Source organism: Castor canadensis, chromosome 5 (genome assembly GCF_047511655.1).
Source record: "Castor canadensis chromosome 5, mCasCan1.hap1v2, whole genome shotgun sequence".
Lineage (NCBI taxonomy): Eukaryota > Metazoa > Chordata > Mammalia > Rodentia > Castoridae > Castor > Castor canadensis.
The window spans coordinates 171147526-171216910 of record NC_133390.1 but is presented as its reverse complement, the minus strand read 5'-3'; the positions used below and the strand labels follow the sequence as shown (position 1 = coordinate 171216910).

At 55.5% G+C, this 69385-nt stretch overlaps 2 protein-coding genes and 1 long non-coding RNA gene across 4 annotated transcripts; 1 reads left to right on the top strand and 2 right to left on the bottom strand.

Annotated features, from left to right (window-relative positions):
• Positions 1-2426: 2426 nt before the first annotated feature.
• On the bottom strand, positions 2427-7900 carry LOC141423423 (uncharacterized). The gene is made up of 4 exons (XR_012448292.1): positions 6941-7900; positions 6551-6655; positions 4656-4734; positions 2427-4486 (listed from the first exon to the last, which is right to left on the bottom strand). It is a non-coding gene; the product is annotated as an uncharacterized lncRNA (long non-coding RNA).
• An 11189-nt stretch (positions 7901-19089) lies between these two features.
• On the bottom strand, positions 19090-25971 carry Cebpb (CCAAT enhancer binding protein beta). Its single transcript, XM_020173334.2, has one exon. It carries the CDS (start codon positions 25561-25563, stop codon positions 24517-24519), a length of 1047 nt encoding a protein of 348 aa, XP_020028923.1. The 5' UTR covers positions 25564-25971; the 3' UTR covers positions 19090-24516.
• Positions 25972-47777: 21806 nt separating this feature from the next.
• Peds1 (plasmanylethanolamine desaturase 1) lies at positions 47778-65843 on the top strand. 2 transcript variants are annotated; one of them, XM_020173329.2, is made up of 6 exons: positions 47778-47942; positions 53708-53827; positions 61160-61251; positions 62119-62263; positions 63497-63709; positions 64517-65843. In XM_020173329.2, the coding sequence occupies exons 1-6, from the start codon at positions 47819-47821 to the stop codon at positions 64636-64638; spliced, it is 816 nt and encodes a 271-aa protein (XP_020028918.1). In that variant the 5' UTR covers positions 47778-47818; the 3' UTR covers positions 64639-65843. The 2 variants fall into 2 exon arrangements, with proteins under 2 accessions (XP_020028918.1, XP_073931070.1); XM_074074969.1 differs by lacking the exon at positions 53708-53827.
• The last annotated feature ends 3542 nt before the right edge of the window (positions 65844-69385 follow it).

Below are 69385 nucleotides of genomic sequence, written 5' to 3'. Positions count from 1 at the left end.
TGAGTGAGGCTGAGGGAGGTCAAGGGGCTGGAGGAGTGAGGGCAAGAAGGATAGAAGGAGGTGAGGACAATCAGACTCCAACACGGCCAACCTTGGGGCACAGTGGGAAGATGGGTCTCCCATCGCAAGGGCCATGGGAAGATTCTGAGCAAGGTAGGAACTTGAAGCCAAAATGATCTAAGTCACGTGTTCATGCTATGACTCCAAGAGAGGCAGAGCAGGAGCCTCATCTCCTCAACCTCCTTTGTGGGAGGCAGAAAATCTACCTCAGTGATCAGAGAATCACACACACAGAAAGGAAGTCAGTCTGGACTGTTGGACTGAATGCCTCAAAGTGTCCTCAACAAGAAAACACTGAGCAGAGCACCACAGGACTGGCTGGGTGGAGGGAGGAAGACCAGGCTGGGCCCTGGGCACTGCCCCTACCCAAGACCCCCAAGCCATCCCCAAGCAAACCCCCCCCAGTCCTCAGACTGGAGTGGGAGGCCCTGATCACATCACTGAGCCTCGAAACCTCATGTCAAGGACCAAGAGTGTGGCTCAAGTGGTATAGCACTTGCCTTGTAAGCACAAAGCCCTGGGTTCCATGCCCAGTACCACAAAATAAAAAAAAAAAACAAAATAAAGACTTCCTGCCAAGAGTCGTGGTGTTCCCTGCATGTGCTCCCCACTATCTTCAGCCATTATAATCTGTCCCAGGGCTCTGAGAGACTCCCCACCCAGTTGCAGGCACTCCGAATTCTCCTTTCCTGAAGACCAGCCCAGAGCCAAGCAGCCCCACAGCCCACCTTGGACTAGGGATGGCACCTCTCTGAGCCTCAGCTTCCACCCTGTGAAAGGGACAAAACCATCCCCACCTCACAAGGGAGGGAAGTTGCTTTCCTACTGAGATGTCAAGGTGGCCTCACTTGGTCATCAGGGACACAAAGACGCCAACTTTATTCACCATGACCACATGCCCACCATGTGCCAGGCTCCAGACCGGGCACTTCTTCCCCAGCAGCCTAGCTAAGCGCACTGTGGCGTAGGGGACGGAGCAGGACTCAGCTCTCAGTTGGTCTGACCCAGAGCCTGGTTCTTAACCAGTAGGCCGGCCAGCATTTAGAGTACTGTGCACCAAGCACTGTACCAGGCACTCTGAGAGCTTCACCGCCTTCATCCTCACAGCTCACCGCAGGGCGTAAAACCAGCTGGATGTGCAAGGGAGGCAAGGTGCTCAGGGCGCTCAGATGCTGCCCCACCTATGGAAAGTTCCAGTCCTTTCCATCATGCCGAGGGTGAGAATGAATGACAACTGTCACGCACTGAGGATTGGCTCTAGGTTTCCACCTGCTTGGTCTCTCTGTCCTGGGTCCTGTAAAGAGGATGCAATGCTATGTTCAGATGAGGAAGCCGAGGCTCAGAAAGGGCTGTGAACTTGACCCAGTTCACAGGCAGGAAAAGGGCAAAGCTGAGAGGTAAGCCCAGGTGGGCAGGCCCCAGTGCACAGGCCTTTGCTTCTGCTCTGTACACCTGGGTACGGCTTGCCTCTTCCATGAAGCCCCCCCAAGCCAGGCTTGGGGGCTCCTTATGCCCTTAGCATCCATCCCCTTGGTGCATGTACCCTCAGCTCCCAGGTAGTCTTCCATATATTCCATTGTCGTGGGCTTTGAGCACCACCTTTTCTAGGGATTTATTTTGACCTGTCCTGGGGGCCACCTGCCTTATCCCCCAAGGGGACCCTGGACAGAGTCCGCCTGCCCCTTGATGATTTAAACCCCCGTGTTCCCACCCCTGCCCTCATGCCCAGTGACCTCAGCCCACGTGGAGATGGTGGGAGGGATGGGGAAGCAATGGAGACAGTTGTGTGGGGTGACAGGGTCCCCGCTCTGCCTGCTTGTTCTCTGAAAAGACCTTTAGCAATCGGGGAAGGCAGTGGTTTTACCAAGAAAAGAAGGAAGAAAGGCAGGCAGAGGGCGAGGAACTCGTGGCCTGGGTGAATCACACCGGGTTGGTGGGTAGAGGCCTGGAGAGTGGGCTCTGAGGAGCTGCTGACCAATGGGGTCGATAGCCAGGAGAGGCCAAGGGCAGAGCACCTGGACAAGACTCCAGGGTGGGTGCACTGGAGCTCCTAGCATCAGCTCAGCCCAACCCAACTCCAGCCTGCAGCCCTCAAGAAGGTGCATGTCCCGCTGAAAGGAACAGAGGCTCAGGAAGGCAGAGGCTGCCCAGGTCTCATCCAATTCCAATCAACTTGTCACCATGTTCCCTGGACCTGTTTCTCTGTTTTAAGGGGCAAAATGACATGTTGGCCACCCATCTTTGTGGCTAGGAGCCATCACAGAGACGACAGAAAGGGCCTGCCCGGCTGGCCATGTGGGTCCTTCTTGTGTGCCCTGTGGCTGGAGAGCCCAGCCCCTTACAGAATAGATTTTTCCAGCCATAAAACTTCTTTTGTTTGAACTTAATCAAACCCGCCTCTCCTGGGGACCATTCCAGACTGGCCTGGGGAGAGCTCCCAGCCCTGCAAAGTGGAACAGAGCCACTGGCCATGTCAATGCTTGACAAATGTGTGCTGGGCACCCACTGTGTTCCTTGCAGAGGCCTAAGCACTGGGGACTCAGAAGGAAACAAGACCAGCAAGGTTTCTGCTGTCATATGGCTGATGTCCTACAGGGAGGAGACAGATGTTAAACACCCAAACCCCTAAGAAATGTAACCACCAGACAATTATTTGTTTGGAAAGTCTAAATACCAGAAGCATCCAAACAACGGGGACATCTACAGATATTTTTCTGATCACCCATTTCTTTTGGAAGGGTGGGGGACTGGGGATGGAACCCAGGGCCTTGGTCATACTAGGCAAGTGCTCTACCACTGAGCTACACCCCCAGCCTGAACCTTTTCTTAAGTGACACCATCAAATAAGTCAAATGACATTTATTCATAGCTCAAAACCTTCCCAGGTCTCTCACTGTTTTCAGGACTGAAAGTGACCTGTGTGGCCTAGGTTCTAGGGACCTGCCTGGCCTCATCTCCTGCCCATCCACTCCAGCCACCCAGGCCTCTTGCCATCCCTTGGACGTGCGTGGTAAGGCATTCCAGGTCTCAGGGCTGCTGCACTCAGCGTTGCCTCCACCTGAAAGCCTTTCTTGTCATCCCTCTGCTGGCCCACACCTCCTGAGAGGTCCTGTTGGGCCCTGTCCACCTCCTTCCCTGAATTCCTGCAAAAATCCACACAAAATGAAAAGAAAAACAGCCAGGAAAGGACATGAATCATTTGTTTACAGACGCTAATTAATTACTAAGCTCAAAACCTTGATTTCCATTCTTCCTTTTTTCCCCTCTCTGCCCTTTGAGAATGTTTGGAATTCCCAGCGCAAAAGTATGTCAAGTTTATTTTTAGCAAATGCACATGGTAGCTGAGACTGTTATTCATCCCCTCACGTCAGTGGGGAGGGAGCCACAGAGCATGAAGTCTGCTCGATGTTCTTCAGATGTGGCCCCTACGAGGCCAGCTGGTCTGCACTGGCCCTTTGGGGTCAGTGTGACCCAAGCTGGATCCAATGCTAAGGGACTGGGGTGGGGAGAGGGGGTACCAGACTGCAGTTCTTCCTCCAGGCCAGAGGTGGCACTGTTCCCACCCCATCCCCACCCCCACCAGTCCACCTTCCTACTCTCTGGGACATCCTTGCCCTGGGACAAGATGGTGGCTTCCAATGCCTTGGACTTCATGGGATCGAACCCACTCTCCATTCCCAGATGGGGCCCAGCAGCTGTTGACAATCTGCTTCCTGCTGTCTCGTGAGGGAGGAGTTTGTGGGGGATCAGAAAGGACCTGTCACTAACAGATAGTGTTACCCAGCAATAAGAGTGACAGCATGGCTGCAGAACAAGAGACTGTCTGCCCCAGAGTGCAGGGACCATCTTCCGTGCTTGGCACACAGGACACTTGAAAAGACTTGCTGAATAGTGATGAACTGAGCTCCAGGCTCGCTGTGCCCGGTCATTTAGGTCACTTGCCTCCTCTGAGCCTCACTGTCCCATCTTGATCTCTGAACGTGAAGGCAGGGCTTGCAAGCTCAATGGCCTAGTCTCCAGGCAGATGGCAGAGGTCAGCGGCGGGGGTCGGCTGTGGTTTTAGTGGGGACCCCAGGCCTCAGCCCCAGAACCAGGATGCACCTGCATCTTCCCATTTGGGAGGCCAGAATCCTGACCTTCCGTGCCAGGAACGCGTTTTTACTTCAACAGAAGCATCACATGCTCCAGCCCCGCGTCCCGGGGCTGGAGCCCTGGGTGGCTGGCAGTTGGCTCGCCAGGCCTTGGGTCATGGAGCCCGGCCCGCCATGTGGGAGTAGCTATTATCCCGGCTTAGGCTCCGGGAGGGCCGGCAGGACTCGGTGGAGCTGGGCTGGGGCCTCCACTTAATTAAGGAAGATGATACTCATCTTGGTGGAGCGTGGAGTGGGGTGGAGAATGAGTTAGCAAGCTGTGGCGGCCATGGTATCTGTTGTAAAAAGGCAGATGGAATATCAGATTAGTTCACCCTGTGTGCCCATTGTACACGGCGTCATTATGGGACCTGTCATAACTGAGGCCAAGCTGCCCCTTCCCTTCCTGACTTGGCAGATCCAGGCACACTGCCGTGGGGTGTGAGTGCAAACCTCGTCACTGACCTCGTCCCAAGGGTGCCAGGTCCTGTGCTGGGCACTGGAGGGACACAGACAGTCGAGGCTCAGTCCTTGAGCTCACCATCTAAGGGAGGAGAGGCTGATGGTAAACACAGAAAGAAGGAGGCCAAGGAAGGCTTGGGGAGGGAAGAAGGGTGGGGTACAGTAGGGTTGGACAGGTGGGAAGAATGTGGCAGAGAGGTCCCTGAAGCCATGCCCCATTGCACCTGGAGGGTGAAGTCTGTCCTAGGCCTGTCCTTGCCATTGGCTAGAGAAAGGGGCACTTGAGATGTGTGAACTGGCCAATAGCTCCTATCTATCCAGCCCCCAGTCAGCAAATCTGTGTGGAGAGGTATGGTGCTCCAGCCAGGAGCTAATAGTACACAAAGCAGCCACAGTCCCTGCCCTGAGGAACGTTCTAAATAAATAATGTATAATATGGCAGTGATAAGAAAGATTAAAGGCAGAGGAAACATTTTAGCAGGAAACCAGGGAAGGCTTCCCGGAGGAGGTAACAATGAGCTGATTGAATAAAGTAACAACAAACCCAACTGTGCAAGTGAGCTAAGGGAAGAGCATTCCCAAGCAGCAGGAATGGCAGGTGCAAAGGCCCTGGAGTTCCTTCATGCCTGATGGTTGGAGGAATGTCACAGAGACCAGGATGGCTGGAGCAAAGTGAGGAGACGGAATGGTGGATGAGGTCAGAAGGACCAGGCCCTGTGAAAATGCTTTGGGGTTTGTGCTGAGGTAGGAGCCAGGGAAAGTTCAACAGAGAGGAGGGATAGGATCTGACTGAGGTTCCAACAGGACCCTTTGGCTGCGTTCGGAGAGTGACAAGTGAAGGTAGAAGGAGGGACAAGTGGAGGCTACTGCAATAGTCCGTGTAGGAGAGGAAGGTGGGCTGAGTCCAGACATGGAGGGGCAGGGAAGACCCTGTCGGATTCGGGGTGTGTTTTAAAGACAGTGCTGAGGGGATTTCCTGCTGTTATTGGATGTAGAGCAAGCAATGACTCCAGTGACAACCAAGTCCCTCCTGAGCACCTGGCAGGATGGAGCCCCCACTTCCTGAGGGTGGAGAGTGTGGAGGACCTGGCACTGGGGCCTGTCCTCTCCCACTGCCCGAAAGCTCCCTGCCTGCACACCCCACCCAGCCTGCACACCCCACCCAGCCTCTCCGGGTCAGGGCCATGGAGGGAGAGAGTGAGGAGCCGGCCCCACCCAGGCCTCGGGGCAGGAAAGGGGCGCCAGGCCACAGCAGGATGACACAATACTGAATGGCTACTGATTTTGCAACAGCCCTTTATCGACAGGCAGAGGCAGAGGGAGGGCTTTGCAACTGCCCACCGGTGGTCATAGCTAGCACCAGGCTGGAGAGACATGGGGCCAGGCTCCAGGCCTCTTCCCACACACAAGGACTGAATCCCCAGCAGGCCACTCAAGGCCGAACCACCACAGGTGACACAAAGGCTACAGAGACCACAGCATCCAAAACTCAGCTCCTGCACTTGGCCGATGACCTTGGGCAGGTTGCTTCCCCTCTCGGGACCTCAGCTCCTTCTCAGGAAAACAGAGCAATTAAAGGAGTCATTTTAAAATTACTTGAGGCCAGGCGCCAGTGTCTACACCTGTAATACTAGGTACTTGGGAGGTTGAAATCCGGAAGGTTGTGGTTCAAGGCCAGCCTGGGCAAATAGTTCAAGAGACCACCCCCCCAATCTCCAAAATAACCAGAGCAAAATAGATTTGGAGGTGTGGCTCAAGCAGTAGAGTGCCTGCTTTGCAAGCAGAAGTTCTGAGTTCAAACTCCAGTCCCACCAAAAAAAAAAAAAAATTGAAAACTGGTGCCCAAGTCCCAGGTAACATTTATTGAGCACTTGCTGTGTACCTGGCACCATGCTCACCTCATTTAATCTAGATGTCAGCCTTTCCTTTGCTTCTTATTTTTCCATCTTGCAACTAGACAGACAAGTAGAGGCTCAGAAGAAGGACGAGACAGGTCATCCAGCCTGCCGGGTGTGGGGCAGAGACTCAGACCCAGGCCTGTCCCACCCGAGCCCTGCACCCTGACAGTGAGATCAGGGAATTCCGTGGCACTTGGCTACAGGGCTGGTCCTGGCCCCTGGGAGCATTCAGGTCCCGGCAGCCATGGATGTTAACAGAATGGCTGCTGTGGCACCCACCACTGCCACCAGCACCTCTTCCCCTGCCCTTCCCCCTCCTCTGGGCCTCACATGGCTTATCAGGATGAGGCTTTAGAATCCCACACTCCTAACCAGGTCCCTCCTCCATACCTGGTATGACCTGGGCACCTGCCTCCCATCCACCAGGGGTGACAGTCCCCCACCTTGCAAGGCTGTTTACAAGCCCACAGGCATCCAGTGAGCAGGCATCTCAGCACAGCCCTGTGGAAGCGGCCATTGGCCCCACTTGACAAAGGAGAAACTGAGGCATGGGTGGAGAGCAATTTGTCCAGTCGGAGCTGCCATTCTCGCCCAAGGCCTTCCTGGCAAAGTCCCTCACCCTATGTTTCTCTGCCCTGCGTCTCAGACTCCCTTGCCCGTCTCTGTCTCTCTGTCTCTCTCCTGTGTCTCTGTCTCGTGGTCAGTCACTCTGGCCCTGTGGCCTCTTCCCTGGCACTCGTCTCCCCAGCCCGCCTGCCTCCTCTCCATTCCTGGCTCTGTAAATATTGACCAAGCAAAGGAGTCTTGTCCTCACCCAGCCCCACCTCCCCTCACAGACCCGCCACCAAGGCCTCTGGGGACAGAGGACAGGAGAGAGTCCCCCCAGCCCCAGGGACACCAGCAATGTCCCCAGCTGGATCCCCCTCAGTGGGAGAGGGTGGACTCTGCTCACAGCTCTCCGGGGCAAATGCTGATTGGCCCAAGGCAAACATGACCCTCTTCTCCACTTGTAGTCATTGGCTGAGGCTGGACATGGAGTACAGTGTGCCCAGGGAGATGGAGAAGGCTGCCAAGGGCTCCTGGAAGTTATTTCTTCATTCTCAAGTGGACATGAGGGCCTTTTCCTGAATTGACCATATGAGGAAGAGATGGCAGGTGCTTTGGCAGCCATTGTAGAGCTGTGAGGAGCTGAGCTGGGTGGAGATGGCAGAAGCATGAGGTGGGAAGATCCAGGGCCCTTGGTGATACCCAGCGCCCCCAACCTCCAACTCACCCAGCTGTTTATTCAGTCATTCAACAAATATTTATTGAACGTGCCCGTGTGCCAGAACCTTGGGCACACGCTGGGAACACGGCAGCGAACTGGTAAACAGGATACCTACCTTACGTTCTGGGACAGATTTTAACCAAAGGATCTTCTGAGCCAATGTAAAAAACGGCCCCAGTGACAGCCGCAAGCGAGATCTACACCCATGAGGCCTGGGCGGGATGCGGGGCAGGGAAGGTCCCCTGAGCAGAGCCCAGGCCCGTGATGCATTTGGGAAGCAGGGGACAGAGGGCCGTGGGGCCCGGCAGCAGCTCAGCTAGGACAGGGTCTCATTTCACTGCAGTCTGGCTCCCGCAGGTCCCCAGGGAACAGCACAAGAGCTGACCCCGCCGGGGGCAAGAGGGCCGAGCTTCGGTGCTCTGACTCCCTCCACGCTGGGCTGTGCCACCTCTGCCGTCTGGGGACGGAGGTCCTCCCGGTGGGGGGCCCACGTTCCCTGGGCCAATTCTCTTGAAAGGGGCTCCAGTGGGCCCACGCGAGAGGCAGCACCCTGAGGAGTCCCCGGTCTCACAGCTGAGCTCGACTGGGTGAGAGGAGAGACGGACGGAGAGCATGTACAAAGGCCCTGAGGCAGGCGCTCGGCAAACACCACGCAGACAGAGCGGGGAGGAGGGGAGGGTCGCCAGCACTTCACTCTGGTGGCAGTGGAGTCACGGAGGCTGTGTGGCAGCACGTGGAGGCTGGGACTGGGGGCAGGGACCCGCTGGAGGCTGTAGACTCATCGTGAATCACTAGAACCTGAACAGAGGCGCAGGGTGGAGACCGGGCCGGGCGGAGCTCAAGACAGGACAACAGTGATGGCTGTCCATCACGACCCATGGCCCAGGGAGGACCCCACCTAAGCGCCAGTCTCACTGCAGCCGCCATACAGGGAGGAACTGAGGCACGGTGGGCTGCCACGGTCAGGACACCTGTAAGCCTCGGGCATTCAGAGACCTGGGCCAGGTCCATCACCCTGCAGGGACTCATGGGAGTCCGGCCGTGTGTCACCACCCACTTTCTCCTTTCGGCCTCCCTGAGACATTGGTGTTATTATTTCGCTGCGGTCTCTCAGTCACAGACCCCATTTCCACCCAGTTCCTGGCTCCCTCCTGCAGCCCAGGACTCCACCCTGTGAGACCTGGAGGCCCAGAGAGGAACAGACACTTGCCCAAGGCCACCCAGCATATCCCCATGCTGCAGCCAGGCCGCCTCAGGCCCAGGTGTTATCCTGCTGTAGATGGAGGATGAAGGCTCAGTGGGTCACCTGGGGCCCCTGATATGGTGGCCATGCCTGGCTGGGAGCTGACCACAACAGGATGCTGACCAGTGATTCATCGGGACACCACAGCGAGCAGGATGTTTGGGGCGGGTCCAGGGTGGGTGGGGGAGTGGGGAGAGAGGGGCCCTGGGCTCCACAGGTCCCTCAGCACATGTCAGTGGTGGCAGAGCTCCTGGCAGCTCCCACAGGCCAACACTCCCACAGAGGAGGCCCAGTGGGTGAGGAAGAAAGAAACTGGCACTGTGATCCCAGCCCTTGGGAGGCTGAGGCAGGAGGTTCTTGAGTTCCAGGCCAGCCTGTGCTACACAGAAATCCTGTCTCAAAAAAAAAATAAAAATAAAAAAACAAGAGAACAGAGAGTGTTGAACTCTGGGGAAGAGAGAGTGTCTCCCAGGTGAGGAGACTTTGAGCTGAGGCTGGAGGATGCACAGAGCAGAGCTGTGAAGGAGCGGGAAGGCAGACAGCACGTGCAAAGGTCCTGAGGCCGTCCAACTGGGAACACTTCACAAAATAGCAATAAGCCACTGGAGAGGGCAGAAGGGGTGTGACACCAGGTCTCTTGGCTGAGGAGAGGAGCTTGGGGTTCAGTTAAGGGCCACGGACAGCCCTGGCAGGTAGTAGACAGGGCTGTGGAGACATGGTCAGAAGCTGCCATTTTGGCTGCTGTGCTGAATGGTCTGTAGCAGCAGAATGACTGCAGGTTCTAGGAGCTGAGGGTCCAGGCCTCCAGGTCATCCTTGTGCCAATTCTTCAGGTTCTGGGAGTCAGCAGGCCTGACAGGGCCAACCCACCCCCACCTGGACCTCCTAGGGAACATTCCAGACTGTGGTTATCTCCAGGCTGAGCACTAATTAGCTCAGTTTCACCTCAGGCCTCCCCAGCTCAGCCTGACAGAGGCCCCCTGGGGAGGCAGCCACCAGGTACACACTGCAGGGAGGGTGGAGGGGTGGAGGCCAGGGAGGGAGTGGGATATCCTTCTGGGTGCCCCACTCCACTCTCCTGGTGCCCAGGACCACAGCCCCTCACCCTGCTCCATCCCTGGCCACCCAGGTATCTGGTCCCTGCCTGCCCCTGGCCTGGGTCTGTCTCTCCCCACACCGTCTCTGGGCTCCCCTGGAGCCTGTGGGAATGTGAGATTAAACAGGAGCCTCTTGGGACCAGAAGCCCAAGCCCAAGGCCCCACATACAGGGAAACTGAGACCCAGAGAGCGCCCACCTCTGGCTTAGGGTCATGTAGCTCATTGCATCAGAATTTGAACCCAGGACTCAGGCAAGGATCAGACTTCACAAGAAGCATCAGAGTCGTGGCCTCCTCCCCTCCCCACCCCGCTCCAGCCCCAGTTTGCTTCTGCAGAGGTCACTTTCCAGGGCCTCCAGAGTTTTTCCAGAACTATCCACACGTCAGCTCACCGGTGTTTTAACAGCAGCCGGGAAACACCAGCAACTGTGCACCCGTGCATTCATCTACTGAAATCCCAGAGAGCTGGTCTTTCTAGAACCTTCTGCCTGCCGGGGAGCCGACCTCCTCAGGCCCCCTCGCCCAGCACCCCAGTCGATTCCGGTCTCTTCTTACACGGAAGTGTCACCGCGATCCTGTGCACAACCCAAGCCACAGCCTCGCTCTGCGTGTGCAGCCCTCTGCACTGACAGCCAGAAAGGAGGGGCTGGAGCTCGATGGTGGCAAGGTGGGGACAGGTCAGACTGGGCCTCAGCCCCAGGCCCCCTCGCAGGGCTCCATAGGCCGCAAAGCAAAAGCAATAATGGAGTCGGAAAGCCAGTCCCTGAAGGACAGAGGCAAAGCAAGCCAGGGCAGGAGCCCCCAGGGCAAAGGGACCAGCGGGCCAGGACGCAGGCTCCCAGGGGGCCAGGGAGAGGTGCTGGAGGCAGGGAAGCCATCCTGTCCCCCCCTGGCCTGGGGACCTGCACACACCTCCTGCCCCTCCCCCCAGCCCACATCTCAGGCAGACAGAGCACCTGGGTGCAGAATGCACTGGGCACCGTGGCACCGTGCACAGAAGTGTATCACACATGACTGCGGTGCTGCCCCAGGCACAAACCCCGCAGAGACAAGATCACACAAATGGGATCGCCAAGGCAGCTCTGCTTCCAATGACCAAAACCTGGGCACCAACAGCAGCAGACTGGACACTGGCCTTCCCGTAGTGGAATACAACACAGCAGTGAAAAAGAGGCTGTACAGAAAGAAGCCTGTGGATGAACCCACAAGTTTGCTGAGCAAAACACAACAGACACCAAGGGCAGGGATACTGAGTGGCCACCCTGACGTGAAGCAGTGGAGGAGGCCAGACTGTCTGCCGGCAGAAGTCAGGACACAGGGTCCCCAGCCTGTAAGAGTTCCCCGTGATCAGACCTGTGCCATTTATTGGTCAAGTGCGGGTCCATGGGTGTGCTCTGTTGGTGAACTGTGTGAAGCTCGTCTGTGTGCAGGTCATGCCTCCGTGAAAAGGTCACATTTTCCAAGGTCTAACAGAAAAAGGAAGGAAAGCACGCGTGTGCAAAGAGATGAAACAAAGACAGAGACAGTTTGAATATCCAAATCTCAAAACCACACAGGACGGGAGAGGAAGGGGCCAGCCCCAGGCCAGGCAGGCCAAGGTCGACCTCAGCTCAGTGGCAAGTCTTCATGTTTTCAGAGAGTGTACACCTGTGACTAACAGGACAAAATTCAGCATTTAATACTGAACACGCAAACACGTTTCTGCCAGGCGCTGGTGCTCACGCCTGTAATCCTAGCTGCTCAGGAGGCAGAGATCAGGAGGATCACAGTTCAAAGTCACCCCAGGAAAATAGTTCAAGAGACCCTATCTCAAAAAAACCCATCACAAAAATGGGCTGGTGGAGTGGCTCGAGGTGTTGGGCTTGAGTTCAAGCCCCAGTACTGTAATAATAAGAAGGAAAAATAAAAATGCAAAACCATAGTCCAGGCGGGATCCAAAGGGCTGCTTGTATCTAACGAGCACCTACTGTGCGCTTGGGCACCCAGTCAGCCTGGCCAGTCTGTTACTTCCCCAAGTTTCTCATCAGTTCAGCTGTGGACGGCATGTCGGGGCCCCCTTCCCAGAGGAAACCGGTCAGCCAGCTGTGTGGTGGGGACAGCGCCCTCCAAGAGGCCTCCCCTAGGCAGGACCGTCCCTGGGATCACCGAGAATTTCACAATGGCACCAGCAGGCCGTGAAGCCAAGTAGGCTCCATTCTCCTCCTCTCCTCCATCAGGGCCTCTTCCTCCTCCTTTTTTTGGAGGGGTTTGGTTTGGTTGGGTTTTGTGTTTTGAGACAGGGTCTCACTATGCAGCCCAGGCTGGCCTGGGACTCACCACCCTCCTGCCTTAGCCTCCTGGATGCTGGGATTGCAGGCATGCACCACCATGCCTGGTAGGTGGGGTCTTCTCAGCCCAGGAAGGGCCTGTGAACCACGGCCTCTGATAGTGCCCACTCGGAGGACCCCGGGACCGGGTGTGTTTTACGGGTATCCGACTCCTCAACACTGCCAGGTCAAGGCTTTTGTGGGCAGGCTCTAGGATGGGAGCTGCGGCACAGGGTGGCCCCTTACCCAGGGTGCACAGCCAAATGGAAGCAGAGTTGGATTTGTACCTAACCCGCCGGGCTCCAGAGCCCACGCGCAGGCCCAGGAAGGAAGGCAAAGGCTAGGCGGGTTGGCTGGAGGCGGGCGGAAGGCAAAGGTTGGCACCACCCCAGGCCCGGGAGGGAGGCTCAGCCAGCCGCCCTCTGCCCCACTCACTCCCCCCACGCTGGGAGCAGCAGCTCTGGGCACCACTATCTGGCAAGCACCAGTTTCGCCATCTCTGGGCCCTGGGGAGCCTCCCAGAACAAAACAGGGCTGCCCAGGCTGGTGAGGCCAGGTCAGAGAACCAGGGAGGGAATGTTCTGTAAGGTAGTTAGACCTGGGTTCAAATCCTGCCCCTGCCACCCACCACTGTGTGACCTAGGGCGAGGTACACAACCCGTTCCGAGCTTCCAGGTCCTTTCAGGGTTTTCCCTTTGAACCTCAGGTGGTGCCAAGGGCAGAACTACCCAACCCACAACATGGTGCCAGGACTGCCTCACAGGCTCCCCGCCCACCCCATTCTGCCCACTGCACTCACTTTCTTGTTGTTTCTTCCTCCTCCTCTCCCTCCTCTCCCTGCCACTCTCCATCCGCCTTCTTTTCTTCCTCCTCTTTTGAGGCTGAGTCCTGCTACGTAGCCCAAACTAGCCTCCATCTCTCAATCCCCCTGCCTCAGCCTCCCAAGTGCTGAGATTACAGGCATGCACCCACATACCTGTCCTCATTCTCTTACGTATTCTCTAGTTATTCTGTTTATGCTTTGATTTTAATATTGAGGTTTAAGATACGAGCAGGAGAGTTTATACAGGGAGGATATTCGAAGTACACAACTCAGTAAGATTTATGTATGTTTTCCTGTCAAGACCTAGAAATTCCACAGTAGCCAGAAGGACTTCTGGGGGCCTTTGCCCACAGCAGGAACCCCCTGTGACTCCTCCTCCATCTGCTTTCAAACTTCACATCAAGCCAGGAACAGTGGCTCACGCCTGTAATCTAGCTACTCAGGAGGCAGAGATCAGGAGGGTGGCAGTTCAAGGCCAACCCAGGCAAAAAGTCAGTGAGACTCCATTTCAACCAATGTCTGGGTGTAGTGGCACATGACTGTCATCCCAGCTGTGCGGGAAGCTGTCCACCCTGGCCCAGGCGAAAAGTGAGACCCTAGCCCAAAAATAACTAAAACAAAAAAAGCTGGGGGCGTGGCTTAAGTGGTAGCTGCCTAGCAAATTTGAGGCCCTGAGTTCAAACCCCAATACTGCCAAAAAAATAACTTCACTTCAGAAAAATCATTCAGACTGTAACCTTTTGAACCTGGCTTCCTTCCTTCACTTGACAAAAAGTCATTAAGATTCATCCACACTGTGTGTGGATTGACAGTTCACTACTCACTGCTATACACTACTCCATTGTGTAGATGTACCACAGTTATTGCAAGATACGTAGCTCATTTCCTTGTTTCTAGTTTGGACTATTATAAATAAAACTGCTAGGAGGGTTGGGTACAGTGGCTCACACCTGTAATCCTAGGTCCTTGGGAGATAGAGATTGGGAGGATCACAATTTGAGGCCAGTTTGGGCAAAAAGTTATCAAGACCCCATCTCAACCAATGGCTTGGTCTTGGCTCACAGCTACACAGGAATTATAAATAGAGGATCATGGTACAAGCCAGCCTGGGCAAGAGCTCAAGACCATATTCAAAAATTAACTAAAGAAAAAAGGCTGGTGGAGTGGCTCAAGTGGTAGAGTGCCTGCCCAGCAAATGTGAGGTCCTGAGTTCAAACTCCAGTGCCACAAAAAAGAAATAAATAATAAAACTACTCTGGATAGCACTCAGGTCTCTCTGCAGATGCATGCTTTATTTCTCTTGTGTGCATTGAAGACCAGGTGTGTATTTCCCTATAATTTTGAACTTGCCACCTCCATGCCCCCCTTGGTCTTTTTCCCTCTTCCTGAATTGTTTGAGAGTCAGTGGTTTAGGGATAAATGATGTCACTTTATTCCTAAACCCTCCATCCTGTTTTCCTGACTCTGTGTCACACACGCACACGTGCACACACGCACACACACGCTAACACCAAACTTAGCATGAGATGCGGTGCTATTACCAAGGTCAACGTTCATCTCCCCACGTGGTCTTCGTGGTCTCTCTCTCGCCATGGTCACGTGTAGCTTCTTTCCGTTGTGCCTGGCCCTCCCCTTCCTTGGGGTCCACTCCACCCTCCTGCCCCCGGTCCTCTGGAGATGACAGGCCCGCTGTTCTGCCGCCCATCCCTCACTTTGGGTTGGCCTGACATTTCAGGCGATGAGACTGAGGTCTGTGCCTCTGCAAGGGTATCACAGAAGTCATGCTACAGTCTCCTGTTCCATCAGGTGACACCACTGTGACTGTCCCATTGCTGGAAAATGGGGACAATGACAGATGGCACCCACAGAGCTGCTGTGAGGATTAAGTGGGACCCAGCCCGAGGCTGCTTTTGCAATTCTCTTCCATGCACTTGGAGGGAGGACCAGGCTTGGGCGGACGAAGAAGAGAGTCAGGGCCGCCCGGCCCAGACCTGTCTCCTGGGCCCAGTCCTCGCCCTGTGTCCCAGAACTCACACCAGGATGTGAAGACAGGGATGCAGAGGAGCCAGGAATTCTGGTCGGACCAGGCTGCAGAGCCTCAGCTCCTGAGTGACAGGATGGAGACTGGGGGACCTGCCTAGCCCACAAGGTTTCAGCCAGGCCACCACCAGTGATTTGTAGCCCAGAGTGATTTTTGCCCCCAAGGGACACCTGGCAACCCCTAGAGACAATTTTGGTTGGGGGCGGGGGGCTGCTGGAATCTGGTGGGCGTATTCCAGGGATAAAGCTAAACGCCATATGTGTGCAAGACCCCATGGCACTGAGTGCCACACCCCAAAAACCAAAGGCATCCAGGTTGAGAGGCCTGGATCCACACTGAGCACGTGGCAGCCGGTAAGGGCGCCATGGGGACCCTGACCACCCTTGGCCACCCATTCTCTTCCAGGGTCCAGGTGGCTGCAGAGAAAAGTCTGGCTCTGACCTCCATGGCACCTAGGAACCAGGGCGGGCTGCTCACACCTGCGAAGGGACTGCGTGCCCAAGATGGCTTTCGTGCCTTTGCCCTGGTTCTCTGAGCTCATGGGGTCAAGTGTGTGCCATTAGAGAGAGTTTGAGGATGTCACAACCTCTTGGGGGCTGAGCGGGGGTCTCACAGGGCTGTCAGGAACCCTTCATCTGAAATGCAGGGGCAGGGGCTCCAAGTACCCAAGCCTGGGACAATTTTAGCATAGAAAAGCTTAATGGTGACAATGATACACCACAACCCCCTGGATAAAATAGGGAGTCATGAATCCCAGCTGGTGAAAATTGAGACATGTCAAAGGACTTCCCCTGACGGCATCATTAGGAACGTGGAAGCTGGCGGACACCCCAGCAAGTGACCAAAGCTGACCACCAGCAATGGCCAGAGGGAAGAGCCAGCTTCCCCTCAGGGTTTCCTGTGGGGACATGGACAGAGTCTCACGGGGAACCGAGGGCAAAGCCACTGAGGGGACACCCTACAAAGTGGCTGGCAAGTTTCAAAGTGTCAAGGTCAGGAAAGACAGACAAAGCCCAGGTAGCTGCCCTAGCTTAAGGGGACTAGAGCTGCAGGACCTAGTGCAGCACGTGAGGCCAAAGGTGAGGAGGACCTGAGTGGGTCTGAGAAGATGGAAGTGACATTCCTGTTAGCTCCCCAATTCTGAGGGCTGTGTTGTAGTTCTGGAGGCAAATACCCCCTTGTAGGAACCACAGTTCAAAACATGAAGGGCTGATAAGCTAACAGAGCAGTGATTTCTCCTCAAATAATTCAGAAAAAGGAGCTGAGTGCTGGAGGCTCACCTGTAATCCCAGCTACTCAGGAGGCAGAGATCAGGAGGATCCCGGTTCGAAGCCAACCCAGGCAAATAGTTCGTGAGACCCTATCTCAAAAAAACCCATCACCAAAAAGGGCTGGAGGAGTGGCTCAAGTGGTAGAGCCCCTGCCTAGCAAGTGTGAGGCCCTGAGTTCAAACCTCAGTACCACCAAAAAAAAAAAAAGAGAGAGAGAATAAAAGAAAAGAAAAAAAGTAAGAAACAGAACAAGATGAAGAGTTGAATACCACAGGTAGGAGTTGAAACCAATACTCACAGCACTTCCTGCAACTCAGTGAGGACACTAGGTAAGCATGGGGGTGTGTGTCCATCAAAAGACTCGTGCTCCCCACCCTCCACCCCGCCGCCATGTTCATCTCAGCCTGGCTCTCGGGAGAGCTGAGAACGGGACTCTCCTGAGGTCTGGGAGAGTAAATGAGTGACTTGTAGCAGATCTGGGCTGGGAGGTGCTGGGTGACTGAAAAGAAGAAGGACCCACATCTCTGGACACGGTTACGGTCGCAGTATTGTAACACAGAAGCCAGTGCCAGGGTGAGGACCAACGGGGTGGGAGGCTGTCGGCTGCAGCAGTCAGGTTGGAGGGGCACTGGTGGGGATGGAGGGGGCACAGGGCACTGGAAGGGTGGGTGTCTCCACCTAGGAATGGGGTCCGCGGAGAACTCAGGCCTGAACCTGGATGCTGTGCGCACTTTCCCAGCTGCGGTTGTTACACAAGGAAAGGGACATGGAGCAACAGTGCCCACAGACAACACATGGAGCAGCGGGGTAACAGCAGGCACAGGAGCAGGGACAAGGGGCAGTCACACCAGGAAGACTGAAAAGCACGAGTTTCCAGGGTGAAGGCAGCAAAGGGTCCATACTGTCCCTGTGCCCCTCGACCCAATGACCCCGGCCATCTGAGGGCGGTGGCCCTGGGCACCCTGGCTGCCCCAGGGCTCTGCCCTGGCAGCCCAGCCTGCCCACCAGTCCTCTGAGGTGTCATCCTCCTCCCTGGCCCCTCCGTCCCTGCCAGGGCTGCAGGGCTGGGCCAGGGATCTGGTGACAGCTATAAAAATAAAAGCTTGCCTGGCCCACAGATGTCAGCAAGGCCGCTGCTGGTGAAGGTGCCTCGAGCCCTGGCAGCTGAGGTCTCCTGGGAGCAGGTGCCAGTGGCGTGGGGCACAGGGGTTGTTCAGGGCAGCTCAGGGCATGGTCCCCACACAGGGACATGCTCTGTGAGCCACGGCAGGGCCAGGCCCCCTCTGTTTCCAATCAGGGCCCCCTTGGTGGACCATGGCTGGGGCTGGGGTAAGGATCTGGGGCTCACTGAGGTTAGCCAAGAGGCAGCCATCACTCCGAGGGCCGGGTTCAAGCCTGACCTGATGCACACTGAGATTTCAGTCCTGGAGAAGGCAGAATGTTCTGGAGGCAGGACATCTTCCTTCATGGGTGATTTCTAGAATTAAAATAAATTAAGAATTCTACCATGTCCAATGGGAAATCTTTCCTCTGCCCACTTCTGCAACTGAGGCCAGTGGTGTCAGCACAGCCAAGAAATGCAGGTCACAAAACACACAGTTTGATTCCATTTTAGTAAATGTATCAGTTAGAAATAAAGTCAGCTGTCAGCAACCAGAAGCTGAAATCACAGAGACCTCAATAAGCAGAGATTTTTTTTTTTCTTCTCATAAGCAAGCCCAGAGCAACACAGGCAAGGACAGGATGGCTATTCCACTGAGCCAAGTCCAGAGCTCAAGTACCTTTGTCTTTTTGGCGTCACCACTAAGCATGAAGGGTGGGCTTCCCTGCCTCATGGTTCGAGGTGGTCCCTGATGCTCTGGTCATCACATCTGAGTTCCAGGCAGGAAGTAGGAAGAAGCAAGGGATTGAGTGCAGTGAAGGAAGGCAAAGGGAATGCGCCTCCCGGCTGAGTCAGCCCCTGGAGAACTTTCCACCTCCACCTCCTATTTCTATCTCGGTGGTCACCCCTAGCTGCAAGAGAAGCTGGGACCAGTAGCCTCTTGGTGGGGCCCTCGTCCCCAACAACAGAAAGGGGACACTGCTAAGAGAGACGGGTGTTGAATAGGCAAGTGTAGCCACGGTGAGGAAAAAATACCCATAGAATGAAAGTTTACAACTGCCTTAAGCGGGGGTCTCTGCAGCCAGGGTCAAATCCTCACAGCCCCCGCCGAGGAATTTCACAGCCAGGAAAGGAGGCCGTGAGCTGCCTTCACTTGCCCAGATCCCAACCAGGAAATGGCGGGTTGGGAGCTAGACGTAGACAGCCTTCTTGTACCATCTGAGTCTTCTCCCACCCACGATGACAACAACGAGCTCTAGTCTAAGCCCGGTGCATGGGGTGACTCAGTCCCCACCTCAACCTTCCAAGTCAGGTGCCATTGTAACCCCATTGAAGAAGCAAGGAAGCAGAGGCACAGAGAGGCGAAGCGAGGAACTGAAGGCCACACAGCAAGACTCCACAGTTTTATTTCTGACTCTTGGAATTATGGGTGCTTTTTATTTCCTTCTTTTATTGATAGTCCACATTCTCTGACCTTCCCACCATGACCATGGATTCCTTGGGAAGTCAAATAAAAAGAACGCACCCATTGGGGGTCCCCCTCCTGCCTGTTCCCCAACCCTGAAAGGCCTCAAGGAGGCCAGGCTCTGCCTTCCCCTGCAACCTCACAGGCCTCAGCCCATGCCCAGGCTGGTGCCCTCTGCCCTGCAGTCAGGGCTTCCCAGAGAACTCTCCCTCTCTTGGCTCCCAGCCTCGGCTCCCCCAGCCCCCTCCCGGCCACCCTGCCCCTCTTCCTGCTGGCAAGCTGCATCCCATGCCCCCAGGCCCTGAGTCACAGCTCACCCGGGCCCGGCAGACAGCCTCAGTGCACCTTCACCCATGGCACCCTGCCTCCTCCCCAGGGCTGAGGAGACGGTTTCATTCATCAACAGACTTATCTGGGTGCCGGGCCCTGGCAGGAATACACACACACTCACTCACCCTCAAAACAACCTCTCTTGGTCTTGTCCTGGCCAGGGAGCCCCTGCATGAAGGCCCTGTCACCCTCTGTCTTCCTCTTCCCCACACACCCCCCCCCACTGCCTCTGCTTCGGCCTGCCTCAGGCCCTTTGCACCTGCTGTGCCTTCCACCAGGAACTTCCTCAAAGCCCCCTTCCCCAGGCACCCTCTACCAGTTCCTCACTTTATTTTCTTCAAGACCTATCACAGTCTAAATGACGTGCCACTTGGCTGCTGCATGCCCTCTGTCTCCCACTAGCATGTGAACTCCAGGGATTGGGACTGTCTTGCCCCCAGTGGCTTGATAGGGGATGACTGTGCACTCATTGTCTGCAGGTGAGGAAGCCCAGGCCCACAGAGGCCCAGTGCCTCACCCGGGGTCTCCAGCAAGGGACAGAGGTGAGAGCTGGGTTTTTCTTGCCCTGGCATCTTCCCCTCCGAGGACGTAACACTGTGAGCGCCCATCTGCCCCATATGGGCCAAGCCAGCAGGGAGGTGCCTGAGCCTGGGCCATCAATGGCCCTAGATTCAAATCTAGCTTTGCTGCTAAGCAAAGGCTGTTCCCTGTCAGAGCCCCAGGTCCCCACACATCAGAAAATGGGACTGCTTGCTGAAGCCAGGGGATACCCATGAGGGGCTCAGACACCAAGGTTCCAGCGAGGCCCTGGCTCCCCACACCCTCTATCCCCCCTCCTAAGTTTGTGGGGACCAGGCCATCTTCACTGTCCTCCACGTGGTCACAATGGACAACACCATCAAAAACTCCACAGGATGGCTCACGCCTGTAATCCCAGCTACTCAGGAGGCAGAGATCAGGAGGATCATGGTTCAAAGCCAGCCCTGGCAAATAGTTCTTGAGGCTCTATCTCAAAAACAATCACAGAAAAGGGCTAGTGGAGTGGCTCAAGGTGTAGGCCCTGAGTTCAAGCCCCAGTACCGAAAAAAAAAAAATTCCTACAGGTAAGTGGCAAGCCTGCCAGCTAGTGCTGTTGGGACACCACTGGAGATCACCTGGCTCAGCCAGGCCCAGAAAGAAGTTAGGGTACAGGTGGGAGGGTGGGACTGGAAGACAGAGCCAATGAGAGGCTTGGGGTCACGTGGGGGAGGGAGGTGAAGAGGCCTTCAGGTTCCAATGTAGGGGGGACTTTGATATCTCCATAATTGCTGCAGCTCTTGAGGCACTGATGTAACCTCTATGCCTCAGTTTCCCCATCTGGGGAAGGGGAGTGGTAGATAGCACCCACGGCCATTGAGTTCTTAGAAGGAGAAAGATACGCTGAGCACACAAACGGTGAGAACAAGTGCTCAGCAAACCACAGCTCATCCTCACTCAGCCTCACCCGGCCAAGGTGGGGACACCACCTCCTGGAAGCCTTCAGGGACCTCCCTGCCTCTCCCTGCCCCACTTTTCTTCCTTCAGAGCTCTCATCCCCACCTATCATTATCTTGTTCCAGTTAGTGGATACTCATTGTCCGTCTGTCCTGATAAATTGTCACCTCCATCCTGGTCACCACCTATTTCCAGCACCTGGTAAGAGGCGTAGCACACAGCAGGCACTCAATAAATGCTTGTCAGTAAATGAAAAGTAACCAGGGAGAGACAATGTCAAAAGACAGGAAGACAAAGCAATCTCAGCGAGGCCGAACAGCCGAGGGGCCGAGAATGCTCTTCAGGCATGCAGTTCTGCTTCCTGCTCCCACGCCAGCTTTGGCCGTACTTAGCTGTGCAGCCTTACACGAGTCACTTCCCTCTCCGAGCCACATGCTCGGCAAGAAAATGCAAGAACAGAAGTGGCAGCCGAGAGGCTGAGAGGCTGAGGAGCTAATGAGTTGGGCGAGTGTGGCCTCAGCCCAGGGCCCAGCTCCCGCAGGTCTAGAACTTTCTGACGCCCACTTTTCTCCTGGGGTAAATTGCCAAGCCATGGGACAATTGCATAAGACGAAGAAGTGAGGACGTATTTTGTCCATTTGCCTGTCCTGAGCTGGGTTTGGGGTCTGGGCTCCCCAAAACACAGTCGGCCTCCCACTAAATGGAGCTGTGGCTGACCAGGGGGACACAGGACCCAGCAAGTCATCTATGCCTGGGCTTAGGGACAAAGGGCTCAGTTCTCACTAGGACTATTGATTCCTCCAGTGTCCCTGGTCCCCTGGGCACATGCTGGGCTCCCCTCGCCTCCTCACCCCACCTGCTCCTTCTTTTCTCCGTACTTTTGTGCAGAGTGGTTCCTCTGCACTGCAAGCTCTCAGCCCTCACAGACTGGGAGCCATGGAGTTGGTGTAACCCATCTGTGACACCTCCCTCATCCTTTGGCACAGCCTGCTCCACGGTGCCCCTGCAGCAGGTCACCCAGATCACGGTCAAAGTCCTCAACTCGTGAACTCTTCCCCTGGCCCTCCTGGGATAATCAGATAGGCCTGGGGTCGGACCCCTCCTGCTGCTTCCCAAGGATGCCTGTCACTTCACTCGGGCTGGGGTGCCTAGTGTTGGGGCCAGACAATGAGCACTTAGGAAAAGGCCAGGGTCGGGGGCAGAAATTGCCAACTAGCCTCACCGCTCCAAACTCCCCCTAGAGTCACCGGAACTGGATAATGCCCAGATAATCCCCAGAGATGTGAGCAGAAATCTCAAGCTACTTGCCTGAGAAATGGGTGCACTGCCTCCGTGGCTGTGGATGTAAATGAAAGGATAGTCTTTCTAAACTGCAGCTCTCCCTCCAGCCCCAGAAAGATGGAGCCTTCTCCCCACCGAGGTGCAGACCAAGCTCTGCCCTTGGCAGGGTAAATCCCAAATGGTCAAGTCCACATGGTCTCACTGGTTTTGATGGAGGCTGTCAAGACTACTAGGCTGTGGGACTGGACTGGCCAGGGCTCCAGGGGCCCACCTGGCCAATTGTTGATCTGCCTTGGGCTTGGAAGAGACCTGGCCAGGGCCACCTGTAGGTCAGGTGAAGTGAGGTCATGTGGCACAGCCCTCCGGCCACCACACTGTCAGGATGGAGTTTGCCTCAGTCCTCAGTGCTACCACCGTGCTCTCCACCCGCCCCCACACTCCAGGCTCCCACAGGGAAAAGCTGTCCCCGTCCTCAGAAAGTTTTGTTGTTCTCTTGCAGTGCTGGAGATGGAACCCAGGGCCTGCTGGACCACCGAGCCTCAGCTCCAGCCCTGGCAAGGCGCGGCCATTAGTAAGTACTGTGATGAGAACCCGGAGTGTCCATTCTCAAGTCACAGCAGCTGCTCCCAAGATCCCAGCTCCCCAGGTCCTTAGCAAACCGGTATGTCCCTCCTGTCCCTAAATTGCTCAGCCCAGGGTGACCTCAACCTGTTCCTTAACTGCAGGGACCTGACAGCCTCACAACAGTGCCACCTTCCCAAAAGTCGTCATGAGGTTTAAATGAGGTGGGCAGGCCCAGGGTTTACCGGACACCGGCCCTGGCAAGCGCTCCACACACTCACACTGCTCTGAAGGCTGGGCTGCCGAATGCCAAGAACCTCCCAGCAAAAATAAGAGCGAGTGCTTATATAACACCTCCGTCGTGCCAGGCACCGTAGGACGCGCAGTGCCTCACGAGCCCCTCCGTGGACACCCTCAACTCTCAGGAATGCTGTCCACGGCTGGAGCCAGCTGGGGGCTGCAGTAAGAAGGGGCAGGGAAGAGAAGCGATCCCAGAGAGTCAGGGAAAATGACCCAGGCTCAGCCACCTGGAGCAAGCAGGTGAGACTGGGCCTGTGTCCACATCTGGCAAAGAGGGCAAGCCCAGAGTCTCCACCCAGTGACCAGAGTGGAAATGTAGGAGCCCTTCCCCCACCGCCCTCCACCTGGCCCAGGCTCTTGTCCCTGGCCTGGACAGGGACACACACACACACACACACACACACACACACTTTGTAAACAGCCTACCCCAATACACTTACTCAATGCATCTGTCCTGGTGAGCTAGCAGGATCTAGACTCAAATCCCCCTTTCTAGTCACAGGCCTGCCTGGTCCCCAGACACAGTGCAGGGATCACAGACTTCCCTCTCCCTCCAAACCCAAGCCCGACATTCAGGACCAACCAGAGACCTGGACCTCCTCCCCAGGCAGGGTTCTCAACCCCACTTCCTAGAACACCCCAAAAGCCCTCCCCCATCTGCCAGCAGACCCTGGGGGAGTAGCAAGGGAGGAGAAAAACCAGCTGCAACACCCCCGCCCAGCCAGAGAACAATCCAAAAATAATGGCATCCCCCTCACACACAGCCCCTACACACCAGAGCCGGGAAAACAAAATCCCATCGATCCAAAGGAGGGGGGGGGGGGAGAAAACAAGTCCAAAGCCAACTACTGCCCCCAAAAGGCTTTTTAACCATTCTCAAAAAAAAAGTTTATTAAAAGTGTTCTGTCTTAATGCTCGAAACGGAAAAGATTCCCAAAATATACATACGCCTCTTTTCTCATAGAAATAGATTTTTTTTTTATCATACAAAAAAAGACCAAAAAAAAAAAAAAAGCCAAAAAAACATCAACAGCAAGAACCCCTTAGGAACATCTTTAAGCGATTACTCAGGCCGGGCTGACAGTTACACGTGGGTTGCGTCAGTCCCGCGTCCACGCGCTCGGCTCGGCCATGTTCACTCGGATTGCATCACGCCGGGCCGCCCGCCGGCGCCGGAGGGGACCGGGCAGAGAGCGGGGCAGAGTTCGGCTTCCTCGGGGCAGCGACACGGGCGACTCTTCCTTTAAATAACACCGCGGGCGGGCGGGCGGGCGCTTGCTTTGGACAAAAAATATATATATAGATATATAGAATAAAATATTAAAATTACCGACGGGCTCCCCGCGCTGCCAAGTGCCCCGGCGCCCAAGTTCTGACGGCCGGCAGGGGCCGCGCGCGGGGGCCGCGCTAGCAGTGGCCGGAGGAGGCGAGCAGGGGCTCGGGCAGCTGCTTGAACAAGTTCCGCAGGGTGCTGAGCTCGCGCGACAGCTGCTCCACCTTCTTCTGCAGCCGCTCGTTCTCGGCCGTGAGCTCCAGGACCTTGTGCTGCGTCTCCAGGTTGCGCATCTTGGCCTTGTCGCGGCTCTTGCGCACGGCGATGTTGTTGCGCTCGCGCCGGATCTTGTACTCGTCGCTGTGCTTGTCCACTGTCTTCTTGGCCTTGCTCTTGACTTGCGCGGGCGCTGGCGCGGTCCCCGGGTAGCAGGCGGCCGGGGCCGCCTTGGCGTCGGCGGGGCTCGGCGTGCCAGGCGGGCTGGACGACGAGGACGTGGAGAGGCTCCCGCTGCTGCCGCTCGGCACCGCTTGGTAGCCGAGGTAGGCGCGCAACGCGTACGGGAAGCCCGCCGCCATGCCTGCGGCACCGCCGCCCGGCGCCCCGGCCTCCTCCTTCCGCTTGCAGTCCGCGGGCTCGAAGCCCGGCTCCGCCTTGAGCTCGGCGGGCGGCGGCGGCGGCGGCGGCGGTGGCGGCGGCGGGTGCAGGGGCGCGAAGCAGCCGGGGTGCAGCGCGCCCTTGGCGGCCCCCAGGCGCCCCAGGCTCACGTAGCCGTACTCGGCCGCCTTCTTGCAGTTCTTGCCCCCGTAGTCGTCGGAGAAGAGGTCGGAGAGGAAATCGTGGTGCTGCCCGGAGGAGGCGGGCGCGGGGGCGGGCGCGGGCGGAGCCGCCTCGAAGGTGTCCGTGGCCGTGGCCGGCGCCTGGGCCTGCGGCGCGCCCAGCGGCTCCAGGTACGGGCTGAAGTCGATGGCGCGCTCGTGGTCGCCGATGCTGCCCAGCTCGCCGGCGGGGGGGCGCGGCCCGGCTCTGGCCGCGGGGGGCGCCGCGGGGGCCGCCTTGCCGCCGTACGCAGCAGCCAAGCAGTCCGCCTCGTAGTAGAAGTTGGCCACTTCCATGGATTTAAAGGCAGGCGGCGGCGGCAGCGGGAGACATGCTGGGTCCCAGGCCACCAGGCGTTGCATGAACGCGGGTGCCCGGGCAGGGGGGCCTGGAGCTGCCCGCTCCGGCCGGCCCGCAGGTGGCGCGGCCTCCCGGCTCCGGGCTGTCGCCGCTGGGTCCCTGCCGCTGTCGCTGCTGCTGCTGCTGCTGTCCCCGCCGCTGCCGCTGCTGCCGGGTGGCCGCTGTTGGTGCGGGGGTTGGCGGCTGGACCCTCGGATGGGTCCCCCTTCCCGGTCCCGTGCGCGGCTCTGACTCGCTAAAGTTTCTCCCGAGCCCGGTTATTTATAAGGCGGCCCCTGGCAACGGCTGCGTCACTCCGTAAGGCCAGCCCCGGGCCCCTCCCGCGTCGCCGGATCGCGCCGACCACGGTGCCCGGGACCCCCGGGAGGGCGGCCAGGGGCTCGGGGGGTGGCCGCACGGGGCCGGGAGCGCGCCCTCCCGGGGGTCCCCCGGGCCGCTGGGGAGGGGCGGCCTCATGTCCCCTGCCCACCCCCGCGCGGCCGCCCCGGGATTGGGAGGGAGAGGGGGAGGTGCGACCCCGCCCCCGGACCGCCCCTCTGGGCGCGCGACGGCTCCGGGACGAGGGAGGCGGGGTGGGGGCGACCGGCTTGCCTTCCCCCACCCCAAACACGGCCGCGGCCCGCCCCCTACTGGAGAAGCCAGGGCTCCTGTCCCGCTGAGGCCAGCCCGCGTCCCGCCGAAGGGAGCTCCCCGGCCGGACCCTGGAGACCCCGGCTCCCGGAGAAGTGATCCGTCTCCTGGGCCCTTCCTCGGGCGCGGCCCCGCCCCCAACCCCCTCCCCCAACACACACACACACATCAGTTCCCCAACTCTTGGAAGAGATTCCCCGAAAGCCCCCGCGATGACACCCCGAGGCTTGGGGTGGGGGGAGACACAGGGGCGCGCTCGCCTGGAGCTTTGGCCGGGGTCGACCGCCTCCCTCCCCCTCGTCCCGCCCACCACACCTGCCCGCCCGCTTAGGCCACGCCCATTCTCCCGCCCACTCCAGCCCGGCCCGGGCCTCCCGGATGGTGGAAGCGGAGGGGAAGGGGTGGAGGTGCACCCTGTGCCACGCTGTGTGACTGTGGGTGAATCACGGCGCTTCTCTGGGCTTCGTGCGTGAAGAGTGTGGTTGCTGTCAGCAGTAGTATTGTGCCCACCACAGATTCCCAGACGCAAGGCTGAAGTTTTAAGACCTTCTGGGCCTTGGGAACGTCACGGAGAAAGTGACCCCCACAGAGGGTACAAATGGAGGAGGGCACCACAGATCTAAGGTCATATGGCGCCTCCTGCCCCCCTCCCCAGTCATCCCAAAGAAAAGCTTTTGTCCCTGCACCCTAAGACCCATTTGCAAGCCCCAGAGGCTAAAAAAGCCACCTTTTCTGAGACTGCTGAGGTCAGGTCAAGAATGAAGGAGAAGGGACCCCCATTTCTACCAAGTCTCTACTCTGGGAACAGGGTGGGCCTGGACTCGGGTCTCTTTCTCTTCCTCCAGGTGGGAAAACAAGACACAGGCGGCGTTAGACCGGGTAGACGCCCGGGTGGGGGGCCGAGGCTCTGGGACACCTGCCTTCCCTGCTGGTGGGCCGGGTTGGAAGGCCCCATGCCTAGGCCCTGGGGCAGCTTACTGGTCCATCCTCTGCCACTCCCAGCCTGGCCGCCCAGGCAGGAGCTCCTAGCCTGCCTGGGGCTGACCCCTGGCCCACTGACCCCAACCCTGGCCCCAGCGGGCTAGTGGGCATTGCTCAACCTTCCCTGTTATCTGCCAAGCTGGGGTGACCTCCGCCCCCAAGAGCTGGAGAAAAGACATCTCCATGCGTCCTTGGGGGTGGGGGGCAGGGAGGGACAGGATAAGACACTTGCCCAGCAGGACTGCTTTCTGGCCTTCCCAGCAGCCTCTGGGCTGGGGAGGAATCCAGGCCCAGAGAGGCGTGGCAACCTCCCCAGGGCCACCCAGCCAGGCCTGCCTGCGAAGTGGGACACTCAAGGCCCAAATGCAAGGCTGCAGACTCTGTGAGGCCCTTCCTGTCCTCTGGCTAGTGAGCTTCCTTCCCAGCCTGTCTTGGCCATCATTATATGAATTCTCTTTGTCTACCTCAGTTTCCCCAGTTTCCCCAGACTGTGTGGCCATGAGGGCCAGCCCTAGCTGGGCCCAGCATGCTCTTGACTGACCAGTGAGTAAGCACAATGGCTGTTCCCTCTGGACCCAGGACACGGTTCTCAGACCTCCTGAGGTCTCAGACCAGCGTGCCTCCTAGATCCCCTCCCTGACCACTCATGGAGGACCCCAGGCCTTCGCCACCCCTTTCACTTCACAACAAGCCCCTTCCCTTCACCATCTTCACTATGACCAAGCACACCTCACCTGCCCTTCTTTCTGCCTCTCCCATGTCAGCCCTGCTGGGGACAGGTTTCTGTTCATTTTTTCACCACTGTTCCCCTGGTGCCTAGAACCGTGCCTGGTACACAGAGGTGTCTGAGTGGATGGAAGGGACACAGGTCTTCCTCAAAATGGCTCCTCTTTCTGAGCCTCGGCATCTAACACCCAAGCCTTTCAGGGTTCTGAAGACACAATGAGGTTCTGAAGCTAATTACAGAGTCTGCTGTGTGTCCTCAGCCTATCTTCCACCCTCTCTGAGCCACACTGTAAGCTCTTGGTGTGTATTAACTCATTTAACCCTCCTGGTGATTTGTGGAAGAGAGATCCTAGTACCTCCACTTTACAAATGAGGAGACTAAAATCCAACAGAGCCAGCACCTCTGTTTGAGGTCGCATTAAAGAGATGGGAAGGAACAGAGTCTTCCCGGCCTGCCTTTCCCTTTGGGTTTGTCATAAATTATAATAGCCTGACAGTATGCCCTATTTTCTGCATGGATAAGCTGAGGCCCAGGGAAGGATGGCCTGGGGTCACACGTGGGTGAAGGGGTAACTCAGAACCTGGGGACCAGACTCAACCCCTTCAGAGATCTATGCTCTCTGGCCCCCTTCGCCCCTGCCAGGGTCACCCCGAGTGGCCTGTGCCTTTGTTCCCACCGGGCTCGCTGCCCACCATGAACACCCAGCCCTGCTCCAAGGGGGGAGGGGAGCTTAGGCCCCCACACACAGCGCCGAGGCCCAGAACAGGCTTGAGCGGCTGTCAGGCCTCCAGACGCCTCCACTCTGGGTGACACTGCTCTCAGGGTGTCAAAGACTCACCTGGGCTGGCAAGATCACAAACCAGCAGCCAGTGGCCACACCAGCCCACGGGCATACTTTAATCGCTCAGTGTTTTGGTTACTTTTCTTTTTAAATGAATTTATTGCTAACATTTAGAAAGCAAGGGTCTGTACAGTTCAACCTTCCAACTTCTGCTTGGAAACCTGTAGCCCTGGGCTGGCCCCTGTGGCCAAAGGGCAGTGGCAGGAGCCAGGGAGGGGCTGCCCAGAGAAATTTCCTACCTGGATGCATGCCCTCCCTGCCCCTAACCACCCTGGAGAATCCCTCTCCCCAGAGGAGAAACTGAGGCCGATGCCCACCACGAACCCAGGGGTGACTTCTCTGATGGACAGCAAGAAAGTTTGCAGCAGGACCAGAAATCAGCCCAAAGGTGGGACAATGGCTAGAGGGCCACCCACTGGCAGGTGCGTGTCTCCAGTGAGCATGGGATGGGGACAGGATGGACTTGCCCTCCTTGCTGTGGCTTTCTGGCCACTTTGGTGTCACCTCTGGGCCTCAGTCCCTGTTCTATGAAATGTGGTGTTGTCCCCTCTCAGGGTACCAAACCTGCTGCCCTCACCGCCACCTCCTGACCCGTGCTAGGAAATCGCATGTCCCTTCAGTCCCATGAAGGCCTGGCTGTGGCAAGTCACGAAAACCTCACCAAGCAAGCACGGGGGGAAACTGAGGGTCACGAGGCTTAGCGCTCCCAAGATCACAGCAAGTTAATGCCAAAGCCAGTCTTAAAGCTAGACCACTTGGCTCTGGTATTGATTTGTCCAGCATGCCTCCCTTCTGAGGCCTCAGTTTCCCCACTGGTCAAATGAAATTGGCAGAGGTTAGACCCCCAGGGCTGCCAGGCCTAGACAGTCTTCAGAGACCCAGGCTGCTGTGAAACTTGCCTGTGTGTGTGCTGCCACCATGTGGCTGGACCTGGGACAGCAAGCATGATTTAACTGCATCCTTGGGATGCCCTAGTCTTGCTTCTCGATGTGGAGCGCCCAGTGCTGTGGGTATGACAGATGCCCACAGGACATGAGCAGGCCACCAAGAGGACAAGAATTGTCCAAAGAACCAACATGAATGCTTATTCGGGAGCCGTGGTTCAGACCCAAGAGACACACTCAGAAGGAACAAGCCACAAGTGATTGCTGTCCTCCTGGAGGAAGACAAACAGGCAAGACAAGTGGGTAGAATCTTCCCTGTGCAAGATTCGGGTAGACCCTGGGGAGAAATAATACACTGCAGGGGAGGAAGCCCAGGAGTGCTGGGGAATTCGACATTAATATATCAGAGTGGACCAGGAAGGTCTCACGGATGTGACGTTTGCACAGAAACCCGAACGAGGGAATGAGGGAGAGGCCACGCAGGTGTGAAGAACATGTACCTGGCGGGTACAAAGGTAGGTGCGTGCATGCTGGGCCCTGCCGCGTTACTGTGGAGAGGGAGGAGCAAAGAATCATGTCATAGAAACAGTGGAGCCATGTTGCACCAGGCCTTCCATGTCGTAAAGCCTGGCTTTTGCTCTGGAGATCAGGTGTTCTGGGCAGAGGTGGGGGGTGGGGACATGGATGGATGGGACCTGACTTTGTTCCAACAGGGTTTCTCTGGCTGCTGCAGGGCAGGGACTGTAGCAGAGGGCAGAAATAGGAAGCCAGTGAGGGCAGACAAGAAGGCAGGGGAGCAGGGTGGACTCGGTCAGTGTGCAGGCTGGTGGGTGTGATTGGACTCTGAGTCTGTTTTGAAAGTGGGTCCCTCAGGGCTGAGATTGGAGATCAGCTGCAGGATGTACAGTCACAGCCACCCACAAGGACAAAGGAGATGGCACTAGCACCAGTAGAAAATGCAGAAACTGCCCTGCATCACATTTACGACTTTTCTGGGCACAGTGCACACCCAGAGCTCTTGGGAGGCTGAAGCAGGAGGAGCCCTTTGAGCCCAGGAGTCTGAGGTCAGCCTGGGAAACAGCAAGATTCCATCTCAAAAAATAAAAATTTGCCAGTCATGGCAGCATGTGCCTACAATCCCAGCTACTGGGGAGGTGAAGACCAGGAGAATGGAGGTTCAAGTTTATCTCCTCTCAACAAACGAGCTGTGCATAGTAGCTTCACACCTGATCCCAGCTACTCGGGAGGTGGCAGTAGGAGAATCGAGTCCCAGAGTGGCCCCAGGGAAAGCTATTGGGAGACCCTATCTGAAAAATAATCTAAAGCAGAAAGGGCTGGAGGCATGGCTCCAGTTGTAGAGTGACTACCTAGCAAGCTCAAGGCCCTGAGTTCAAACCCCAGTACTGCCAAAAAAAAAAAAATCAAACTCTAAACATAAAATAAAAAATGTAAACTTCTGCATATTAAAGGACAATCCACAGAGTAAAAAGGCAAATCGTGGAATGGGAGAAAAATATTAAGAGTCATAAATATAACAAAATGTCTATGCAACCCTTCCATCTCAACAGCAGTAACAAGACTCCACCAAAAAGGGGTGGGTACCTGGAGAGACAGCTCTCCAAAGAGGACCCGTCCGCAAGCACATGGACCTTCCCTCTGGTGCAAGGCTTCCCAAATGCCCTCAGCACTGAGCCCCCTTCACACCTGTCAGAGGGCTCCCATTAAAATAAGACCAGAAGGTACCTTGTGGTGGGCATGTGACAGACAAGCTGGTGCCCTGCTGTGGGAACCCACGTGGTGACTGGGTAAAAGCTAATGGCACAATCGGTCCACCTGGGGGGACTGTGCCCCCCAAAACTGAAGGCAAGGTGTCAAAGACATAGCTGCACACCATGGCGAAAGGGTGGGACAGCCCGTGTCCATCACTTGGTGGGTGACTGGCCAAACAGAACGCGGTGTACACACACGAGGGGACACCATTCCACCTTTGAAAAGGAGCAAATTCTGGCTGGATGGGCGTGGTGGCCATGCCAATGATTCTAGCTACACAGATGTTATGGGTAAGGAGGGTCAGGCACCTGGAGCGAAAAACACATGAGACCCTACGTGAAAAATACCTAAAGCAGGGTGAGGCCCTGAGTTCAAATTCTAGTACCGCCAAAAAAATTAAAACGGAAATGCATTCTGACAATGCTTTGGAGATATGATGCTAAGTGAAATAAGCCAGACACCAAAGGAAAAATACTGCATGGTGACACTTATACAAGGTCCCTGGAGCCTCGGATTCATAGACACACGTGTGGCTGCCAAGCAATGGCGTGGCCAATTGAGAGCTAATGATCGCTATTGAAGAGCACGCATCTAGACTGAGCTCCAAGAGCCAGCAGTGACGGGGGGAGAAGCCAAGTGCAGGCCGGAGTGCAAACCCCACATAAATGGGGGAGATGGGGGAACTCTACACATGCAATTGAGGTCACAGAGACTCTTGCTGGAAGGGACATTAAAAACCAATAACGATCAGGCACCGTGGTTCACACCTGTAATCTTAGCTACTTGGGAGGCAGAGATGGGGAGGATCATGGCTCAAGGCCAGCCAGGGCATAAATCAAGACCCCCATCTCAAAAATAATGGGAGTTGTGGTGCAAGTGGTAGAGTGCCCGCCTTGCAAGTAAGAAGCCTTGAGTTCAAATCCCAACACCACCAAAAAAAAAAAAAACCCTAGTAACAGTGGTAGCCTTGTGCCAGAGACTCTGGAGGTTATGTGGCAATGCACCCCAAAATTTAGTGGCTTAAGAACACCATTTTGTTTTCTCGTGATCCTGGGGGCTGTCTCTGCTGCAGTGCTGGCCGCACGCTGGAACACGAGGTGACCTCCTCCCCACCCCGTGCAGCCCCTCAGCCAGGGCAGCCGTGTGGCTGATGATGGTTTGCTGTGTCACAGACAGGCCTGCGATCTGTTCCTCTCTTCTGTTCTCCCTCAGGTAGCTGCTCTCTGCCAGCATGGCCTCTGCACGTGGCCCGAGGTGGCTGTCCTGGTGTCCTCACCTGGCCTCCTCTCACAGCCTCCCCGTGTCTCTCCACATGGTCACCCAGCACCTGCTTCTAACATACCTGCTGACTTCCCAAAGAGCGCAGAGCTGGCGATGCTGGTCCTCCCTAGACTTAAGCCCAAGAGTGACACCAGCACCCGCTCTGTCACCTCGGCATTCAAGAGCAGGCTCGCAGGTGGGGTCAACAGCTGAGGCGACCTTGGATGTCAACCACCTCATTATTTGAACCTGGAAAGACAGCACGGCCTGTCCTCTCCTTTCCTCTTCCAACTAGGGATGCCCAGAGAGTCAAACCCCATGTTGTATGAGCCTCCTCTTCCGGGAGTCTGTCGAGGTCACCCAACCTGTGTCCCTCACAGCCACCCTCACCACGTGTAATGGAGACAGGTGAGTGCCAAACAGGTGCTCAGTAGTGTCTGGGCTGCAATACCCAGAGTCTCCGGCAGGGGGCGCGTCGGCTTGGGCCGGAACCAAGGAGGTCGGAGGCCCGCGCGCCTCTACTGCTCCCTGCCAGCAGGTGCCGCTCTCGTGCAGTCCACGGGCCAGGTCGGTGACCCAGAGGGTGCAGCGTGGCCACCGGGTCCGCCCTCTTTCCCACCCCGGCTCAGAGGCAGCCACTCTGTCTTTAATGTGTCCCTGCAAAACAGCAGCTCACGCCTGTAATCCCGGCCACTCAGGAGCTGGAGGTGGCAGGATCGCAGTGGAGGTGGGCAGGGCAGTAGCACCAGGCCCTGAGTTCAAATCCCAGTATTCACGGCAATCCCACCCTGCCCCACCACAAATAATGTCCACCTTCCAGAGCTCAGTCCCAGCTTGCAGGCTCTGGCTGGGACTTCACCTGGGAGTGGCTGTAGGTTCTGGGGTTCATAATTTGAATGAAGACCCCCAGGATGCTGTGCGGGCTGACCCTTCTGTGGCTAGCAGCTTTTATGTCCCCATCACCCCGCTAGCCAGGCTCCCAAATGGTTCTACTGCACTTAATTTCTCCCCAAACCCCACGCACAGCTGTTTTGAATCCTAAATGTCTGGGGCCATATGTCCTAAGAATAAAGACTGCGAGGATCCTGAGCTGATTCAATCAAATCTGTGAGTCCTGTTCAAATGCCACCTCTTGTCAGCAGTGTCCTCTAAGGCCCATTGTGTAACTCTCTGGCATTTTGCTTTGCTCTCTCTTTGGCCCCGTAGTGGGAACAGCTCCTCATTCTCTCTTTGTCATTCGTGGCCTTGCCAATCATTTTGTGACACGTCCTTCCCTTGGGGTGGGTCTGTCTGAAGTTTCCTGCACGTTTGTTGGGACCCAGAGATGTGACACCAGGTCTGTAGGGTTCTGGGATGCCAGGTGACCTGGTGTCCCATCGAGGACTCACATTCACGTCCAGAGATGCTGCCTGGCTCCATCAGTCCATCCATTCGTGCACGATCAGTTACCCTAAAACTTTGTGGTGTGAAACAAGACCGATCCGTTTTCTCCCCGCTCTTGGGGACCAGGTATTTGGGAACGGCTTGGCTCAGAGACTGTCCCATGGTGACAGTCATGACATCAGTTGGGGCCACAGTAATCTGAAAGCTTCCCACAGAAATCTAATGTGAGCTGAAAATGCAAACCACACGTTTAATTTTATAATTTCTGGTAGCCACATTTCTAAAGTGACCAAAAAAAGATACAGACTAAAGTCTTTTTTGGTAAGCGATAGAAAGGAATATTCACAGGACATTTGACGACCTCCTTGCCGTGCTGCCTTTGAAATCCAGTGTGAATTCAGCACAACCCAGCCCCACCTGGACCTCCCCGATCTGCGACACTGCTGGGCTACCCGGGCTGTGGCGGGGCCTTGTCCTAGGCCTGATGGCGTCTGACGGGGAGCTGCCCTCCCCAGAGAGGGTGACCCAGAGACAGCAAGGAGAGGCACACTGCCATGTCCATGACAGCCACGTGTCACTTCTGCCACAGTCAACCCATCAACACCTCCAAGCCCTGCTCAAGAGGCAGCTGATCAGACGTCATCGCTTGCACAGAAGAGGACAAAGATGTCGGGGACGTGTTTTGAGATCACCCCCAGTTCTTTGCTTATTGACTCTCCTGGCACAAACTCTCACTACACCATGTGTGGTGGAGCTCAAAGGGAGCCAGATTTGGCCGTGTGAGCCTCTGGATCCTTTCAACGTCACAGACCACAGCCCGGCCTCGCTCCCCATTTTCTGACTCCGAGTGCTGGCCTGCTGTCTCATTGTCCATTGCAGGTGGGAAGTGGCACCTGTGGCTGTCAGCCGGCGTCTCCTGTGTTCCTTCCTCAGCTCCTGGCCTCCTCTTCTGCTCTCCTCGGCTGTCCCCTGCTTCCTGCTGGGGTCTATTAGGGGAGCTTCCGGTGTGTTCCCAGCATTACTGTGTCTTCCTGCTGTGACTGTCTGTTAACTTTGTCCCTGGGATCCTTCCTCGGGCAGAATTTCTTCATTTTAGTGTAATCGAAAAGTTTTGAGGCATGTAGTCCAGGCTGGCCTCGAACTCGTGAGCCTCCTGCCTCCACCCGCCACGCCAGTTCCTGTTGTGTGTTGTTCGCACTCTCCACGCACACTCGAGGCAGAAGCCCCGTGGGGTGAGGCCCTCCTAGAGCCACCCACCAGACAAGCTCTGTGTCCCTTGTGGTGGCCTCCAGGCCAGACGTGCTGCCTGGCTTATTGTCCCCCTCTCTAGACTGTGAGCTGCCCCCATGTCACCTCAGGCGACCACAGATGCTCACTGGTGCCTCCCTGCCTGTTCCAATCAGTGACTTCCCTCCTGGAACCCTCACCAGACCCCTGTCAGGTGGCCACAGGAGTCTCAGGTCACACAAAAAAGAAACTGAGTCTCAGGAATTCCCAGATAGGCCCGCACTCACCCACCTATGAGTTCATTCCGGGTCTGTGATTTTAACCTCCACGCTCAGCCACCTCCTGGCCTCCACCTTCCCTCCAAAGCTGTCCCAAAACTACCCTACATTCCTCCTGAAATGCCCCCACCAGCCTCACTGGGCTGCAGTGTCGCTTTGTGCCAACAGGGGACACCAGAGAGCTCCAGGGGGGCCACAGCCGCTCACTGGTGCACCGGAGGGAGAGCGGTCAGTGTCTGCAATGACCTTTAAAGCAGTTTCCAAGAGTTCATCCCACAAAAGTCACGCCCGCTGCGTCCATAGGCTCTGCAATGGAATCACACGGAGCAAGAACCATCTTTAAATTGCACAGGTTGCACTCGCTTGCTAAGCCTGGTTTACTACCGAGGAGTGTGGGACCCAGAGAGGGACACATAGCAAGGCAGGGGGTCAGCTTAGGACTAGTTCCATGAATATTTCTGCTACACTTGGACATGGCTCCCACCCAGGCTGATGTACAGTCTCTGAGCATGAGGTGATGGGCCCAGGCCTGGGTCTGACTCCTGTTGTGATACGCAATCATTTCATCGTCTGTTCGTTCGTAGGTGAAATGCATTGGTTCAGGATCGATGCTGTAAGAAAGGCTCAAAAAACAACTGTCTCCTATCAACAAAATACTGTGTTTTCTTCCCTCATCTCAGTCTGAATAAAGAGCTGAGTAGTGGCTTTTTGGTGTCCAGGATGGAACCTCTTTCTATCTTAGGGCTTATCTACAATTGACAACTTCCATTTTATGGCCCTAAGTGGCTGCTCTAGCACCTACCATCACATCCACATTCCTGTTAGTGGGAAATAGAGAAAAAGAATGCAAGTCTGATTCTTCAAAGGACACAAATCACTAATATGCTGCCTACCGTACTCCTACTCTCACTCTATAGCCAAAAATTTAGCCATGAAGGAAGCTGGGAATGATAGTCACTAGCTAATATAGCTGGGCGGCCATTGGGGAGGGAGGTTCCATCGCGGATGAAGACCTTGACCTTCCTCTGGCCCTCACGTTTCCAAGCACCTGCCACGTGTGGCGTAGCACACTGGGAATGGCACAGTTGAATCCTGATCGTGTCATCCCACCTGTGCGCCACGATCCTGACTGAGTTTCAGTTTCCTCGTTGGTAAAACGGAAACATCAAATAAACAGTCATCGTTCGGGAGTCCTGAGGAGTCACATTCTCGGCTTTGAGCCTGGTTCAGGTGGCACTAAAGAACTGGTAGCAATAGAAAAAGAAGGTGGGGACATTACCACCACCCCGCAGGAACTCCGCACAATTGTGCCATCCCTGTCAAAATCACAACGGCATTTTTTGCAAAAATAGGTAAACCTGTCCCAAAGTTCATATGGGATCCTAAGGGTGCCACGTGACCCATACGCCCTCAGAGAAGAGCAAAGATGGAGCACAAAAAGCTACAGTAAACAAAGCAGTGTTCCTGGCATACAGGCAGCTTCAGACCAGAAATTGAAAAGGAACAGAACAAAAACCCCAGAAAAACCCTCGTGTGAACAGTCGAGTGACTTTCGCATGGAGCTGAGACCATTCACGGGGGGAAGGACAGCCTCTCAGCAACTATTGCCGGCAAACCTGACAGCCACATGCAAAAGAATGAGGGTGGATCCCTTCCTCACACCACATCCAAGCATTAGCACAAGACGGAGCAAAGACCTAAGTGTGAGACTTAAAAATATAAATTTAAAAAAAGCAAGGCAAAACGTCTCAGCATTGGATTTGGAGCGATTTCCTGGCTGTGACACCGAATCGGACTCCCTGAAAAACTTTCTGCATCAAGATGAAAAGATGCTCTCGAGCTGGGCATGGTGATGTACGCCTGGAATCCCAGCACTCAGGAGGCAGAGGGAGGAAGATCTCGAGTTCCAGGCCATCCTGGGCTATGTCAGGAGACCCTGTCTCAGAAAAGGGAAAAATTTTTTTAAAAAGAGCAGGCTGAGAGTCTGACTCAGGATAGAGCATGAGGCCCAGGGTATCAACCCGAGCCACAAAAACCAAATTAACAGTAATGATGACAGTAAAGTGAAAAGTGTCAGAGGGGATGTAGCAAAATCGTGAACTTGTGTGGCATTGGTGGGACTGAGAAATGACAGTGGTGACATGGTACTGTGGTCCCCCGAACACTCACACAGAATCACACGTGACACTGCTGTCCCACTGTGGGTGCCTGCTGGGCACCGCTGACAGCCAGTCTCAAAGGAGTCCCTGCACCACACGTGCGAGCCACAGAAGTGACAGGCGCATCCAGGGTCCGTGCAGTGCAGTGTGATTCAGCCTTAAAGAGGAAGGACATGGGCCAGGCACCGCAGTGGGGATGTCTGGAGGCCGTCACACCACGTGACAGAAGCCAGTCTCGAAAGGACAGACAGGGTGCCATGGCACCAGAGGAGGCACTGACAGGAGTCAAAGCCACAGACAGAGAAGGGGGCTTCAGATGGCAGAGGGCAGAGCCCTGGATATGATCCTGGGGTGGCCACACATGACGAGTGTATGTCACACCTCTGAGTTGGATACCTGGAAGTGATGGCAAGGGAGCTTTGTGCGGTGGGGGGGGGGGGAATGGCCACTGATTTTTAACTGAGCCAGCCCCTCACTAGGTCCCCGGAGCCAGAGGTGACTCAGCAGAGGCGTCCTCTCATTGGAATGGGAGCTGTTCTGGCACGTCCAGAGCAGGACATGTCAGCACCTGGTCCCCAGGAGCTGCTGGCCTCTCCATTGGTCCTTTTTTATGTTGAGTTTTTTTTGAGATATTTGCCTGTGGCTGGCTTTGAACCACAATGCTTTCTGATTTCTGCCTCCTGAGTAGCTGGGATTACAGGCATCAGCCCTTCCTTTCTCTTTCTTAGTACACTAGTCAGCTGGCATTTTCTCTAAGGAACAAGATAGACTTAGCCCAGCCAGGCGTCCATGGCCAGTAATCCTAGCCACTTGAAGCCAGCCCTGGAAAATAGTTTGAGAGACCCTATCTCGAAAAATCCCATCACAGAAAAGGGCTCGTGGAGTGGCTCAAGGTGTAGGCCCTGAGTTCAAAACTCAGTAGTGCAAAAAAAAAAAAAAAGAAAGAAAAGAAAAAGATGGACTTACCCTTGCATTCTTAAGCAATTCTCCAGTGCAAACACCTGGTTTCTCTGTATCCCTTCCATCCCTTCCCTGCCAATACTGGCACAAACCTCGAATGTCCCTGTCACAAATGGCAGGAGATCAAATTAGTTCAAATAAACACAAATGCTCACAAGAACCACCAACTCAGGGATCCAAATTTCCTTACCAACCAGACACATCACAAATGCCCAAATGGTTCAGACGAGTGCCATACAGCCCAGCAGAGCTTCCACATGAGGAAGGGAAGGGAAGACCCGAGGTCCCCGATGGGGAGAACTCACTATGTCTCTCTGCCTCAGCAGAGAATGGCAACCGGCAGCTGAGAGCGGCCAGAGTGGGGAACTCCAAAACGAAGCCCTGGGTTAAAAGTAGCTCCAGCAGATGCACGCAAACAGCGCCATTGTTCCGCCCGTCCAGGGACAGTGGCTCACATGTAAATGGCACATGCTCTCCTGGCTGAAACTGGAGTTTGGGTTCTCAGTCCTGACGTGGGATTCCATGTGAGGGAAGGCCACTCGCCCTGTAAGTCCAGTACAGCAATGGTGCCAGCAGGGAAAGGGGGTTTCTTACATGACCCAGGCCGCACCGCAGGAAGAGGCGAGGTCAGCACTCAGCCCATCTTAGGCCCCCTTCCCCGGACACACACTGGCCTCAGCTTAGACAGGAGGAAGAAGTGGGGAAGGGGACAGGAATGTGTACTTCCCAGTCACAGGTGTGTCCAGTGGTCAAAGGTGACAGCAGGTGGTCTGGCGGCTCCTTGTGTCACAATTGGTCAGGTGGGGCCCTGGTACAGTAACAGTCATTGCTGCCTGGCAGGTGGTCTGTCCTGCCGAGGCTCTGCCGTGAAAGTGACAGCAGGGTTTATTAGGAAGGGGTCAGCATCTTCTATGGACTGAAAGTGGATCACCTCTAGAGGGGGCCAGACACCCTGCTATTCCTTTCAGTGGGGAACAATTTCTGTCCCTGTCATAAAGTTGTTATCGATCAGTCTTGTCCTTCTTGGATTCCAAGGTGACTGCAGAGAAAACGGCTCAGAGCAAAGGCAGGTACAAAATGGAGGCGGGAAGGCCAAGCTTCTCCTGCTTTTAGTTAATTCATGGGCCCAAGGAAGGAGTCGGTGCTTTTCAGCTCTTTGTGTACCTGTTAGAGGCACAGGAGGAATTTGCTAGAAGGATATTGGGGACCCACTCAGGGGCACCAGAATATGTGCTATGCAACACAGGCCTCTGGTTACCAACAAGACTCATTTTCTCTTCTTCTTCTTTGTGGAACACCAGCTTTTTCATCAGTCTTCTGCGGGAAAAACTACATTCTCCAGCCTCCAGTACACCCCAGTGCTGGGTGACTAAGTCCTAACCAGTGAGGGAGAAACAGGGAAGTGTTGTTTCTTCCAGTAGCTGGAATATAACAAAGTGGCTGGAGCTTGAGCAACCCTATTGTACCCTGAGGTAGAAGACACCTGTTAGAAATAGTGGAGTAATCAAATACAAAGTGCCTGGTGATTATGGACCAAGCAAACACCCACTACATCTGATGAGAGGGGAAGAAAGAAATGCCTACCATGATTAAACCACTGTGACTTTGAGATGTCTGTTGCTTATATTCAAATCAAATTCAAATAAATCACTCCATGTCCCATGTCCCCTTCACAGATGAGAAAATGGTGTACAGAGTCAGCAGCAGTGGCCACAACACAAGGATAACAATTTCAACTACTGCCAACAGAGATTGAGCCCAGCCCAGCTCCTGACCTCCTGGTCCAGCAGGGCCAGGCCACAGAACCTCTCCCAGGTTGCTCCTCTCTAGGGAGTGTTGCTCTGTAGCCAGTCCACTCGCTGAGCCTCAGCCTTTTCTTCCGTAAAATGGCAAGTGTATGTACTCTGCCTGGAATGGAGTGATGGCCACCTGCAAACGAAGGCCCCCACCTGCCTCCTGGGTCCCCCTGCCTGATCTCCACCCCCAGAGGAAGACAAAATAAAAACAGAATTTCTTGATTTCCGAAACCGTGAAATCAGGAGAAAAGTCACATCAGGCAGGGTTTGCTCTAGGGACTCAGCGCGGATACCAACAGCTAAAATGTCGAGTCCCTGGCTTACAATGTATCAGTCACTGCCATAAATTACCTGCTTACCTTCACAACAGCCCTATGAGTGGGCACCACTGTCCCCACTTCCAAAACGAGGAAACTGAGCTTGTGAGAGAATAACGTACCATGGTCGCACCGCACACAGATGGCGGGGCTGAGACAAAAAGCTAAATCTGTGTCGCTGGAAAGGTAGGGTCCCTTTCAGGTGAAGCTTGATCCAGCCACTCGAAGACCTCAACAAGTGGGGCTGGGGGTGTGGCTCAAGCCATAGAGTGTCTATCTAGCAAGTGCAAAGGCCCTGAGTTCAAGTCCCAGTACCACCATCTCAGCAAGGACCTGTTTTTTTCTGAGCCACTCCTCTTTGCTTCCTCCAGGGTTGAATTTACCCTAAGGATGAGGTCCCCAGATTCTGAGGAGACCTGCTTACTCCTTCTCATTCCAGCCCCAGGTCATCCTGAAACTCACTGTGACTGGACCACCTGACGTCAAGTGCCCATCTCTGAAGCAATCCCTGTGTCCCAGGAAACTGGGCATTGCTTGGGTTGGGGGAGGAGAGGAGGGGTCATCAGCCCATACAAACCAGAGGCTGAGGCTGGGCAGGAGACATTCTGCCAAGGAATCCTTTCTACCAAGTGGGAAGAATGGAGCTGTGCCAGGAGGCTCCACCCACATTTGGAAATACTCACTGTGGGAAACGGGAGACAACGGGGCCAGAGTCCAGGCTGGCAGCATCTGCCCAGTCCCTCTGTGTCGAGCCGAGTGGGTGCAGGGTCAGGAGGCAGCCACTACCCCAAGTGTTGCCCAGAGAGCCTGTGGCAAGACCAGGCCCTGGGACGCTTCCTGCTGTCAGGAGACCTGCTGGGGACCAGAGAGATGTGTCCAGGGACTAGTTTAGAGGGCAGGAGACCCACCTGGGCACACACAACCTTGTAGGAGACCCAGACATGGCGGGCCCTGCTTGCCTGGACAGCTGTTCTAGAAGCCTGAAGAGAGACTCTCTGGGTGTCCTGGTCCTCCTTCTGGACTCTGGCTTGGCTCCTTCATGACCCCTGTCGCTGCATGCCCAGTCAGCCCTCCTTAGTGGCCTATGCACTAGGCCAGACATGGGGGCAGTGACCCTAGATCAGTGGATGCCTGGCCAGTGTGTGGAGGCCTCTGTACAGATCCATAGACATACAAAGCCCCTGGTGAGAACAAGGTCCTGTCAACTCATCAGCGGTGACAAGTGTGTCACCCAGGGACAGTGTTAACAATGACAGAGGCTGGGCAGCGGGCATGGGACAGCTTTAGGCCTTCCTCGAGCTTTGCTGCGAACCTAAAATAGCTCTAAAACAACGAAGTGTTTCTCTCTGTCTCTTTTTTTTTAATCACACCCAGAGCCTCAGCCAAAGAGGCTCCTCCCCCTGGAGCAGCCCTTTGCTCTGGAACATTCCCTCCTGTGGTCTCCCAGGGCTTCCTCCTTTCCTCTTTCAAGTGGGATCAAGGATCTGATCACGAGTCACCTCTCAGTGAGGCCCTTCCTGGCCACCAGCACTCTCAGGGCTGTCAGCCTCCATCCCCTGTGGCTTCCCCCAGGGCAGTGGCTCTGAGCCCTTGTCCCTTGCTTCTGCCTCCCACTCCCACCCCAGGCCTGCTCCATGTGGATTTTGTCACGTTTTGCTCACAGCAGAGGTTCCAGGACCCCAAACAGGTCGTGGCAGGTAACAGCACGTGCTCAGTGATTCTCTGAGTCGGTTCATAAATGAATGGGTTGGAAATCAGCCACATCCATTTCCGCCTCAGTCTTTACGCACGCACAAATGGACCATGTTCTTGAACCTTCTGCAAGACTTGGGTGATGATGCATGGCAGAGCGGGTACTAAAAGTCAGCCAGCGCTTGACAGAGGGTGAGGGATGGACAGCCACCAAGGCCTCGCCTGACCCTCAGCCCACCTTTGGATGTTACTCCCCAACCCCAGAGTCTCCCCTCTGTCAACCCTAGATCCCCATCGTGAGCCTCCCCAGGCCTACCTGCCCACGACACAACAGACTGGGGCTCCTGCAGAGGCACAGAGCCAATCTTCAGAGTCAAGCAGAGAGCCCTGTGTCCTCTCTCCTCTCCTGCTCCATGCTGGCCTCCTGACTTTCCCCCAAATTCAGAGTAAAAACACGCATCCACTCTAGGCCTTGGCATGCACAGTGCCCTGTGCCAGGAAGACTCTCCCTTCTCCTCCTTTCCCCTCCCATGGGCTGTCCCAGATGTCCTGAAGTGTCTACTCAGTTACCCCTTCCTCCAGGAAGGCCTCCCTCATCCTTCATGGGGCAGGCCACCCCCACGACATATGCATTCCCATAGCCTCGCTTGGGCTCAGTCTTTCAGGAGTTGATGTCACATACTTGGTCTAAACAGTGCTATACAATCTGGCTGTGACAGCTCTCTGACCCCACCTCCCTCCCCTGCTCCCCCTGGCTCTCTGCTCCAGCCCATGGGCCTCTGCTGTGGTGGGCACGTGGTTTGGGTGCATCCCACAAGGATTCATGTATTTCGGAGTGTGGCATGCCGGGAGATGGTATGGAACCTTTAAGAGGTGGGGTCTAGACAGAGGAATTAGGACACTGCCGGTGCCTTGGAGGGCATCTCTGAAGCTCTGCAAGGAACTTAGTTCTGAGAAGGTTGATAAAAGCGAGCCTGGCCCCTCTCCCACCTCCCTACCTTCCTGTCTCACGGCGTGAGTTCTCGCACACACACGCATCCTACTCCAGCCATCCATCACAAGGCCCTCACCAGCTGAGTCAATGCTTGTGTTTGACCCACCAGGGCTATGAGGTAAATAAGCCTCTTTTTTTATTTAAAGTACCCAGCATCTGGCACTCCATTATAGGAACAGAAAACAGACTGGTTCAGCTCCTTGCAGTTCCTTGAAGACAGAAGTAGCTCCTGCCTCAGGGCCTTTGCACTTACTCTCACCTGGGTGGCTGCATGACCCCATAGCTCATCTACTTTCCTCAGGTGCCTGCTCAAACATCATCTCCTCAGAGAGGCCTCCCTGACATCGTCCCCTCCCCCATGTACTGAAGCACTGGCCATCATTCTCTCTTCCTCTCTTCATCCTGTTTCATGTCTTTCAGCTGCACTTGCCCAACCTAACGTGGGTGTGACATGATATTGTCTCTTTGCCTGTCCCTTTTCAGCTGTGAGGGACTTCAGGGAGAGTTCACCGCTGCGTCACCAGCATTGCGCACAGCCTCTGGCTGCAGCAGGCCTTGGTAAGATTTGGTGAACAAATAAACGGTCCGATCTAGAGCAGTGAGACTTGGGGACGTCATCCCCACACCAAGGCATCTCAAGGTGTCCTCAGGCCAGCTTTGTAGCTTGAGTGTGGGAGCTGGAGGAGCTGGGGACAGAGGCCTCTGGGAGGCAGAACGGCAACTGCAGATGCCATGGTTGGGAGACAGGCTGGAGAGGCAGCAGGCCCATGAGCTCAGGGGAGAGGGTCAGCTCCCCCTCCCTTCCCCCCACGGGAACTGTGCAAGGACAGAAGGTGACAGTGTCCCTCGCCCCTCACCTGAAGCTGTGCTCTGTACATTTCACAGGTGGACAATGGACCGACGGAGATACAGTCATTTGTTACACAGCTGTGGAGTCCAAGCTTCAAAGGCTGCTCTCCCACCTTTCCTTGACCTTCGCCCTACCTTAGGTGATGCATTCCATCTCTTCCCTTCTGGCTTTGCTCTTGTGTTGTTACCAGCACCACACGTCCTGCCCTAGTCCAGAAAACAAGTTGGTGTCCACCTGACACCCCTGCTGAGGACATCAGACATGTACCTCCTACTCCTGTGCCTCTAACAGAGCTCTGTGTCCTCCAGCTCAGGCAACAGCTCCTCATCCTGGGGCCAAGGACCTGGGGTCTTCCTCACCTTGTCCTTCAAACACATCCAGAATCCTCCCCTTGGTCACACCTACAACCACCACCCTGCTCTGACCTCCTTGCCTCCTGCTGGGACAATAGCCCAGTCACCCCCTCCTTGGTCTCCTCCTCCAGGATGGCCCCACGTCCACAACTCATGCAGCCAGAAGGATCCATGATGATGTCAAGCCAAGGCCCCCTGCGTAGCTACCAGCACTAGAACCTTCAGCAAAGGTGAGAAGACTCTGGATCTACTCGGTCTGTTTCCTTATCCAGCTGCCACAGGCGGCCATGGAGCGATCACTGGCAAGATCTACCTGACTACCAACCCCTTCTCAGTATTCACCAATCGACAATTGCATTCAACATTTGTCCCAACAACCTCACCTCAAGAGGTGTGTCCTACCAACCGACCGGGACATAGAAAAAATGAGAGTAGGTACAAGGTTTATACTGCGCAGAGAGGAAGGCATCCACAGACAGCCAGGTCGCTGAACTCAGTTTAGCCCACAGTCAAGTGCGATGCACCTGTTTAGAAAAGAGTAGCTGACAGCTGAAGACAAGCAACCAGGGAAAAAGTACACAGACGGGCCAGCTCCAGCAGTGGGGGCTGAGCCCCAGGTTTGGGGCTAGACTGGGCATATAGTGAGACCCTGTCTCAAAAAAAAAAAAAAAAAAAAACAGCCGGGGGTGTAGCTCAAGTGATGGAATTCTTGCCTAGTAAGCATGAGGCCCTGAGTTCAAACCCCGGTACTGCCCCTCCCCCAAAAAAACCAACCCAAAAACAACGACAGAAGGAAGGAGGGAAGGAGGGAGGAAGGGAGGGAGGGAGTCTCGACCTCTTTGAAGGCCCTGCCCCCTGCCCCTCTCCCTGCCTCACCCCACCTATCTGGCTCTGTCACCCAGGCTCTTCTGAGGGGCCTCCTTGCTTCTGGGACAATCTTTCCCCAGACAATTGGGAACAGCATGTGACAGTTAGGTCTTGCCTAAGATGTCTCTTTTCTTTTTTTTGGTGGCGGTACTGGTGAGTAAACTCAGGGCCTTGCACAGGAGCCCCCAGACCTTTTTTCTTTTTCTTTTTTTGCTTTAGTTATTTTTAGGAGAGGGTCTGTCATGTTCACCGCCGGGTCAGCCTCAGACTGTGACCCTCTTACCTAAGCCTCCCACATAGCTGGGATCGATCATGGGCGTGTGTACCACCAAACCTAGGTTTTTAGTTAAGATAGGGTATCGCTAACTTTTTGCCTGAGCTGGCTTTGAACTTCAGCCCTCCAGATCTCCACCCCCTGAGTAGCTGGGATTTCAGGCATGAGCCACTGAGACTAGCTACATATTGATCACTTTCCTTGAACAGACCTTCCCAGCTTCACAAGCCTGTGTTTTTGAGAGAACGAGTTATCTTAGGCAGTCTGCCAGCCACCTAGGGCTGGCCACTGAGGGATCTCTAGATGCCAGCACTAACCTGCTCTCAGACTCTGGGACACAGGAAGCCTGAGACCCAGCCCCCACCAAAGCAAGGCAGAAGCCTGCTGGGGATAAAATCCAACCACACAGTTAATAAGTGATGCCAGGCCAGCCACCTTCTCCAGAACTCACAGGGACTTGGGCTGCAGCCATTCCAAAGTGACTATTCCTTTCTGGGAGGAGATGTGGGAAAGAGGCAGGGAGGGCTCACAGGCCTGATAAGATCAGGGGCAGTGACCACCAGAGGTAGGACCACTCAGGAAATAGCCAATGAATACATGGCCTAACCCCTTGAAGAAGGAAGATGGATCCTCAGAAGGAAATTCCACGTTACCTCTGCTCTCTGCTCCTACCAGGTACCTTTGGATCCTTCCACAGCCTGGAGGGTGGCTCCCGTCTGATGGAATTCCTATGAGCAATTACTGTGAACTTCAGAGTCAGCTAGACCAAGGGCAAAGCCTGAGCTGTCATTTACTGGCTGAATATGAAAGACACTGGGCTGAGCCTTCATTCATTCAACAACCATTTTTGTGAGCTTCTACCATGTGTCAACCTCAGACCAACCCAGGAGCAAGCCCTCAGGAGCTGCTTTTATGATAGGGGAGAGAGGAACTGCAAGTGCATTGCCCATGACAAGCACTGAGAGGACAAAACAGGATGATGTCACAGTGACTGGGGGAGGGGGCAACTTTGAGCAGGTGGTCACAAGAAACCTCTCTGAAAGGGCAGGATCAATGGTTATTTTTTTATTTTTATTTTTTTGGTTTTGAGACAAGGTCTGTCCTCGGTTGGCCTCTAGCTCTGGAACCTCTTGCGTCAACCTTTCCAGCGCTGGGATTACAGGCATACACCCCCACGCCCAGCTCAGTATCCACGGTTATTAAATGAAATGTGGCTCTTTGGCTCAGCCCCCTTCAAGTGTTAAGCGCTCAACAAATCTTATGATAACTCCGCTTGTCATTTCCATCCTTTTTCTGTCCTCTCCTCGGAAGAACATGAGTTCCTGGGGCGGGGCAGGCTCGGATCCTGCTCTTTGGGCGCCCGGCACAAGGCTGGCACAGAGCTGGAGTAGGCACGGGCCTCTAACCTCTGACACAGTAGGCCTGGGCAGGTGCAGCTCTTGTAAATCGGCTCGGCTGGAGGCAGAGCACCGTATAAAGATCGAGCTGAACGCTCCCGTGCTGCATGCAGCCCATCGGCCTCCCTTCGCGCTGCCTGCATACAGTAGGCGCTTAAGGGTGACTACCGAAGAAATGCCCACCTCCGGCTTGGCCTCAACCCATTGCACTAACAAATAACCGAGACGCATCTGGGCGGCGAAGTGCTCGAGTTCCCGAGGGCCCGAGCCAGGCCCGGCTGAGGGCGGAGCAGGGCAAGGCGCGGACGCCCTGCGGCCCCACGCTTCCGCGCCCAGCTGCGCCCAGCTGCGGCCCCGCCCCGGGCACCGCGGTTGGCTGCAGTTCGACGGCCACTGATTGGTTGACGCGGCTCGGGCGTGGGCTCTGATTGGCTGTGACGCGCAGCCCGGCGAAGCTCCCGCCCGCGCCGCCGCCGCGCCCGGCGCTGGGCGGTCATTGGGCGGCGTGATCTCGCCGCGGTTCCGCGGCCGTGCCGCCGCCGCCACCGCCGCCGCCGCCGCCGCCGCCGCCGCCAGCAGAGCGCACCGGGCGGGCCGGGCGGGCCGGGCGAGGGGCCATGGCGGGCGCCGAGGACGGACCGGGCCAGCAACCGGAGCTCGACGAGGATGAGGCGGCCTATTGCCGGCGCTGGGGCGCGCAGCACGCCGGGGCCCGCGAGCTGGCCGCGCTCTACTCGCCAGGTAGGACCTCCGGGCTCCGCCAGGCCTGCAGTCCGCAAGCCGGGCTCCCCAGATCGGGCCCAGACCGGACACTCCAGCCCCCGCCTCTAACTTGAAAATGCTGGCCCAGGTCCAGGGACCCCACCCCAGCCTCGAGCCCAAGTCAGAGCCTCAGCCCCGGGGCTTTCGGGCTGCAGAAATACTCCCAGATCAGGGAACTACCCAAACCTGCCCCCCGGGCTACAAACAGCTCCCGTTGTACTCGTAGATCTGGAATCCTGCAGCCCCTTGGCACCTTAGGTTCCTACACTTAGGACCCCTTGCACAGCCTGGCCTGCCCGGTGCGCTCTGGACCAGTCCAAACCTAAGGCAGCTGTCCCCGGTCTCCTAAAGTCATATCCCACCGTGGGGTCCCCGGATCGGAATCTGCACTCTAGCACCTCATCTGCACCCTGGTCAGGCCCTAGGCAGCAAACACTGACCTCATCCCCCAACCTGGGATCGTTAGTCTCCTTGCTTAGGGAACCCTAACTTGGGATCTCCTGGCTGCAGAGGGCACCAGATGACATTCCCCGGAAGCCCCATTCTAGTTCTAGCTTCAGTGGCTGCAGACTGTGATCTTCTCCCCTCCCTCCTGGAGACACCAGGCAGTGGAAGAATGTAAGCCCCACAGTGTCACATCCCCCACCCACGCCCAGTCCCAGCCTTTGCCCCTCTCCCTCCCCCTGGGTAGGAGGGAGTGGAGCACCCACAGTTCTCCAGACCAGAAGACCCTAGCTATGGCTCCACCCTTTTCCCCCTGCAGGTCAGGTCCCTCCTGCTTCTGTCTTTTCCTCTTTCCCACCGTTCATGCTCCTGCAAACATCAGTCCCCATCTGGTTCTCCTACTCCCAGTGATCCCCAGGAATCTCACTGTGTGGCTCTGGGATGACCCAGTGTCCCAGGGGTTAAGGAGGTGCCTTTGAGAACTCCGGAGTCAGGTGACTGGGAGCTGCCCTAGGTCATCTGTCATCACATCAAGCTTCGTCAGCCATTCTGACATCTTTGCTTTTGTGCGCAGCCCAGGGCTGGGCACCCCCCTTGGTGCCTTGCCCTGGCCAGCCTGGGTTTGATGCAGTCTTTGTCATGGGTGGCAGCGTGACCTTGGGCCTTGTTTTTCCAACTGTATCGTTGATCACCAGAGACTGTATGTGCAATTTTTCAGACCTGACTTGGGCACCTGGTCCGTACTGCCAGTCTCTCTCCAGCCCATACCCCAGACACCCAGCCTTGTGATGTAAAACCTCCTGCTCTCCTTAGAGGAGGCTGGGGTTGGCATCCAAACTACTCAGCTGTGATCTGAGCCAAGTTCCTTTCCCTCCATGGACACAAGGTAAAGTTCATCTGCACCTCAGTGTCCTTAGGAAAAGGAAATGAGGTCACCCACTGTGGCACCAAGCCTGGCATACAGTAGGTACTCCCTGAAGTTCCCCAGTAGTTAGTCTGCCCTTCACTGGAAGCTCAGACAAAGCTGCCTTGCCTCTCTGCCCCTCCGCCCCTCCTTCCCCTCCCTGGATGAGGATTCCGAGGCCCTCCCTTGTCGGCCGCTTTGCCTACCCTGCCTGCTTCCACCCAGCCCAGATGGGTCCAGGCATTCTACACCTCTCCAGGGGATGCTGTCTCATCACTCAATTGCAATTGTATGTCTGTCCCTCTCTGTCCAGCCAGTGGGCTGTCTGTACCCTCCTGGGACCTCAGGCCTGCGGTCAAGGCCTTCTCTACTGACCTGGAGGGAGAGACCAGCCAAACAGGTTCCTCCAAATTCCTCTTCATAGGCCTCTCTCTGCCTGCTGTGTGGCCTTGAGGAAGTATCTTGACCTCTCTGGACCTGACCTATAAAATAAGAGACAAGCATCAACATATCGTAAGCATCTATGTTCCAGTCTCTGTTCTAGACCCTGGAGCAGAACAGCAAAAAGACAGAGGAGCTGAGCTGGCATTTTAGTAAGAGACAGGTGGTAAACCTCCACGCAAAGAAAATGTCTCTCCTCCCTTTCTGCAAATCCATAGCAAGAGGGAAAATATTAACGAGGAATGGCCTGTTAGAGAGCAGACAACTAAGGCCTTCCTAAGTTGGTGGCATTTGAGCACAGACCTGAAGGAAGGGAGGGTAGGAGAGAAGAAACCTTAATATTTTGGGAGGGGTTGGTCCAGACCAGGGAAACAGCAAGTGCAAAGGCCCTGAGGTGGGAACATGGCTGGCACGTTTGTGGAACACTGAGGAGCCTGTAGGCTGGGAAAGAGTTAGCAGGAAAGAGTGGGAGAAGTTCCTGGGTCCTAGGACTGAGTTCTTGGGATTCCTCAGACTGGAGGTGGTTTATCATTTGACAACTGATGGCAATACCAAGGGCGAGTAATGTAGCTGACATTTATTGAGCACTGACTATGTGTGAGGCATCTTCCTCACTTGCTGTCATTCCGTCCTCACTTCACCTGGGTGAGGTGTATTAACTCCTTTTTCCAGAGGAGGACTCTAAGACCCCTCAGGCAGAAGAGCTACTCCTGGAACTCAGGCTGAGGCATTCTAGGTTCTGTGTTCTTCACCTTGGCTGTGGGCATGAGCCAGCAGGGTAGTGTGCAGGAGGGGACAGACATTCCAGGTGAGCAGCCCAGCATATGTGCAGCCCTCTGGCAGAGGGTGGGCCTAGGGTGCCCAGGGCAGGCAGGACAGAGGGAATGGGCAAGGGTGAGGCAAAGGGGACCTTGACTGTGACCCAATTCCATAGGCCCCAAGCATCCTGATAAGTGCTGGGCCTGGTCCTGCTGGACCTGGGAACTGTAGAAAGTTGTATGCAGCACTGCGCTCTGGGTTTGAGTTTCACAACAATGACCTCCCCTCCAGTCCCAGGGCCAGGGCTCATGTGGAACATGGCGAGCCTGGCAGGGCCCCTTTACCTGCTCAGGCCAGGAAGGCAGTAAGGCAGGTGTCCAGCTCCCAACTGGAGCCTACTTTGTACCACTTAGGAGCCTGAAGTGTCCTGGGTCCAGCCATCCATGCACCCAGGCCAACTATGGTTGTCACCATTCCTGGAGGCATCAGAGCCACAGGGCAGGCAGCCTGGCCTGTAGGCCTGAAGTGGAGCCTGTGGGTCACCCAGATGGGTCTGCTCAAAGTCAGACCACAGTGGCCTGGGTGCCCTTTCCCTCCATCCTGGCCAGGCCTGGTCCCACCACACTTGGGGCTGAGCTCCCCCTGTCCCTGCCTCTCTTCTCCATCCCACTTTCTCTCTTTTTTGTCTCCTCATCGCTCTCCCTGTGTCTGTCTCTCATCTTTCTAGATCTCTGATTCCTGTTCTCATCTCCATGTGTATCCATGCCTCTGGTCCCACACTGTCTGTACCTCCTGTTCCCCCATTTCTGTGAGACCTGGGGTCTCCTGAATGTTCAAGTGCCATCAGAAGTGTAGGTTATGTGGGGCTTGTCTCTGCTGGAGTGGGAAGAGGCAGGTGGCGCGAGGCCTTGCCCCTCCCAGACTGTACACCCACTGTGTGTGCCAGCTCCTCCCTAGGCAACAAGTAATCACTGCGGTGGTGATGCGGCCAGACCACCAACACTTCCCTGTCTGTTGAGGGAACAGGACTACCACCAGAGGACAGGCAGGTCGCTTGTGTCCTTAGCCAGGCTTCTGTCATCCCAGCCTGTCTGAAAAGTGACACTAGTAAGGCCACCCAACCCCATAGGCCTGATAGACAGGCTGGTGGTCCATGCTGTTGGTTGTTGATGAGTCACTTTCTCTCTCCAGGATGGGGAGGGCTGGTCCCCAGCTCACAGGGCAGAATGAGGGCGGCAGAGCTGTTGTTATCACTGTGCTTAGCACGCATAAGTGCTCAGTAAAGAAGCTGGTTACCTTACGGAGGTTTTCGGTGGACCAGAACTGAGGTCCCAGTCTGCAGAGCAGCCAGGTCCAGAGAGAGATGGAGTTTAGAAGGGAAGCACCGGTTTCAGGGATGGTCAAAGAGTTCAGCCCTCTCTGGAATCAAGGCAACCAGTATGTCCCACTTAGGACTCCAAGCCTCAGTTTCCTCCTCTGGGAAAGCGCTTCACACAGTTCCTTCCTTGAATGAGAGACTCATTCGGGCTCAAAACCTTAGGTCAGCCACAGGCAGCACAGGGAGGAACTTGTACCCCATCTGCTAGGCCAGAGCTTCCCTGTGTTCTTAGGAGAAGTAAGAAAATAGGGATTTATGTGACTTAAATTTAGCTCATTTAAAAACAAAATGTCGGGTTGGTGAAGTGGCTCAAGTGGTAGAGTGCCTGTCTAGCAAGCGTGAGGCTCTCAGTTCAAACCCCAGTACCGCAAAAAAAAAATGTCAAGAGCAGAGCAGCCAGTGGCATCTTTGATGGATGCGCCGCACCCTCATGGTGGCAGCCATTGTTACTGTCATCTGATCTTCCCACCTGCAACCCTGCAGGCAGGTTGTTAGGGAGAGTTCACCTGTCCTTTCTTTCCTGCTGTGCCCCCTCTCCCCCCAACACACACACAGCAGGGCTTCCTGCTTCTGAGCCCAGGCCCTGCCCACAAACAGGAACCGGAAATGGGAAAGCCCTGGGATGACCTTAAGACTGGGCTGCTGGGGAAGAAGGCTGCATGGCCCAAGGGAAACAGGAATGGGGAGCTGTAGACCCCATTCTGCAGCTGTGTGACCTCCTTGGAAGGCCTCAGTGTCCTCTGTACAGAGGACCAAAGGGTTGTGACCCTGGAGTGTCTCCCCCTCTGAGCATTGGCTTTTTCATGGGCTCAGGTGGGAGCAACTGTCCTGGTCCCTGTCCTGGTTCTGGTTCTGGCAGGGTCAGAGCGGCATGCTGCTGTGTGACCTGGTCGAACCTGGAGTCTGCTATTTCTTCCCAGGGGTGCTCTGGTGAGGGCCCCAGAGACACAGCTACAGCCCGGCTGTCTCCCTTTAGGAGCGTGCTTAGGAATTTGTTTGTTCCACAAGCGTTTATTGAGCACCACCTGGCCCAGGATCCCGGTCCGTAACTGACTAGCTGGGCAGCCTTGGACCATTCCTTGACCTCTCTGACCCTTGGTCTTCTCATCAGCAGAATGCTCACCTGGGCAGGTGCCATGGAGGGTCTTGTGCCTTTGCGATCAGCTGCCTAGGAAAGTAGCTCGGGCTCTGCATCATCCACGTGGTGTTTTTAATTCCTTTTTACAAACTTTTAATAATTAAAAGAAAAATGGTGATCTGGCACATTCTAAAGGGAGTAAGTGGAAAGCCAGCCCCAGTTGTGGAGGCCTCTCTTTACCTAGGTGGCAACTGTGCAACACCTCACTCCTTGCATCCTCGAGGCCTCCTTGTCCTCCATTTCCTTGCCTGGAGCTGCTACATGGCGGCTGGGCAGGCCCTGGGCCTCTGCCTCCAAGTAATTACCTGCAAAGGGGACAGATGGTGCCGGGAAGTTTCCAGTTGAAACAAAGAGGGGGGCTGCAGGAGTGGCTCAAGTGGTAGAGCACCTGCTTAGCAAGCTTGAGGTGCTTGAGGCACTGAGTTCAAACCCCAGTGCCGCCCCCCCCCCAACCAAAAAAACCCAGAAGGGACAGTCATTCAGATTCAGCTTCCCTTGGGTGTCAGCAGAGAGTCAAATTTTCAGGTCCTATCTGCTGAAGAATTGGCACGTGCAAGTCCATCCTCACGGGTGTGTGACACTCAGAAGGGCCTTCTCCAAGCCTGAGGGTCATCATCTGTGACATAGGTGGTGGGAGTGGCTGCTAAGACACACTGGCGCTCAGCCTGCTCTCCCCGCAGGCAAGCGTTTCCAGGAGTGGTGCTGCGTGGTCCTCTGCTTCAGCCTCATCGCCCACAACTTGGTCCATCTCCTGCTGCTGGCCCGCTGGGAGCACACGTCCCTTGTCATCGTGGGTGTAGGTGAGTGCACAGCTCCAGCTCCTCACCCCTGACCTGTGTGTGTGCATGTGGTGTGCACACAGGAATGTGACCTGGGAGCCCCACCCCCCCATCTCAGGTGGCAGCACTTCTGCTTGCCCTGTCACTGCAGCCCAACGCCATGATGTCATCCTGGTTCCTCCAATTCTGTTTCAAAATGCTTCCGATCCAGCCATACCCCACCTCCTCCTTGCCTACTGTCTTCCTCTGTCCCCACATCCAGCCACGGGATTTCCTGTTACCCTCAGTCAGGCCAGCCAGGGCCGGTCTTCCTCTCTGTGCTCACAGTGGCAGCTCCATGTGGGTCCCTCTGGCCCCTCCCACCTCAGAGGCCCTCACTTGCCTCTTTCCTGTGCACTCACCCCATTCCCGCCACACACCAACCAACCCACTCTTACCTCAGGGCCTTTGCACATGCTGTTCCCTGTGCCTGGAGCTCTCTTCTTGAAGACAGCTGCATGATTTGTTCCCCCAAGGTCTCTGGTTAGAGGTCCCTCCTCAGAGTGGCTCTCCTTGATTGCCCCTCAAATATAGCAACTCTGTCACGAGCTGTCCCTCCACCCTGCTCTTTGTCTACCCTCAATCAAATGTCAGATTTTTTTCTATTTCCTTCACTGCTGTGTGCCCCACCCCAAACACAAGGTGCCCGATATTTGGTGCCTGGGTGTCTGAATGAAGGAGCGGGCTGCGTTTGTGAGCGACTCCTGGGCACAGTCTACTGGCAAGGCCCCACCCACTCACAGCCTGGGAGGGAGATATCAAGACTGTTGACAGTTCGCAGATGAGAAACCGAGGCTCAGAGACAGCCAGCCACAAGCCACACCTCAGCCAGCACATAGCCTGGACCTTCCTGCCCAGAACCACTCCCGGGTCCCAGGGTAACTTGGTTTTCTTGTCTCTTCTCCCCTCTGCCCTCACTCGGGTGCTCATCTTCCTCCCAGGCCTGCGCTCCGGGCCGCTCCCACAGTCCAACAGAAGCACGATCGCCACCTAAGCCAACAGTGTAGGGCCCAAGGACACAGATGTTCCGAGTCCTAGGGCCCCGTTTCCCATGCAGATGAAATCCAGTACCACATACCTGCCTCTGCAGGCTGCTGTGAGGCCAAAATGCAGGTGTGCGTAAGGACTGAGAACGCCAGGGACCACCAAGAAGAGGGGAGGGGAGGGGACACTACTGCCAACCACTGACCAAGGCTGGTTCCACCTTCCCTGGTCAGCTTAGTAGCAGATGTTTTGTGAATGCCTGTTAGGTGCCAGGCCCAGAACTGGGCAGGCCCCGCTGTTCATGGCAACCTAGTGAGGAGTTCACGTCACCATCCTCTGTGAGACCAGGCAGTAGCAGAGCCTGGGATCTCGAATGCAGACCTGCCTGGCACTCAACCCACAGACTATACCCAGCCAAGGCCAGACAGCCTGCAGTGGACCCTGGGAGCAAAGGGTGGTCTGGGCAGTGGGCCCAGCAGGGTGCTGTGTAGGCTGGGAGGGTGGGTTTCCCCAGCAGGTCACTACCTTGCTTCCCTGGGTAGGACCTGGGCTTCCAGCCCCCAGAAGCTGGAAAAGTCCGCATGGCTCTGGCTCCGTGCCCCACACCTCTGCCTCTGGCTGATAAGTGCAGATAGTCCTGGATAGTGGTGTTTGCACAGTCCCCAATCGATCTAAATAGCTGTTCTGATTTGTGTGTTAACACTCAGCAAGTGATAAGAGCACCATGCCAGCCCTACCATCACTGTCTCCCGAGGTTCCGCCCGGAAATCAGAGAGGTGAAACATGAAAGGTGTCCAGTTGATAAAGCCAGGCACACGTGATGCAATGCCCGTGAGCTAAATCAAGATAAAGAATAGCCTGGGAGGCCTCTGAAGAGTGATATTTGTGTGGAGATCTGGAGGGAGTGAGGGAGGAGGCCTCAAGATAGATATCTTGGGGGAGTGCCTTCCAGGTAAAGGATAGCAAGCGCAAAGGCCCTGAGGCTGATGTACCCCATATATTGGGTGGATGGAGAGGAGGCCAATGTGGCTGGAAAGAATGCTCAAAGGAAAGGGGGAGCTGCACACCAGCAACATGGAGCTGCAAAGGGACTGCCGGATTTAACCCACGAGGGCCATTAGTGACTAACAAAAACAGTGCTGCAGTGATGGGGTAGAAGTTGAAGGTTGCTCCATTGGGGAAAGCCAAGCGAGCATGGGGCTAGGACTTGATCCCTGGAGGAGCCAGTGGGAGTCCTCTAGAGACAGTGGAGGAGAGGGTGTCCTAGCAAGTCGTTGGTGAGTTAGGAGGGCCTGGAGGCAGCTATCCTCGTCTCAGTCCCATCTCTGTGTCTGCGGGGAAGGGTGGTGACTATGCTAAGGCCACTCCCAGGGTGAGCCAGCTGCCAGTCACCAGTGCTGGGACAAAGAGGCTTCTGTGTGCCTGTGCCTGCCACCCTCCCCCGTTAAAGGGGCCTTGCAGCCTGGTGAGCAGCTGGCGTCGGTCCTTTAGAACAGCCACCCCAGGGCCCAGGAAAAGCAGAGCCATTTCCTCCTGCCTAAAACAATTCCTAACTTCAGTCCAAAGTACTTGCCTTCACTGCTCGGCGCCTGGGAGGGCAAACTGGGGCTCCAAGGGGTGAGGGACACCGAGCCCCTCAGAGCTGCCTGTGGGGAACCCTCGCCGCATTACAGGAGCCTGACACTCTGCCTGTGTCCACCTGTCAGGTGGCAAGCCCTGTGTGGGCCTCGTTTCTGGGACCTGGACCTGAGGCTCAGCCGCCTGAGTGCATGTCATTGTGAGTGAGGGACTCCTCCAGTGGCCTCTGGCTACACCCCAGCAGCCCTGACCTGCTCTGCTGCTCGTGACCTTGGGCAGTCCTCCCCAGAGGGTCTCCGCTTCCTCCTCAAGAAAGTCGGGTCCATAGGGACAGAGATTGGCTTTGCTTTAGTAGCGGTGATGTTTCAGAGCAGTTTTAGATTTGCGGAAAGATGGAGAGATACACTGTTCCCATGCACGCCTCCCGGTTGCCTCTCTAAGGTCTTAGGTTGGAAGCCACTGTTGCAATTAACCAGCGATGTTGATACATTCTGAGGCAAGTCCAAAGTTTATTCCCTTTCCTTAGTTTGCCAGCTCTGTCTTCTTCCTGGCCCAGGGACCTATCTAGGAAAGGATGTCATGTTTAGTTGTATGACCCTAAAATTTAGGCTGTCTGGGCTCTGACACTTTTCTGTGTCTGTGTGGTGCTGGTTGTGAAGCCCAGGGCCTTGTATGCTGTCCCACTGAGCCACACACCCCCAGGCTCAGGCTTCTTATTTTCAATGACCTTGACAGTTTTGAGGAAAGCTGGACTGTGTAGAGTGTCCCCCTGTTGCATTTGGTTGGTGTTTTTTTCTCGCGCCTAATCTGAGGACCTGGGATTGGGGAGGAGGTGCAGAGGTAAAGAGCAAGAACGCCCATCAGCAGGACTCCACAGTGAGGCTGCCTGTGGGCACCAGCTCAGGTAACAGTTGTCAGGCCTCTCCCCTCTCCCCTCTCCCCTCTCCCCTCTCCCCTCTCCCCTCTCCCCTGCAAAGTCAGTTTCCCTCCCTGCCACGCTGTGCTCTCTGGAAGTAAGTCCTGTGTAGGGCCTGACTTTGGAGTGGGTGTCAGGCCTCTGCCAGTACATGAGTGTGCTGAGTTCACAGGAAGCATCCACCGTCACAATTAGTTTTGTGATACGGGTTTTGGTTTTGTTTGGTTGGGGTTTTTTGGTTTTTTCCTGTGGAACTAGGGTTTGAATTCAGGTCTTTGCACTTAGAAATCAGGCACTCTAATGCTTGAGCCACACCTCCACTCATTTTGCTCTAGTTGTTTTCGAGATAGGGTCTTTGGAACTGTTTGCCTGGGCTGGCCTTGAACTGTGATACTCCTGATGTCACCCTCCCAAGTAGCTAGGATTACAGGCATGAGCTACCAGCACCCGGTAGTAATAAAGTTATTATCATGTCCTGATCATCTGTGGGAATTGACAGCTTAGGACAATTAAGGAGATGAGCTGGGGACTGCCTAGACCTGGCCTTGGAGCTGCTCGAGGATGAAAGGAGGTGAACCATCTAAGATACTGGCACATGGCTGAGTAGCAAAGGCTGTCAGGTTAAAACCAAGAGTCTCTGCCATCTTCATTTGACGAATGAGGGCTGCTGAGTGCATGTGGTGCTCACTGCCACTGAAGTCCAGCAGTCCCTACCCAACAACAACCAGTGGTCACACATTCTGCCCCGGCCAGGGGCTGGAGTACTACTCAGCAATGCAAAGAGTAATCTCCTGGTGCACATGACACATGGATAACTCTACATGAACTAGTGAAAGAAGCCAGATCAAGAAAGTGCACATGCTGTGTGAGTCGATGTGTATGAAGTTCTAGAACAGACAAAATCGATCCATGCTGATGGGAGGTGGGTCTGTCAGGTTGCATGGAATAATAAGAGGGCACTGTGGGGCCCGAGGGAGCCTCCTGGGGGCTGGGAATGTCCCATGTTAGGATCAACAGATGGCGTCCAAGAACCAAAAACACTTGCAGGCAGAGTCTCACAGGAACACTGCTGCCCTGTTGCTGATGTTTGGTCTGTGCTGCCCCCACTCCATCACGACAGCAGAGTTGAGTTGCAGTAGCAGAGGCTGCAGAGCCCACAGTGTTTGCTGACTGGCCCCAAAAAGAAAGTTGGCCAGTCCTTATGTCCTGTGTAGGTGTGGGATATAGTTTGTGACCAGGGCTGGTCAGCTGGGACAGCTTACACCCTGAACTGTGTGCAGGACAGTCAATTATAATATAAGGTGAGCCAAGACTTGGGGGGACTACTCCAGCCCCACGGGAGCCCAGAGCTCAGAGAACATAGACGCCATCCCCAGATTCCCCACCAGGCCACACTCCCCTGTGGCCCCCAGTCACTGCTCCCCTGTACCTGTGTCTCTTGAAGGCAGCATCAAAGCTGTCACTAGTCAGAGCTTTGGGGACAGACCTCCGAGACTGCGCTAATTATGTAAGTGATGCTGAGGCCCAGAGGAGGCAGGAGGCTTTCCTGGGGTCACACAGCAATATGGTGGCGAGACATGAGGCCTCCCAGCTGCACTGCAGCTCTTGGCCACATGGCCGCTTGTCCTTCCTGCAGCAGAGGCAGCGCGTCCATGGCATTGAATAGTTTTCAGCAGGCACGTTCAGGACGCCCTGGACCTGCTGTAGTGCCATGGGAGGCACCTCTCCCAACCACAGCGGCACTGCCAAGCCACGTGTCTGAGACATGGGGTGACCAGGACGCCCTGGACCTGCTGTAGTGCCATGGGAGGCACCTCTCCCAACCACAGCGGCACTGCCAAGCCACGTGTCTGAGACATGGGGTGACTTCTGAGGCTCTTTCCTTATCAACAAGTGAGGGCAGCTGGCGGAGTGGCTCAAGTGGTAGAGCACCTGCCTAGCATGTATGAGGCCCTCAGTTCAAACCCCAGCACCGCCAAAAAAAAAAGTGGGAAAGTAAGTGCGCCATCCCAGGTGGTGACAGCGCCTTGAGAGAAAGCAGGAGGCAGAAAGATCTGCTTTTGGGCGGATGGCTGTGACCAGGTGAGTTCCATGGCCTGTGTCTGAGAGAGAAGGCTGAGGAGGGACCACCACATCAATGGGAACAGAGTCTGGGAGCACCAAGTACAAGAGGCTTCTTTGTCCTCTGCCCCATCCTCACTAAGGAGCAGGACTGCCAGCCACTGAGCTCCAGCCCGTCCTTTGACTTCTGCACACAATAGGTCCCCAGCTGGCTCCCGCCCTTCTCCCCAGGACCAGCAAGTGCCTGCTGAGCAGCTGCCTCCTGTGCTCCCCCTCTTCCCAGTGGGTGCCCAGGGCCTCTGGGAACTAAGCCACTTAGTTGGTCAAGCAGCTGAATCAGTAGCATGTCCGCAGGCCTACTGTGTGCTGCCTGTACTTGGAGCTACTGTGTGCTGGCTGGTATGTGCCAGTGGCCAGAAGTTAGTCATGAGCAAAACCAGCCTACAACCCATCCCTGTGGAGGGGAGGCCTTAAACAAGACAAGGTGACAAGTGTTGGAAAAGAATCGAGACAGGCAGAGGTAGGGGAGCTGGCAGGTGGCAGGTGGCGTTGAGGACACAAGTGCAGACTTGGAGGGGCAAGGGAGATGAGCTGTGTTGCACGTTGGAAAAGAATGTTCCAGGCAGAGGGAAGGGCACGTGCAAAGACCCAGGGGCGCATGAGGTGTGCAGGGAAAGGGAAGAGGCCACGGGGCTGTGGGGGGCCAACAAGAATGGTGTGGACTTGGCACAGTGCTGCATTACTCAGGCCACTGGCCACTTGCCCTCAGTTTCCCTGTGGAGAGGGAACTTCTGTTTCAGGCTTGGAGCTCAAGGCAGGTTCGGAGTCCAGCTGTGCCATGTGTGACCCTGGCCCAGCTACTTCCGCTCTCCATGCCTGAGTTCCCACCTCTGCAGAGCAGGAACTAAAATACTACCAATTCCTCTTACCATGGTGACCATTCATTGGGATCCATCAGGTGGTGCCGGAAAGTGCTCGATAAGTGGCAACCACTGTGTTCTTTGTAATCACCAGCACTCCCATCTCACAAGGGACACCTGGGGCACAGAGGTGTTAAGTAACTTGTGTGATGTCACACAGCATGTGAGTGGTGGAGCCTGCGCTTAGCCTCTAGGTCCTACTGAACCCTCAAATGAGCGGATGGTTTTGGAGTCTCCAAAGGGGCCCTGCTCTGCTTCTTAGTAGACTGAGAACAGAGACAAGGAAAATCCACATGGTAATGTCTGTTGCTGCTGAAAACCAGGGTTAGGGTGTGTGGCTTCATCTGCAGGTGCAGTGCTTCTGACACCAAATCCAGGAGGACATTTCCAGTCCTCCTCTTCTACCGAGGGTGCAGCAAAGGAGGAAAGGACACCCACCTACCTGAATCAACCCTGGTGATCAGTGGAGTGACAGATGTAGCAGCCAGAGCGCCCTCACATCTGGACTGCCATTCCTGATGGGGGCGGGGCTCATCTGAGTGTGCCCAGTGTATTCTGTCTAGACTCCCCCACAGAGGAGTTCCAGCCTCTCCCAGGGGCAGAGCAAGGATGGGTAGATGGGGCCAGGCGTGTTAGGATGAGGTTCCAAAGGAAGAAAATGTCCCAGTGGAGAAGAGGGAATCCCTTCTTGGTCCCTCCCCTCACCTTCAAACTACCCATCTTTCCCCTCCTCCTCTCCACTGCCAAAGAAATGAGTGGGGTGAATGTGCGTGAATAGGTGACACCCTGGCTGAGGGAAGGGTCAGGGATGGCCCTGCTTGCTGCTTCCCTGGCTTACCCTTCTTTTGCCAACAGTTGCAGGGGCTCTCATTGCTGATTTCCTGTCTGGCCTGGTGCACTGGGGTGCTGACACTTGGGGCTCTGTGGATCTGCCCATTGTGGGGAAGGTACGTATGTCTGCCCTGAGCCTCAGTTTCCCTAAGAGATCAGAACCATCCCTCTAGCCTATCCTTTGCACCCTCCTCCAAAACCAGAGCAAAAATTCCCTGGGATCTGATGGAAGCAAAAGCATGAGGACTGGAGTAGTCAGAGAGTTGTTATGGGGTTGGTTTGTTTGAGATCGAGTCTCACCATGTGACCCAGGCTGGCCTTGAACCTACCACCCTCCTCGTCTGCCTCTCAGAATGCTGGGGACATTCCGGGTTAGAGCCAAATTAAGGCATGGCCAAGCCAGGAGCACAGCCTGCCAGCTCATCTGCGTCAGATAGTCCCTCTTCATCTCTCTGCTTTCCCCTCTTGGGGGTGGTGCTCTTGGCTGCGTAGACATCTATGCTCCCAGCCCCATGGAAAAGAGAACTTTTGCTTTCCCATAGCTGCAGTCCCTTGGCCCATCCCCACTGTGGCCAGAAGGACGGGTGCTCTCATTGGCCGGGCTGGGTCACATGCTCACTGTCAGCCCCAGGCCAGTCAGTCAGAACAGTGATACTGAGAGAAAGGGAGGCTGTTACCAAAAGGCGGGACTTGGGTGCCCCATGCCGTCCTGTACTTCGAGGGGCCACTCACCTGTCTCAGGTGGGGAAGCAGGATGGTGGTTGTCTCCACACCTCTCACAGCACGTTAGGGAGACTGAGGCCCAGAAGGGACAGCCAAGGTCCCTGCCAGGTTGTTTCACTGCACTGCTAGAACTTGGCCTCACGTGGGATCTGTGTCAGGGACAGAGTGTCCCAGGTGGAGGTGACCTGAGGCGGCTGGGTTGGGTCTGGAGCACACTGGCCGCCCAGCTGACCAGCCCAGTTGCCTTCCCCACTGTCCAGGCTTTCATCCGGCCCTTCCGGGAGCATCACATCGACCCCACAGCCATCACACGGCATGACTTCATCGAGACCAATGGCGACAACTGCCTGGTGACCCTGCTGCCACTGCTAAACATGGCCTACAAGTTCCGCACTCAGAGCCCAGGTGAGGCCCGCAGCTAGGGTGGCCTGCAGGAGGCAGAAGAGACTGGTGCTCGTGTGTGTGTGTGTGTGTGTGTGTGTGTGTGTGTGTGTGTGTGTGTTTTGCACCCTCATGGTGTTTAAAATGGTCTTCATGTAAAGCTAAGGGCCTGACCAGCAAGTGCAAGGTCCTGAGATCAAATCCCAGTACTGCCAAAAAAACAAAACAGACAAATCTGGGTTATCTGGCAAAGACCTTGCTTCCCAGCTCCTCCTGGGCAGTCCCATCTGATTAGTGATGTCGCCACCTGGGTCCTTGTTCAAGCTTGGCCTCAGCAAGCAGGAAGTGTATTGCCACCACCCCGACAGGACACCCACACTCCAGCTTCCCACAATCCCAGCTGATCCCTGCCAGGCTGTACTCAGCCATTCTCATTCCTGCCTGACCTTGAGGGCTTTGGAGGAAAGTGTAGGTTCTGGAGCTCATGGCAGAGCGCCCTGGGTCCTGTCCCCAGCATTAAAAATTCAAAGCAAGGGAAGGAGAGTCTGGGCTGGGAGCTTGGGACTGAGTGCTGTGGGGTTGGCGGAGGGACTTGAGTCAGTCAGCACTTGAGCTTCAGGCTGGGAGCCAGAGTCACATCCTAGTCCATCAGGCTGACAGCGCCTCCCCATGGCTGGCCGAGAAAGCCCGAGCAGGTGAGTGGTGAGTGGCCACTGACACTTTGTAGCTGCCCCTGCAGAGGAAGACCTACCAGGGTGTCCCGCCACTTCTGTCCTCTCTTCTCCCCCTCACTGAAGCCTCAAGCTAGCAACTGATGAGCCCCAGTAGGCCGCTGCCTTTGCCTTGGGTTGAGCCAGCTCGACCCAGCTCCCCAGTTGGTTTTCCTGAGGAGAGCCTCCCTCTATAAATAAATCTGTGCACGTGAACCATCTTGGCCCTGCCTCAGGGAACCTGGGTGAACCCAGAGGCCCCACCCAAAGTTCATACAGCCGGCAGTGTCGGGGGATGCGACCTGGCTCTGGCTGGCTGCAGAGACTGAATGCTTAGCAATTCCCTGGCCTCCTCCGTCCTCAGTCCCCAGAGCAGAAGGGGAAGGCCATGCTCAGAGGGGCCGAGCCGGCCCAAGGCCAGATGGGAGTACATGGTGCCATCCTGGCACAGAGGCTGGCAGTGAGGGGTTGGGGAGGTCAGGCAGCAGCCCTGCCCCATGTGACTGCTGTGCGGGTCCTATGGGCCGCTCTTCTCCCTCCCCTGCAGAAGCCCTGGAGCAGCTGTACCCCTGGGAGTGCTTTGTCTTCTGTCTGACCATCTTCGGCACCTTCACCAATCAGATCCACAAGTGGTCACATACGTACTTCGGGCTGCCACGCTGGGTCATCCTCCTGCAGGACTGGCACGTTATCCTGCCACGCAAACACCACCGTGTCCACCACGTCTCACCCCATGAGACCTACTTCTGCATCACCACAGGTGCGGCCCACAGCCACCTCAGGTCAGGAGGGCACAGCCCTCCCAGCATTCTCAGAAGGCACATTTATTGAGCACCTGTTGTGTGTGCCAGGCACTCTTCTGGGTGCTGAGGACAGAGCAGTGAACAAGATAGACAGACCTCCTCCCCTACCTCAAGCAGTTAGGACTCCAGCCACCAGACAGACAGTTATTGAGCACCTGCTGTGTGCCAAGTACTGCTCTGGGCTTAGCATCCAGCAGTGAGGGGAACAGACAGAATGCCTGGCCTTGAGTCACTGGCCTTCAGTGGGAACAGTGGCTGGACAAATCACATGTACATCTGAGGAGGCTGACTGTCAGGGAGGACATGAGGCGGGTGGAACAGAGAGATGAGGCCTTTGCCCTTTAAGTTGGAGCTGTCAGGACAGGCACGGACCAAAGAGGGAGGAGGCAGTCCTACCAGGTGGGGCACAGGCCAGCCTGGGCTGCATAGCAAGACCCTATCGCAAAAACTTTGGGGGGAAAAAAAGTGTGATAAATGAAAAAAGGTGCTTACAGGTTATCATAAAGCCTATAAAGACATAAAGGGGGTGCTGCCTATGCAGGTAGTGAGGGAAGGCCTCCCCCCCTGAGCAAGCATGCAAACCAAGTGATAAAATAAGGCCCACCCCGGGCCTGGTATGCAATAGGTACTCAGCCAGTGAGTGACGGAGTGGCCCCTGCCCCCTTCAGTGAGAGGCCCCCACTTCCAGATTTTTGTAGTGGGTTCCTGTCCTGTGGCCCTCGCCCCGCACACCCTCGGCACTCAGCCCCGCCGTTTCTGTGCAGGCTGGCTCAACTACCCACTCGAGAGGATAGGTTTCTGGCGGCGCCTGGAAGACCTCATCCAGGGCCTGACCGGCGAGAAGCCTCGGGCGGACGACATGAAGTGGGCCCAGAAGATCAAGTGACTTCTCCCAGCCTGCCCGATGCCAACCTCCCCCAGCCCCCAGACAAGCCATCTGCCAACTCCAGCCTCTGCGAGCCCCTCCAGGTGGAGAGGGCATCTCCTGGGCTGGCCCAGGCACCCCCAGCCCACCCCGTGACAGAGAATACTTGAGCCACTGGTTTTTCAGTTTCTCTTTGTTGTCTTTGCTCCGCCCTCCCCAGCCACCAGAGCTGCCGTCTGCCAAGCCTGACTTTGCAGAAAAGGGAGCCGAGCCCTGCCCTGCCCGCCATCCACTCCCTGCACCTGCTGCCCCCGCCCTACTGGGCAGCCCTTCAGAGCGGCGGCATCGAGGCCTCTGACTCACCTTGGTCTGTCTTTCCTTGACTGGCCCCAGTTATCTAGGGATCCCCTCCAGGACTAGTGTGCCCTGGATCATCGTCCTGCTGTGGCCCTGCAAACTGACCCCAAAGGCCTGGGAAGGTGAACAGCTTCAGCCACTGCCTGCTGTCCAAGTGTGGTGAAGCTTGCCAAGGAAGAGCCCCAGGGGTGGCCAGTGGGAGAGGCCAGAGTCCCTGCCCGAGTCTGGACAGTCCCTTGTCCCTCACCCCCACTTCCACTGTCCATATGATTGCAGCCAGAGCCGATGTTTCCAAAAAGAGGACGTCCACAGGGCACAGCCCTTATGAAAGGGCCTTGGTCATTTGGAAGGGGACAGTGTCATGTCTGACAAAGTGTTTCAGAAGGAAGAGCGGGGCTTTTTTAATTTGGGGTTGTTTTTTTTAAAGGTGCTTGCTTGTTAATGTAAATAATAGAAAGCCTTAATACCTTTTCTGTGACATGAGGTAATATTTTAATGTCACGTTTTGGATGCACATAATATATTTATAACAAAGCAGCCTTGGCTGCCTCGTGGTGTTTCCTGATTGGCTAGGGTGGGGGTCAGGCTCCACCCCCTTCCCATGGCCTCAGGATGGGGCTAGGATACCCGAGGCAGTGACTTGGGGACACTTTCAGAGGGGACTCAGGACCCTGACTTGGGAGTGGCCTTTCGAGTGGATCATGAGAAATGAAGGCAGATCCGTACTGGAGGATCAGCAGAGTGTGTGTGAGCACCTGGTGTGTGGCTCTGACCTGGACACTGGGTACATGGGTGAAACAAACCAAGGACCTGCCCTGGTGGTGCTTACCTCTGGGGCAAAGAGACAATAAAACGTAAATAAATGCTCATGGAATTTCCCATGGTGATTTGTGAGAATCAGGCCGGTACCATCTTGGGAAAAGTATGGGGCTGCTGGGGCAGGTGCTCTGAGGAGATTCCATTTGAGCTTAGGTCTGGAGAAGGGCCTCTTCCTAGGACAGCAAGATTGAGGTTAAGGTAGCCGCTGAGTTTGGACTGGAGAGCAAGGAAAGTGGAAGGTCAGGTTGGAAAAATGGGTAGCTGAGGTGAATGGGGGGCCACAGAATATTTTACACGAAAAAGCAACTTATTCTTTGAACAAGCAATTAAAGGGCACCTATGATCCAGGCACTGGGATTCAGTCGTGCACACTAAGCACATTTTTATCAGTCCCTAGCTGTGCTGGGGATGTAGCTCAGGTGTTTGCCCAGCATGCACCAGAACCTGGTGGGAGTTGGGGTGGGGGTCCTAGTAGGGCTGTTGAGGACAGAGAAAATGGCAAGACTTTTTTTTTTTCAGCACTTGGGTTTGAACTCAGGGCCTTATGCTTGCTAGGTAGGTGCTCTACCACTTGAGCCACTCCACCAACATGACAAGGCTCTTAAGAACAGTGTCAGATAGAGTATTTATGTGTTTTTAAAACTGCAATCCATCACTTCATTTTCCTTAACACTTGACATGATTTTGCCTGAGAGACCCAGCTAAAAAAAAGGGGGGTGCTAGAATTTGTTGATTTACAAGTGACAAAACTAAAGCAGAAATGAATAGCTGAAATAATTGTATCAGCTCTAAATCTGAAGAGTTTACAGGTGGCTTGGCAGGATCAGGGGCTCACGGGATTCATCAGAACTTGGTCTCTTTTTCTGGGAATTGAGACTTGACATTGAACCAGCTCCCCAATCTTGATGGAAAGAATCTTCCTTCCCAGTGGCTTTGATGAAAACTCTCATTGGTCTGGGTTGGGCCATGTGTGTGTTCCCCCCTGAGCCAATCACCTGGGCCAGGGGAGGTAAGGTGTTCTGACTGGCCAGAGCTGAAACATACCCTGGAGTGTGGGATCTACCCTTGTCAAGCCACAGGAGTGAGGGGGGGATATTCCCAGAAGAAGATAAAACTGTTAATACAAAAGTCTGGGGTGGGTGGGACTGGCTCCATAGGGACCAGGTGACCAACCTTGGGGCCACAGGGGTTTATTTCCTGTTCCCAGACCCTCCCAACCAGTGTCAGCAAAAACATTCAGCTTAAGTTGAGGGGGGTAACATGAAGGACACAAGGTCCCACAGCTAGTACGGCAGAGGCCACAAGCTCAGCCCATCTCTTCTCCAGAACCCAGGGCCTGGAATGTTTTGCACCGGGTCTGAGTGCACTGGGGTCACTTGTGATCCCTGCGAGGTCAGGGAAATGGCAAACAAGTGTGTGTGGGAGGGGGTGCAACTTAATATCTGCTAAGCACTTAGTGTGCTTGCTGCAGAGAGCTCTGGCAGGTTCCATCCATCCATCCCTCCAGCTTTGAGTACCGTTTGCAGATAGGGAAACTGAGCCGTGGAGGTCATGTGACAAGCCCAAGTTCACATAGACAGTAGGTAGCAGAATCAGGATCCCTGCTCATGTCCGATTCAGAGCCCTTGTGCTAAACTCCAACTCCTCAGCCACCCCAAGTGAGGGAGGGAGGTAAGGCAGGGACAAGTCAGAAGTGTGTCCTCTGAGACAGCAACCCCACATGAGAAATGGCAGCTGACACAGGGGACTGTGATGACCTGGCATCAAGTCCCAGCACAGCTGCTACTCACATTAACTGATTGAAGAGGAACCAGAGAACTGAGCTGTGGCTCAGTGGTGAGCACTGGATTCCAGCCCCAGCAGCAGCAGCAAAAAAAAAAAGGTAGAATTCTAGGTGTTTAAATGCTGACTCCATGTTTAAATCACTGCCAGCTGTGAAGATGCACTGTAGGCTGCAGCTGAAGGGTCACTCAACCCACAAGGTCAAGATCAACCCAGGTGGCATACAGAGACCCAGTCTCAGGGAAGGAAGAAAGGAAGAAAGAGGACTGGAGGTGTGGCTGAAGCAGAAGAGCATCGGCTTTGCAAACCCTAGTCCCTCAAAAAAAAAAAAAACTTTCAACCCAGTGCTGGTGGCTCACACCTGTAACCCAGCTACTCAGAAGGCAGAGATCAGGAGAAGCATGGTTTGGGGCCAGTCCTGAGCAAACAGTTCATGAGACTCTTATCTCAAAAATATATCACATAAAAGGCCTTTGGAGGCATACGGCTCTGAGTTCAAACCCCAGTGTTGCCAAAAAAAAAAAAAAAGTTGAAATTTAAAAAAACACCCAGGCACTGGTGGCTCATGCCTGTAATCCTAGCTACTCAGGAGGCAGAGATCAGTCCACGGCCATACCTCCCTGATCGCCCCCATTCTTGTCTGATCTTGAAAGCTAAGCAGGGTTGGGCCTGGTTAGTACTTGGATGGGAGGAGGCAGAGATCAGGAGGATCAGGGTTTGAAGCCAGGTCCAGGCAAATAGTTCCTGAGATCCTATCTCGAAAAAACTGTCACAAAAAAGGGCTGTTGGAGTGGCTTAAGGTGTAGACCCTGAGTTCAAACCCCAGTACGGAGAAAGAGAGAGAGAGAGAGAGAGGTTACAGCATCCCAGGAACAAAACCAGAGTCGGTGTTTGGGCCTACGGCTGCCTCCCCTCTGCTGGTTTAGGGAGGACCTAGCTTTGTCCTGCCCTCTGGTGGCGGACCAGGGGAGGTGACAGCAGGGCAGAGATTCCTAGCTGGTCTTGGGAAGGTCATACAGCCCCCTTGTGCTCACTTTTCTTTACAGGGGATCTAGGCACAGGCTTCAGGGCACCTGCTCCCAACTTTAACCTCCCACCACTTTTTTGGTAAAACCCTAAATTTTCAAGCTACCCTTTAAATATTGGTTTATAACAGGAAATGCATGCTGAAGGTGAAGAACTTGAATGGCCTCAGGCAGGGTTCAGCCAGCTGCAGCAGGTGGATCCTTGTAGCCACCTGCTTTTCTTGGCCCACGGACTTTTGTTAGGTGGTGGTGGCGGGGTTTCACAACACAGGACATTCAGGGTTAAGGCTGATGCTAAATTGTAATGCACACAGCCAGGTCCACTGCAACAGAGACCACGTGGCCTGGGAAGCATGTAGTACTCACTTGCGGTTCCTTTGCAGAAGTTACTGAACCCAGGTCTGTGGCAAGTCAACTGCTCCATAACTCATGCTCCCCCAAGTTCTCATTTCCCCCCACACCCACCTGAGGCCATCATTTTGGCAAGACCCTTGTAAGTCCCTGAGTACAGGCATTGAGGTCTGTCTGTCTCCACACAACAGGCAGGACGTGACACATAGTTCTCCACTGTCCCTTCACCATGTTTTGGAGGCAAGGTTATTTTCAATGATCGGAAAGCTTCCTTCCTCCTTTTTTACAGCTGCATAGCATTCTGACTTCAAGATAGACCCATCTTTATTTTGTAAACCCACCTCTCACTGGAAGTTGAGGTATTCCCAGCCTTAGGTGTCACAGCTGCTCTGTGTACAACCGAGAACTTCCGGCTTTGGATCTGAGGGCCAGTG

Coding starts and splice junctions, on each gene's coding strand:
- Cebpb (XM_020173334.2), bottom strand. CDS start 25,563: ATGCAACGCCTGGTGGCCTGGGACCCAGCATGTCTCCCGCTGCCGCCG.
- Peds1 (XM_020173329.2), top strand. CDS start 47,819: ATGGCGGGCGCCGAGGACGGACCGGGCCAGCAACCGGAGCTCGACGAG. Junction 62,264..63,496: donor GTTCCGCACTCAGAGCCCAG/GTGAGGCCCGCA, acceptor CCTCCCCTGCAG/AAGCCCTGGAGCAGCTGTAC. Junction 63,710..64,516: donor CTACTTCTGCATCACCACAG/GTGCGGCCCACA, acceptor GTTTCTGTGCAG/GCTGGCTCAACTACCCACTC.